Source organism: Hibiscus syriacus, unplaced genomic scaffold (assembly GCF_006381635.1).
Source record: "Hibiscus syriacus cultivar Baekdansim isolate YM2019G1 unplaced genomic scaffold, ASM638163v2 tig00111566_pilon, whole genome shotgun sequence".
In the NCBI taxonomy this organism is placed as follows: domain Eukaryota; kingdom Viridiplantae; phylum Streptophyta; class Magnoliopsida; order Malvales; family Malvaceae; genus Hibiscus; species Hibiscus syriacus.
Window position 1 is genome coordinate 1,633,616 of NW_024063122.1, and position 72,089 is coordinate 1,705,704.

General features: G+C 36.1%; 2 protein-coding genes and 2 pseudogenes across 2 annotated transcripts; 2 read left to right on the forward strand and 2 right to left on the reverse strand.

Moving 5' to 3' along the window:
• Positions 1–11,849: 11,849 nt before the first annotated feature.
• Positions 11,850–12,872, reverse strand: LOC120165052. Its single transcript, XM_039174641.1, has 3 exons — positions 12,609–12,872; positions 12,376–12,521; positions 11,850–12,291 (listed from the first exon to the last, which is right to left on the reverse strand). Exons 1-3 carry the CDS (start codon positions 12,870–12,872, stop codon positions 11,850–11,852), a joined length of 852 nt encoding a protein of 283 aa, XP_039030572.1.
• Positions 12,873–39,153: 26,281 nt separating this feature from the next.
• On the reverse strand, positions 39,154–40,421 carry LOC120165053 (secreted RxLR effector protein 161-like). The gene is made up of 2 exons (XM_039174642.1): positions 40,239–40,421; positions 39,154–39,675 (listed from the first exon to the last, which is right to left on the reverse strand). The coding sequence occupies exons 1-2, from the start codon at positions 40,419–40,421 to the stop codon at positions 39,154–39,156; spliced, it is 705 nt and encodes a 234-aa protein (XP_039030573.1).
• Positions 40,422–59,691: 19,270 nt separating this feature from the next.
• Positions 59,692–61,260, forward strand: LOC120165027 (annotated as a pseudogene).
• A 1,120-nt stretch (positions 61,261–62,380) lies between these two features.
• LOC120165055 lies at positions 62,381–65,607 on the forward strand (annotated as a pseudogene).
• Positions 65,608–72,089: the final 6,482 nt, after the last annotated feature.

Consider the following 72,089-nt stretch of genomic DNA (forward strand, 5'->3'; position numbering starts at 1 on the left):
TGGGGATGAGTTCATCCCAGACTCAGAGTATGGAGAGCCTGAAGACGTAGAGGGTCGATAAGGCTACTTTCTTTAGAGATTTGACCACGATCTTAAGACATATAGCTAGAGACATTCCCAGGAGATCTGCTACCCCACCTGCCCAGTCAGCTCCGCCAGCTCCTCCCACAATATCACCTTAAGAAGCCCCAGTTGAGAGGATCAAGAGATAACAAACTACCGACTTCTTTAGAACAGGAGATGATAACTCGATAGCGGTCGATCAATGACTGAGAGAGACCCTTAAGACCCTTCGTCAGCTATACCTCACCCCTGATTGTATGTTGGAATGTGTCACCTCTCTATTGAAGGGTGATACTATCGACTAGTGAGAGAAAGTCGAGATGTCGCTGGAGTTTGAGCAAATTACCTAGGATCATTTTTTGGAGGAGTTTCACTAATAGTACATCAAAGAGGCTCACATGGATTAATTGAGAGATCAATTTCCTCAGTTGACCCAAGGATATATATATGTGTTCGAGTATGAAATAGAGTTCCTTTTACTGAGTCGGTAAGCACCAGAGCTGGTTTCATCTTGAGTATCATCGTTGTATGAGGTTCAGGGAGGGAATCCAGTTGGATATTTTAACCCACCTGACTGCTGACCCACCAAGGATCATTTTCGAGTTAGTCCGTTAGGCGAAAGCCATCGAGAGGGTTCTTGGGTGGAAAGCTATAGAAGTAGAAGCTAATTCAGTTTAGGTCATCGGAACCGCCCAACATTCCAATAGGGTGAGGGACTCTCAGGGGTCTTATAGAGGCCCAACAGGTCAGTCCAGCTGATCTGCGCAGAGCGTGAGTTGAGGTGGGGATAGATCTAGTCAGCGCAGGAGATCATGCCTACCACTTAATTGGTGAGTTCAAGGGGATCGTCGAGGGTGACTTCTCAACCAAATTGTTCCAATTGTGGTAGGAGGCATTTGGGAATTTTCCAGCAGGGGTCCAGGCGTTGTTATTTGTCGAAACGATTTTTAAAACGGGCAGTGGAGGTGCGAGATTTAGAAAACCGCATCATTTTTAATTATTCTCTTTATGGTTGATTTTTAATTAAAAACAATATGATTTTAGAAAACATCTCGTTTCGAAAAATTTGGTATTCATTCACGATAAAAAAACAGGTTTGAAGAGTCGCCACCAATCTTTGATTAGGGTGTGATTGGACACCCAAAAATGTTTTGTCATTTTAAATAAAAATTAATTTTAATTAAAACAACAAATTTTGGTTTGCGTTACCAGAAAATGAGTTCGGGAGTCGGTTACGCGTGGGGAAGGATTAGCACCCCCACAACGCCCTAAATCGGTACCTCGTCGATTAATTAATGTCTTTTTAATGGAATTTACAAATTCGATTTTAATTTGGTTTATGATCCCCGAAAAAACAACACATGAATTTTACGACATTCAAAAACACCAAAATAGATTAAATTAAAAATACCAAGCCTTTAGAAAGATAAAGAATATTCGATTATTTACAAATATCGAGACTAGATCTTAGATAAGTTCTAACTATCTTTTCTCGATAAATTTAAATAGCCGAATATTTCTTTTTCTTCCGTTCCCAAATTTTAAAAGTGATAAATAAATTTCTTATGTGTCACTGATGGGATATACTTTTAATTTAAAATTGTCAAAAGCGGATATCTAATCAGTTAAGACAACCCACTTAAAACAATTTTAAATTGAAAGGATATTACCCTTAATTAAATTATGTAAACACATCGAGCTATGCACATGAGGCTAAAACGCAAAAACTAATTAAAGTATACCAGGCATTCAAACAAACTTCTAAGTCTATAAAAAATAATTACATGCATTTATGAACTTTTTAATAAAGGAAATTTTTAAATATTATTTAAAATATTAAACCTATCATAATCATATTTACATACAACAAGAGTTTTTATTCTAGATTGATTAGCAACTAAAATAACATTTGTCTTATTAAAATCTTACCTAGATTAAAGGGAACTCATACAATACATGCATACATACAAAAGGCTCATTCATTATAATAAAATTTACCGTCAATAACTAAATCTTGAATTTAATAATACCATTTATTATAAACAAAAAATAAGGTCTTATGATAATAATTTCTATTCATTACTACTCAAAAGGACCAAAATAATAAATGCCAAAAATAAACATCCAAAACGTAAATCTAACAGAAAATTAAGCCATCATGCTACGGGACTAAATTATCAAATAACAAACATGGTAGATAAAATGCGGAAATAAAAAGAAATGAGGAATAACATAAACTCTGGACTAAAATAAAAACGGTTACAATATAAATATCCAAATTAAGATCACGAAAACTTCAATTTAATGACCAAAATACAAAAGTTCACATCAACATGCCCTTGAAATGTAATTATCCCTTATCATAAAAAACTGACTATTTCCTACAGACTCAAAACGAGACCGTTTTGACACCACTGAAACGACGTCGTATGGCTCCTCAAATATATGGTATTTTTTAGATGAAACTTTAACCTAATTCATTCTTATCTTTCAGCCTTGAACCAAATAGAGACCCCCCAGCCGTTTCTCTCAACTCTTCCAAACCCCATTCAAAACCATCAGCCACCGTAACCCCAACTATGGCAGCCACCACATCTGTCACCTCCCAAACTACCCCAATAACAAGCCTCTCATCCACTAAACCATAACCCCAAGGCCTAGATTCTAACCAAACCCTTAAGATCTACTTAAAACCCATCAAATCCCTAAATCCATGGCTTAAAATCGACATGCATGACTAGAAAATAATGAAAAATAAAGGGTTCACCTTCTCACGGGTCGTGGGTTCCTAGCAAAGGCAACAAAAACGTATGGATTCAAGAGGTAAGTTCTCCTCTTCGTTTTTTTGGACTGATGGTTTATTCTTTTTTTTGGACTGTTTTTTTGGTTGGGTAATAACTACTGATCTTTTTCCTTTGGTTGTTGGTTCGTTTTTATATTTTCTCACTGATAATGGCCCTCCTCTTTTTCCTTTCCCGTTATTTTTAGTCAAAATCCTCGTTTTTGTTTCCTTGTGTTTTGTTTATTTGGTGGGCAGGATACCGGCTCGGACATGGTGAGCACGGGCAAAGGTGGCGGTGACCTCGGTTTTGATGGATGGCCGACAGGCGTGGCTTCGTGCTGTCCCAAGGAATGCATGGTGGGTGCTGTCTTGGTACTCTGTGATCGTTGAGAGCCTTTGGATCTCATCATATCCAACGGTGTATCCTTCGACGGCGCTGGGCATAAGGCATAACCCTAGTGGTCCTTCGATCTGGACCATTGGATGACAAACAGATCCAATCGTCCATGGCGTGTGGCGCTGGGAACCTCTCAAGGGAAAACCCTAACGGGTTTAGGGCCTCTTCATATGGGCTTGAACATCCAAGCCTGATTATTCTGATTTTTGGGCCACTTTGGTCCAGCTGGTTGTAATTTGGACTGTAACAAAACAAATAAAGCAGTAGTTAGTATTTATTTATTTATATTTGTATATATTAGTATTATATTATTTATATGTACTCATAATAATATATATATTCATATATATTACTACTATAGAACACGTAACACGTAACACTATATAACCCAACTAATCAGCTTATAACTTAAATAAAATCTGAAAAAGAATATAATTAAAAATATGCATATGAACTCAAAAGAACACCCCAGACAAAATGAGCATCTACAGTTGCCCCTCTTTGCTCATTGTCGTGTGATAAGAACATGGTAATATCAATAGATGGTTAAATTTTGTTCGGTTATGAAAAACGAAAAAGATTAATCTATTTCACTGCAACTTCAGGATAAATGTAACTTGAAAAGAATCATTTAAACACAGGTTTGTTCTCTATCACTTCAAGGAGTAGAACTTGAACAATCTTCTGTTTACGGGTTCGCCCCCTCTTTATTTAGGGAGTAGGAACTCGAACGATCTTTTGCTTACGGGTTCGCTCCCTCTTTCTTTAGGGAGTAGGAACTCGAACAATCTTCTGTCTACGGGTTTGATCCCTCTTTCTTTAGGGAGTAGGAACTCGAACGATCTTCTGCTTACTGGTTCGCTCCCTCTTTCTTTAGGGAGTAGGAACTCGAACAATCTTCTGCTTACAGGTTCGCTCCCTCTTTCTTTAGGGAGTAGGAACTCGAACGATCTTCTGCTTATGGGTTCGCTCCCTTTTTCTTTAGGGAGTAGGAACTTGAACAATCTTCTTCTTAAGGGTTCGCTCCCTCTTTCTTTAGGGAGTAGGAACTTGAACAATCTTCTGCTTACGGGTTCGCTCCCTCTTTCTTTAGGGAGTAGGAACTCGAACAATCTTCTGTCAACGGGTTCGCTCCCTCTTTCTTTAGGGAGTAGGAACTCGAACGATCTTTTGCTTACGGGTTCGCTCCCTCTTTCTTTAGGGAGTAGGAACTCGAACAATCTTCTGTCAACGGGTTCGCTCCCTCTTTCTTTAGGGAGTAGGAACTCGAACGTCTTCTTCTGCTTCACTACTTTCTTGTGAAGGCTTAAGTTAGATTTTCTTAAAAGGTTAAACCTGAAAATCAAACGTTATCACTCATTAATGTATGCTTCAAAATATTATACTCAACAATTCAGAGTTCAAGAATTTTTTTGAAAATTTGTCTTCATCGTGAAACTTGTTGAAGAGCCCTTAGATACGAGAATCCATTCTGGCTCAATCGTCGTCATCAATCTTTACAAGATCACCAAACTAGTCATCCTCATCTTCATGCTTCAATATCTTCAATCTTCAACTATCATTGGGAAACCTGTAGACATTTTAAATCATCATGCAATGTTATGATCCTATTTTTATCTACGATGTATGCAATCATGCAATTTAATGCATTTTCTTCTTCAAAGGAATACAGTCTCCTTTAATCTCGATGGACCTTTGTTTCATCTTAGGCACAGAACATTTGGCCAGTGCACCCTATTTGACAATCTCAATACCATAACTTTCGGCTTGACAGGACTTTGACTTCTTTCCTTCTTGAAACCTGTCAGTATTTAAGACCACTTCTTGATAAATAACAATCTCTTTGATTTATCTCTTAATGACTGGGGAGGTAAATTGAAAGTCACTTCTTCAAATTCTTCAATGAGTTCCAAGACTAATTTACGATATTCCACAAGCTTAGGATATTTTGTTTCCCATTCTCCTCTGAGTTGGTAAATTACCAAAGGTGAATCCCCGTATACTTTGAGCATTTTTACTCTGAGTTCAATTGCAGCTTTAAAACCCATAACACAGGCCTCATACTCAGCCATATTGTTTGTACAATCAAAATTAAGCCGACTGGTAAACGGATAATGATCTTCATCTGGAGAAACCAAAATTGCCCAAATCCCATGCCCTAAGGCGTTTGAAGCACCATCAAAGTTCATCTTCCAGTATTTACCGGTGGGTGCAATTGTTTCTTCCTCTGAGATAGCCATTAAATCCTCATCTGGAAAATCGAAGTTCAGCGGTTCATATTCTTCAGAATCCCTACTTGCAATGAATTCTGCTATGGCGGTCCCTTTAACCGCCTTCTGGCTTACATACTTGATATCAAATTTGGACAACAGGATTGCCAACGGGCTAATCTTCCCGACAAAGAAGGTATATCCATTAGATACTTTAAAGGGTCCAGTTTAGATATGAGCCAAGTAGTATGGTACAACATATACTGTCTAAGTCTTCTGGTAGCCCATACTAAAGCGTAACACAACTTTTCAATTGGTGAGTATCTTGTCTCGCATTCAGTGAACTTCTTACTGAGATAATAGATAGCCCTCTCCCTCTTCTTAGTTTGATCATGTTGCCCCAACACACATCCCATGGAATTGTCATAAATTGATAAGTAAAGAATTAAAGGTTTGCCTGAGATGGGTGGCGCTAGGATCGGAGTATTTGACACATATCTCTTTATCGCCTCAAAAGCCTCTTGACAATCCTCACTCCATTCTCCTGAATCATTCTTCTAAAGAAGATGAAATATGGGATCACATTTCTCTGTCAACTGTGAGATAAATCGGGCTATATAATTCAATCTTCCCAAAAATCCTTGAACTACTTTCTGTGTTCTTGGGGCTGGGAAATCTTGAATGGATCTTACTTTATCAGGATCTATTTCAATTACCCTTCTTCTCACTACGAATCCCAACAGTTTTCCTGAGGTCACCCCAAAAGTACACTTATTTGGGTTAAGTTTTAGTTGGCACCTCTTTAATCTTTGAAAGAGCTTCCTCAAATTCTCGATATGTTCCTCCTCTGTCTTGGTTTTGACGATCATATCATCGACGTAGACTTCAATTTCTTTATGCATCATGTCATGAAATAACGTCACCATGGCCCTCTGATATGTTTCCCCTGCATTCTTCAATCCAAATGGCATGACTTTATAACAGAATGTTCCCCACATAGTAACAAATGTTGTCTTCTCCATATCTTCATGGTGCATTTTAATTTGATTGTAGCCAGAGAATCCATCCATAAATGAGAATAAGGAATTTCTGGCAGTATTGTCCACCAACATGTCTATATGAGGCAAAGGAAAGTTGTCCTTCGGACTGGCTCTGTTAAGATCTCTATAGTTGACACACATTCGTACTTTCCCATCCTTCTTCGGCACTGGGACAATATTTTCTACCCACTCAGGATATTTGGCCACCGTAAGAAAACCAGCTTCAAATTATTTCTTCACTCCTTTAATTTTGAGCAGCATCTCCGGTTTCATTCTTCTCGGTCTCTGTTGAACGGGCTTACAATCAGGCTTTATCGGCAGTTTATGGACAACCAACTCTGTATCCAAACCTGGCATATCTTCGTACGACCAGGCAAATACATCCTTGAAATCTTGAAGTAATTCTATCAAACTCTGTCTTCCCTCAATAGACAGGGTAGTAACAATCTTTACTTCTTTTCTATCCTCATCCGTACCCAAATTAAAAATCTATGTATGCTCTTCGTGAGGCAGAATCTGTTTTTCCTCCTGTTCCACCATCTTTAGCAATTCAGAAGGTAGTTCACATCCCTCATTATCATCACAACCTTTAATTTCCCCTTGACATATGAGCATCTCGAAATTAATCTCCGGGTCAGGGTCATCAACATTTGCATTATTGTTATCTAAATTCCTGAAAAGAATAACAGAAAAGAGGATATATATACATATATGCATATGGAAGAATCTTTTCCCATATAAATGGATAGAAAGAAATAATATATACATATACAGCCAAGAATGATATGCATGAAAAATGTTTGCCATTTGGGAATTAACAAAACACATCATTTATTGAAAGCATGTAAAAACACACAGCTTAACCCTTTACATCAAATCACCTATTGCCCCAGGGTATGAACAATAGGGAAGAGTTCTAGTGTATTACTCTGTAAAAGATTTGTAAACTACAGGCAGTTCCTCTACAGTCCAGTTGTTCAACACAAAGCCCGGTGGCGCAGGGTAAATGTCCATAGCTCTCATTTCTTCGAAACCCTCGTCGATTATAACATTAATGCCTAAATCCTCCAAGGCATTCTCAACTATTACTTTACCGCTTCCCAAAGTCCCTTGAAATATATGCCTTCCTGACACGAAAGTATTGCTTAATGGAGAGAAGGTCATGGGTTCCCAGCTTGGTTCTTCACCAGTCAGTCTTGCTTTTCTCAATTCTTGACTCTTCTTGATACCCCTCAGCTTTTCCTTTAAAGTTGGCTGATACCCTAAACCAAACATGTCTCTTTTAGTTGTAGGGTATATCAGACTCACCGGTCCTTGCAATTGGCATCCAAGCCCTTTGCCAGTCTTCGCTCCTCTTCCAAGAGTCAGTTTAAGTCCCATTTTGGTGCAGTTTGACAATCTAGGCTTTGGGATTTTCTTTCCTTCGGCCACAAATGTGGCATTAACGAATTCTAACGATCTAAAAGAGCATTCAACAGCCTGCTCTTTCACCTCAACGTATGGAGTCATAGTCGAGACTGAAGCGATAATGTCTTCTTCAGCATGTATGCATATAAGCCTCCCATCAATTACAAATTTTAACCTCTGGTGTAAAGTTGACGGAACAACACCGGTCTGATGAATCCAAGGTCTCCCAAGCAAACAGTTGTATGTAGGCATAATGTCCATCACAAGAAACTCCACTTCATATATCGATGGACCAATAGTCAGAGGAATATCAATCTTGCCTAGCACTTCTCTTTTCGTTCCATCAAAAGCTCGAACCATACTTTGACAATTTCTCATCAAGGTACTATCAACCGGTAATTTTTTTAGAGTCACCAAGGGCATCACATTTAGCGCAAAACCATTATCTATCAGCACTCTGGATAAAACATACCCTTTGCACCGAACTGTAATGTGTAAAGCCTTATGATTTCCAATCATCCCTGCAGGGATCTCATCCTCAGAAAAATATAAAAAGTTATCGGCTTGTATATTGGCAACCAGGCGGTCCAGCTTTTCTGTTGGTATCTTCTTCGAGACAAAGGTTTGGTTCAAAACTTTTAACAAAGCGTTGCAATGAGCCTCTGAACTCAGAAGAAGTGATAGGACAGAAATACGGGCAGGTAACTTGTGTAGTTGTTTAACAATGCTGTATTCACTATGTTTCAAGAACTTTAGAAACTCCACTGCTTCATTCTCCGATATCGACTCATTGATAACGGGATCATCTTCTTTTATCTGCAAGTCAATACTTTTTCCTTTCTCAGCAACAGTCTTCTTTTTCGGCTCTTTGTAATAACATCTACCACTCCTGGTCATATATCCCACTTCGTCTATTTCTTCTTGTTGCTTTTCCACCTCTCCTATTTGACAAGTATATCTCTAGGGTACTTGTTTATTAGCTTTGTATGGGAACGGAGATAGAGGTGTAATAATCACCTTTGGAGCTATCTTCTCAATCACTCGATTCTTAGGGGTAATGATGAGAGGATGACCAACACTGTAGACCCCTTTGGACGATCCCTCAAAAGCGCAAACTTCTGCTTCTTCTTCTTCAGCCACTTCTTTAAAAAATTCAATTTCTTTATTGTCCATCATTTCTTGCACCAGCTCTAAGAAATCAGGACATTATTGTATATTGTGTCCTGTGCAATTATGGTAGTGGCATACCTCTTCACTTTTATATTGGTCACCTGACAGATTGGACTTCACCAATCCCGCTTTAACCATTTGGCTCCATACCCAAGACATGGGTGATACCACCTCACCAACCTTCTTTATAATCCTCTTTCCCTTTTCCTCAGTAACTGCATTGATCCCTGCCCCTGCGTGATTGGGCAACGGATTTTGGGCTAAATTCGGTTGTTCATTGTCACCAAAATTGATGACATTCCTCCTTCTCAATGCTTGGATGACCCTTTTGAACGCAGTGCAATTTTCAATGGAATATTCAGGATTCCCTGCATGGTATTCACATTTAACACTAGCGTCGTACAATTTGGGATATGGGGGTTGTATAGGTGGCATATGATACGGTGAGACCACATGTTATTCGTATAATTCATGAAATAAATCCTTATAGGCATCGGAATTAGATCAAATTGAGACCTCTCTCTCACTGGATCCCTTGCCCCTTGTCTGTTATTATTTTGGGATGGTGTTGTCATCCCCTGAGGTCGAGAGACTGTGATATTATGGGAATTATATTGCCTTACGTTTCTCACCTCGTTTTCCTTCTTCCTCATCGGAGGTTTCTTGCTGGACTCTCCTCCTTCGAGCTTCCCACTTTTGATCGCCATTTCAATCATTTCTCCCGCTGTAACTATATCAGCAAAACTTCGAGAAGGATTACCGATAAAGTGTGAGAAAAACGGAGCCTTCAAAGTATTAACAAAAAGCAGGTTTGTTTCCTCCTCTACCAACGTGGGTGGACTTGCACTGCTACCTCCCTCCACCTCTGAGCATATTGTCTAAAACTTTCATTATGCTTCTTCTCCATTGCTTGCAACACCATTCTATTTGGCCTGACATCCTTCACATGTTTGTACTGGTCAAGGAATGATTTGGCCAGGTCTTTCCACGACTTAACATCAGCCCTTCTTAGTTGATTATACCACCGCAATGCTGAACCAGTCAAGCTTTCTTGGAAACAGTGGATCAGTAGCTGATCATCCCCTATATACCCAGTCATTTTCCTGTAAAACATCGTAATATGGACAGAAGGGCATTTGGTACCGTCATATTTCTCGAAGTCGGGAGTCTTGAATTTAGGAGGCAGGATCAAATCAGGAACTAGACTCAATTCCTTAGCGTCAAGTCCGTACAGGCTGGTGTCTTCTTTCATAGCTTGGACTTCACTGGCCAACTGTTTGTACTGTTATTGAAACAGCTTGTTTTTGTATCCCTTGGCTTCCTCATCAAGGTCCGGGACCTGGTGATATGGATTTTCCTCGGGATGTGAACCAGATCCCGGTTGTAGATTCTCAGCCGTGTTGACAGGATTTATGTGTACTCTAGTAGGGACGGACGTTCCTTGACCATTCTGAGACTGATAAAGGGGTTCTTCAGTTCTTTGCTCAAGGGCCTTTCCATGATCCGGATTTCTCCCCTCCAACATATTTGCTAGCCTAGAGAGCATATCATTTTGAGCGCTGATCAGGTCCTCTTGCATCTTCTTTAAATTCTTCTGTAACTCCAGCTGAGTTTTTTCAATTTGAATAATCTTATCTTCCATTGCTCTCTTTCTCGTGTTGTATGGATGCTTAGAAGGTCCCAGAATTCCTCTGTCACATAGTTCTTTTATTAATATCTATATTATGAAATAAATGATTATGAATGAATAAAGTGTGGTGCAAGAAAATAGAAATGCTTTGCAAAAATAATAAAATGATGCATATGCAAAATGCGAGGTGTTGATCCTGGACCGACTCCTTAGAACAACTTTTTATATTACAAACAACGTTTGATTACAAGGTTGAAACATATCACAGATAAATCTGCACTGATTCTCCTATTTCCTGCACAGGTGCTATCAGTTCCATGATCTTCTGGTTTTCTTCAGCCTCAGGATCCAGTTCTTTGCCTATAGTAGCAGCTTCTTGAGATAGGTCGACCAAATACTGTGCGATCCCCGGAGCATATCCTAAGTAACAAGTAATAAGGTCCTCTCCTCGTTTGACTCTCGCCTGAGCTTGCTTCCATCGAAACCGACATTGAACATCCCCTTCATAAGGGACTATTGATAACTCACTTGATTGTCTCTAGAAATCCTGAACCATTGCTTCTAGCTCACTTACTCGCCTCTTCAGATTTTTGACTTCTCCACGGCTCGAGCTACCCTCTCAGCTCCGGTACTGTCGTAATGCAACTTCTAAACTGGAGATCTTTCCTTTCAGCTTCTCGTTCTGGGATTGACCTTCTTGTAATCATTGCTCTAAACAACTCTTTTCTTTTAACAAACTTTTGACCTGATGCTTGGTTTGCTTGAGCTCTTCTTGACTATCCCCGGCCGCTCTCTTCAAGCTAGCTACTTCACACCTCCACTCAACATGTTATTTGCTTGAACTGGAGGCTGCTCCATCTTTCACCATTCGCTGGTAAGTTGATTGAAGGTCGTCAAAATTTAACCGAAGTTGCTTCTCTGCCTTTTCAGCTCGATCCGCTCTACTTTTTTGGATATCGATCTCTAACCCTTTCTGATACACCTCATCTTCTAGCTTTTACAGCGTAGTTTTCCACTGTCTTCTTTCCACCTCAAAATCACGCTTAGCTAACTCTAATGGAGATGGAACTATCGTTAAATGCTCTTCCATAGGTTGAATGTTTTCAGGATTCACCATCGGGATATTGTCGTTTACTCGATTACTTCTCCACTACTCGTACTCTGGTGATAGTTCGAAATCAAAGGTGAACAGGTTTACCCGATGAGTTTGCTTCCAAGCTTCAGCTACCCCTTTGACTCTTCTCTTGTACTGATCTCCCTTGAACGCAAAATCTGATCTTGACAAGTCATGTGTAAAAGGAATGAATTGTCTTGACCCATATTGTCTGGAAACTAGCAGAGGTGCATATCCAACAGAGCCCCATATACCCGACAAAGGGACCCAACCCCGTTCTCCGCACCTGTAAAGTATGTCTGAGGTGACATTCCAAGAAGCTCGCCATAAAACATCACCGTCTCTGATATCTTTGAAGATAACCATCCATTTTTCTTCGGTAAAGCCTCCAGGCCAATCTTTTGAAAGGAAATCTTTCAAAGGTGAAAACCCATCTAGAAACACCCGACCTGGTGCCCTTTCAACGTGCTTGAAATGGCTAAGGATCCACACTAGCAGCAGGGGTGCACGTCCTATAAAGCGTCATTCTCCTTCTCGCTGGCAAGAACTCAAAGAATGAAACGTCTCTGCTAGGATGGCGGGAACAGGATCCACATGCTTGTCTAATCTTTTGAACAGGTCAACAACCGATATATCTACGTACCCTAGCACCTTTGGAAAGATAACGAGCCCATAAATTCCTAAAGCCAGCATGTCAAGCTTCTTTCTCTGATCAGGATGACGATTGATTATCTCTTACAGATCAGACCAAGGAAAGTACTCACTATCTCCTTTCTTCTTAATAATTTTAACAACCCAATCTTCACTCATTCCAGTTATCGATAACAATTTCTTCTTGAACGAAGGAATAATTGGGGGCTTGGTATAGACTCTATCCACTTGGGCTCTCGGACACCGGATTAAAGCTTGATACTCCTCTATTGTCGGCGTCAGATCCACTTTACCAAACGTAAAGCAGCTATAAGCGGGATTCCAAAACTGTGCCAGGGCTCTAAATAGATTCCGATCAACTGAAACCTCCAGAAGATAAGGTATATCGCCATATAATTGACAGAACATCTCTTTGTCGGCTGCTTTTCATCTTCCTCATATATCCCTGAGCTCATTCAAAACATTCTTGCGTACATTGATGTGAGTGTAATCAAATAACTCTGATATGTGCCCAGGCGTCAAACTATCTCCATTGGTCAATTGTGATTGTTCCGACCATCTCAAAACATTTGCATTGTCTGCAATCTCTTTTTGAACCTTCGTTCCATATTATGGCCTTCTATATGGACATCGACCCCCAAATCAACACCATAAAATGGATAGTGCAATGCAAAACAAAAAGAATTAAAACAAAGACAAAAGGAAATCAGTTAGTAAACACAACTCAATTAATCAAAGCTAATAACTTGTCAAAGAAACCTACCCTCACATACTGACTACCCAATCATATTTAGTAGATCCTACCCAACATGATATCTACCCCCATGCTTTGTTATTCACGAGAAAAACCTAACCGCATGATATCTAATTCAACTTAACCACATGATCTCTAGTTCGCATGCACTTATTCACAAAAATGAAAATAAATGACCCAAAAAGCTTTTCCTTATGTACACTCCTCACGGGACTCTTAAGGTTCGGGTTAGGCTCGATCTAAGTTCAGGCTCTATGTTCACCATATGCTGGGCTAGGTTCTAAAGCAATAGGTTCTCGAATTGTCCTTGTCAGTTCCCCCTTGGGCTGCCAAACCCTCAATCCTGGCCCATCACAGGCTTTTGGGACCGAGTTCAATTTCGAGGGAACACACCTCCTTATGTCCATGCAGAGGTGAATACTATCACGAGGACCATAAGGCGTGAGCTCCAGGAGCGATCCACTATCCCATGCGGAGGTGAAAACCACACGAGGGAGTAGTCTCTCACTCCTACCTAAATAGGACAGAGCGGGGTTTTAGCTCATGTTATGCAAATGCAACTGTGCAGCGTGTGAGGAAAATCAAAAATAAAACAACACATATTCACAAAACACTCAAAAGATCAATTCTCTTTAAACACATAATTAATCTGAAACCATTAACAAACAGATCAGTACAACTATTTATTGATTAATCAAATTAAAATCAAACAGGGGATCAAAAACCAAATTAGAGCGAATTTATAACTTTCAATTGCAAAGATAATCAATTAACCGACTATAGGCCTGATTCTCTAAAAAAAGTCCCCAGCGGAGTCGCCAACCTGTCGAAACGATTTTTAAAACTGAGAGTGAAGGCGCGAGATTTAGAAAACTGCATCATTTTTAATTATTCTCGTTATGGTTGATTTTTTAATTAAAAACAATGTGATTTTAGAAAACCTCTCATTTCGAAAAATTTGGTATTCATTCACGATAAAAAAAATAGGTTCGAAGAGTCGCCACCAATCTTTGATTAGGGTGTGATTGGACACCCAAAAATGTTTTGTCATTTTAAATAAAAATTAATTTTAATTAAAACAACAAATTTTGGTTTGCGTTACCAAAAAATGAGTTCGGGAGTCGGTTACGCGTAGGGAAGGATTAGCCCCCCCACAACGCCCTAAATCAGTACCTCGTCGATTAATTAATGTCTTTGCAATGAAATTTACAAATTCGATTTTAATTTGGTTTATGATCCCCGACAAAACAACACATGAATTTTACGACATTCAGAAACACCAAAATAGATTAAATTAAAAAATACCAAGCCTTTAGAAAGATAAAGAATATTCGATTATTTACAAATATCGAGACCAGATCTTAGATAAGTTCTAACTATCTTTTCTCGATAAATTTAAATAGCCGAATATTTCTTTTTCTTCCGTTCCCAAATTTTAAAAGTGATAAATCAATTTCTTATGTGTCACTGATGGGATATACTTTTAATTTAAAATCGTCAAAAGCATATATCTAATCAGTTAAGACAACCCACTTAAAATAATTTTAAATTAAAAGGATATTACCCTTAATTAAATTCTGTAAACACATCGAGCTATGCACATGAGGCTAACATGTAAAAACTAATTAAAGTATGCCAGGCATTCAAACAAACTTCGAAGTCTATAAAAAAATAATTACATGCATTTATGAACTTTTTACTAACGGAAAATTTTAATTATTAATATTTAAAATATTAAACCTATCCTAATCATATTTACATACAACAAGAGTTTTTATTCTAGATTGATTAACAACTAAAATAACATTTGTCTTATTAAAATCTTACCTAGATTAAAGGGCACTCATACAATACATGCATACATACAAAAGGCTCATTCATTATAATAAAATTTACCGTCGATAACTAAATCTTGAATTTAATAATACCATTTATTATAAACAAAAAATAAGGTCTTATGATAATAATTTTTATTCATTACTACCCAAAAGGACCAAAATAATAAATGCCAAAAATAAACATCCAAAACGTAAATCTAACAGAAAATTAAACCATCATGCTACGGGACTAAATTATCAAATAACAAACATTGTAGATAAAATGCGGAAATAAAAAGAAATGAGGAATAACATAAACTCTGGACTAAAATAAAAACGGTTACAATATAAATATCCAAATTAAGATCACGAAAACTACAATTTAATGACCAAAATACAAAAGTTCACATCAACAGACCCTTGAAATGTAATTAGCCCTTATCGTAAAACACTGGATATTTCCTACAGACTCAAAACGAGACCGTTTTTACACCACTGGAACGACGTCGTATGGCTCCTCAAATATATGGGATTTTTTAGATGAAACTTTAACCTAATTCATTCTTATCTTTCAGCCTTTAACCAAATAGAGACCCCCCAGCCGTTTCTCTCAACTCTTCCCAACCCCATTCAAAACCCTCAGCCGCCGTAACCCCAACTATGGCAGCCACCACGTCTGCCACCTCCTAAACTACCCCGATAATGAGCCTCTCATCCAATAAACCACAACCCTAAGGCCTAGATTCTAACCAAACCCTCAAGATCTAATTAAAACCCATCAAATCCCTAAATCCATGGCTTAAAATCGACATGCATGACTAGAAAATAATGAAAAATAAAGGGTTCACCTTCTCACGTGTCGTGGGTTCCTAGTAAAGGAAACAAAAACTCCTAGATTCAAGAGGTAAGTTCTCCTCTTCATTTTTTTTTGGACTAATGGTTTATTCTTTTTTTTTTTTGGACTGTTTTTTTGGTTGGGTAATAACTACTGATCTTTTTCCTTTGGTTGTTGGTTTATTTTTATATTTTCTCACTGATAATGGCCCTCCCCTTTTTCCTTTCCCGTTATTTTTTAGTCAAAATCCTCGTTTTTACTTCCTCGTGTTCTGTTTATTTGGTGGGCAGGATACCGGCTCGGACATGGTGAGCACGCGCAAAGGTGGCGGTGACCTCGGTTTTGATGGATGGCCGATAGGCGTGGCTTTGTGCTGTCCCAAGGAATGTATGGTGGGTGCCGTCTTGGTACTCTGTGATCTTTGAGATCCGTTGGATCTCATCAGATCCAACGGTGTAGGCTTCAGCGGTGCTGGGCATAGGACAAAACCCTAGTGGTCCTTCGATCTGGACTATTGGATGACAAACAGATCCAATGGTCCATGGCGTACGGCTCTGGGAACCTCTTAAGGGAAAACCCTAACGGGTTTAGGGCCTCTTCAAATGGGCTTGAACATCCAAGCATGATTATTCTGATTTTTGGGCCACTTTGGTCCAGCTGGTTGTAATTTGGCCTGTAACAAAACAAATAAAGAAGTAGTTAGTATTTATTTATTTATATTTATATATATTAGTATTATATTATTTATATGTACTCATAATAATATATATATTCATATATATTACTACTATAGAACACGTAACACTATATAAGCCAACTAATCAGCTTATAACTTAAATAAAATCCGAAAAAGAAAATAATTAAAAATATGCATATGAACTCAAAAGAACACCACGGACAAAATGAGCATCTACATTATTATTATGGGTCCCTGGACCACTTTAGCCGAAATTATCTTGAGGCACGAGTCGTAGCTCTAGCATCGACCTAGGGGTTAGCTCCATCAGTTCAAAGGGGTAGGGGACCCTTGAGATGAGGGAGTTCTGCATCTGGTTAGATCAGTAGAGGTGCAGTTCGATCTAGTGCTAGTGCTGAGCCTAGATTCACTTCCTGTCAGTATACAATCTGAGCGCAGGAGGATTGTGATGTCGTTGATATAATCTCAGGTACCTTTATCATATTTTCTATTCTGATTACTGCCTTAGTCGACCCCAGATCCATCAATTCTTATATTTTTTATGACTTAGTGCAAGAGTGAAGCCTTCCAACTGAGAATCCTGATATAGGGGTTTCAGTGTCTAGCCTTTTGAGATTAGATGTCCTAGTGGACAAGGTTCATCGCAAAAGCCCAGTCGAGATTCAAGGTGAGACATTTTCAGCCAATCTTAAGGAGTTAAATGTTAGGGAGTTTGATTTGATTTTGGGTATGAATTGGTTGTTTGAGTATGATACGAGTTTGAGATGTAAGCTTCGACCATTAAAGATTATGAAGAAAGATGAAACCAATATCGTGATGTTTGGTGAGACATCTAAGGGATCAAGGATCATGTCATCCATTAAGGCGCAAAAGATGTTGAAGCATAGTTGTGAAGCCTTTTCGACCCACGTAGTCGACACCAGAGTCGCAGTTCTGATGCTTAAGGACCTCCGAACCGTTAGATACATTCCAGATGTGTTTCCTGAGGAGTTATCAGGCTTACCTCTAGATCGAGAGTTAGAGTTCTGCATAAAGGTAGTTCTAGGGTTCGCTCTGGTTTCTATTAATCCTTATCGTATGGTACCAATGAAACTAAAATAGTTAACGACCCATATTCAAGAAATGTTGGATAAAGGTTTCATCTGGCCAAGTATTTTTCCTTGGGGAATGCATGTTCTCTTCGTTGAGAAAAAGGGAAAATCGATGAGATTGTGCATCAGATTACCGCTAGTTAAAGAAGTTGACCATTAAGAATCGATATCCCTTTCCTAGGATCGATGACCTCTTTGACCATCTCAAGGGAGCATGTGTATTCTTCAAGATAGATATGCGATAAGGATATTACCAATTGAAAGTTAAGGAGTCAGATATAGTTAAGAAGAAATTCAAAATAAGATATGGCCATTACGAATTCCTTGTAATGCCGTTTGGACTCACCAACGCCCCGGGGGCATTCATAAACCTCATGAAATGAGTGTTCCACCTGTACTTGGATCAGTTCGTGGTGGTGTTTATAAACAACATTTTGGTGTACTTACGATTAGAGGTATAGTATGACCAACACCTTCTCATAGTTCTTCAGACTCTAAGAGATCGACATCTGTTTGCCAAGTTTGAAAAGTGCGAGTTCTTGTTAAATGAGGTTTTATTTCTAGGGCATGATGTGGCAGCAGATAAAATCTGAGTTGATCATCAAAAAATTCAAACAGTAGTTTATTGGGAATTACAAACTCAATAACTAAGTTGCTTTATAAAGGAGTGCCTTTTGTGTGGGGTAAGAAGCATCATAGTAGCTTTGAACAGTAGAAAACCTTTTAACCTAAGCTACAGTTTTAACCTAACCTGAGTTGGGAAATGATCGTGTTTAGCGATGCCTCGCTAAATGGCCTAGGATGCATGCCAGTGCAAGAAGGGAAAGTGGTAGCCTATGTGTCCTGCTATCTTAAGCCTTACAAGCGAAATTACCCTACCCATGATCTAGAGCTTGTGGCCATAGTTTTTGTGCTCAAGGTTTGGAGGCACTACCTATTTGGTGAGAAGTGCCATATCTACACTGACCATAAGAGCTAAAGTATATGCTGATGCAGAAGGAGTTGAACCTGAGGTAACGTAGATGGATCGAGTTGTGAAAGGACTATGATTGTGTTAACGATTATCACCCAAGGAAAGCAAATGTCGTTGTTGATGTGCTGAGCTAGAATTCGATGTTAGAGTTGATAGCTTTATTAGTGCACCTGATTCTTTATATAGATGGAGGATTATTAGTCGAACTTTCGGTGGAACTTGAGCTAGTGAGTGAGGTCAAGAGATTGCAAAGTTTAGATAGTCATTTGAGAGCTCGCGTGGAGCAAGTCCACCAAGATAAGGCCCCAGTTTTCTAGTTTCGTTAAGGAAAGGTGTTGTGCTTTAGGGGACATTTATGTGTACCTGATCTTGGTCAATTGCATAAAAAGATCCTTCCCGAGGCCCATTCTAGTCTAATTTTGGTTTACTCTGGTAGCAACAAGATGTACCAAGAGCTTCGACCCTATATTTTTGTCCTGGCATGAAGAAAGAAGTATCTGAGTTTATATCAAAGTGTCTAAGGAGCCAGCAGGTCAAGGTGAAACATTAGATTCTAACGGGTTTGTTGTATCCGATTCAAATATCACAGTGGACGTGGTACAAAGTAACTATGGATTTTGTGAATTGGTTACTGATGACGAGGTATAAGCATGATGTAGTTTGGGTGATAGTTGATCGGTTAACTAAGTCAGCTTATTTCTAACAGGTCATGATAGACTTTACTTTATAGAGATTAACAAAGCTCTACATCCGTGAGATAGTGAGGTTACATAGAGTCCAGACTTCAATTATTTTAGACATAGACCCTAGGTTCAGCTCCTAGTTTTGGAATGCTTTCAATGAATCTTTGGGCACCAAGCTTCATTTCAGCATCACGTTTTATCCTCAGACCAATGGTTAGTCCGAGTGTATCATTCAAGTTCTTGAGGACATGCTTAGATTCATTGTTCTGGACTTAAAGAGTAGTTAGGAAGATCACTTGCCTTTATTGGAGTTCGTAAACAATAATAGTTTCAAATCGAGCATCTAGATGGTCCCGTACGAAGCTTTGCATGAGTGCAACTGTAGTACTCTTCTTTTATAGACTGAGCTTAGCGAGGCAAGTTAGTGGGCCTAGATTTGATGAGAGAAACCGAGGAAAATATCAAGTTGATTCAGAGTTGGCTAAAGAAGGCTTCATATAGGTAGAGATCATATATAGATTTAAAACATAAGGATATCTAGTTTGTCGTGGGTGACAATGTATTTCTTAAGGTATCCCCGTGGAAGAAGGCACTTCGTTTCAGGCGTAAGGGAAATTTGACTCTACGTTTCATAGCTCGTATGATGTGCTTGAGAGAATAGGACTGGTAGCCTATCACTTAGCTTTACCCATAGAGTTGGAGCGTATCCATAATGTGTTTCATGTATCCATGCTTAGAATGTATTGTTTCGACCCTTTGTATGTCCTCTCAGTAGTGCAACTCGAGTTGAGGCCAGATATGACCTATGAGGAAGAGTCGATCTGAATGTTAGCAAAAAAAGTGAAGGAGTTAAGGAACAAAATGATCCACTAGTGAAGGTTTTATAGAGGAACCATGGGGTCAAGGAAGCTACGTGGGAATGTTCATTAGCGTCAGAAAAACTTTCATTAATGGACAACGTGTTCATAGTGCAAGAGGTCAAAAATGCAGAAGTGCGACAGTGGTCAGATAGGACTCAAAAAGAGAAATGATCAGTCTACAAGAAGGCTATGTGTCAGCGTTCCCTAGCTACACGTCAATTAGTCTTAAGCATAATGATGTCGAGGAATTGCAAAGTATTTGGGATATCTAAGAAGAAAAAAGAAAACAGAAATTTTAGCAACGTTGCGATGATACCGCATATTTGCTCTATGTCCAGATAGACGAGCATTTAATCCAAGCTTTGGTTTAGTTTTGGAATCTGAGATACAATTGCTTCAACTTTAACGAAGAAGACATGGTGCCACCATAGAAAAATACACAGCTCTATTACGTTGTGGAAGAATTCAGATGGACAATGTCTTCACGAAGCTTCCAAAACATTCCCCTTCAAAAAATGGTATGGCAAAAATATAACACCCAAAATATCAGGTCAATAGTTCGGGTCAACTGAGACCCATAAGTTGAGCCTAATCGAACTTTTAAAATATTTTGGATCAAATTAAGTTGGAATTGGGCTTGAGTTAGGCTCAATAATTTGAGAACGATGATGGTTTTTAAATGAATTAAAGAAAAGAGGACCAAAAGTGCTATTAATTTATTTATAGAATTAAAAGATGAAAATCCCTTATTTTTAGATGATTCTTATGTGAACCAAGCTAACCCAACACTCTTCCTTATTTTTCCTCTTCTTTTCTTCTTCTTCTCTTTTTCTTCTTCCTCCTTCAAGATTAAGGAAAAGTTGAAGACTTTAAGGATTTTAAGTTTAGTTTGTCTTAACTGAGGTAAGAATACTAATACCTACCCTGTAAGCTTCGATTTAAGCTCCATATCTCAAGTTTTTGTTTAGTTTCATAAAAGGGGTTTTAGGGAGGTTTAAGGGAATCAAAGGATTTAAGCATTTTTTTAGTAAATTTAAGTCTTATAGAGTATTCTTAACTCTAATCCAAGACCTAGACAAGTTAGTAATTTCCTTATCTTACCTATGTTTAGTGAAAGAGTTGGGAGAAAGTTCTAAGGCAAAGAGGAAAAAATGTAGCTCCTAGTTGATTTGAGAGAGGATATAGGAGCAAAGGAAGCAAGATAAAACATTCACAACTCATTCGTACCATTTATAGGTCACTATAAATGCATCATAGCTTAAAAGTTAAGTTTGAAGAATATTGAGTATTTTCATGGTAGATTCCATCTTTTAGAGTTTTAACATGTCCTTAAGCCTTATTTTTGACCCTTTGTTATCACATAAAACATTAATAATGATTGGGAACCTCAAGGTCACATTTTGGGTAAGTGTGAGTGTCAAATTTGAGCCTAAATATGGTATTTTCGAACAGAAGTATCGTTATTAAAAGAACGATATCGATATTGTTCTTGAAAGAGAGGCAAAAATTGAGTGATTTTGAGGAGAGTATCGAATCGATACTCAGGGTTCAGTTTTAAACTAGCCAGATGGTATCGAGACTATTCAAACATCAAATACAAATTGGTATTGGTACTCAAGGGAGTATCGATACTGAAGGGGTAAATATCAATACTGGGGAGTATTGGTACCATAGCTATTTTTACAAACATTAAATCTAAAATTGGTATCAATACCCTTAAGAGTACCGATACCTTAGCTTAGGAGTATCGATACAATCTCTTTTCCTTTAGTAAATTTTAAAAGTAGAGTTTTGATACCCTAAGTGGAGTATCGATACTGAGGGACCAGTATCGATACCAACATACAAGTTCATGCCTTATTTTCTAAGGGATTTTTAAGATGAGTTGAGGTTCCCAAGAGTTTTATATTTCCTCTCAAATAAGACTACAAATGAGAACAATAATAATATTCGAGTACACTTGGAAACAAGATCAATTAGGGTGACATAAAACTAGCCTTGTTGATGCTCGAGATATGATCAGGACACCTGAGTTTCTTTAAAAAAAAAAGATATCGGTGTTGAAGTATAGAATCAATATGAATATTCTTAGGTAGTGCACGACACACTTTAAACCGACTAACTTGAGCCGAGTCCCAACACTCACGAGAGGTGGGTTAGTCGAGGGTATTGTATCGATGTATAATTTTGAGCCTCATCCTCAGTAAACTATAGGGTGCTTGAGCTCCAAGATCCATAACCCTTAGCCGCACCATGATGTCTACCATAGAGTAGATAGTGGGTATACGAGTATACCCACTGACGCATTAGCATTTATTGATTTACTTTTAGTGTGATTTAGTTGTTAGTATGAAACTAGGCAAGTTAGATCTGCGTTTGAAATTTGTTTCCTTACGTAGATAAATTCGTTAAACATCTAAGAAGCATTTGAGTGATCGAGGTCCATACCAAGTATAGAGCATAGTACGTCTTGAGTTATTTCTTGAAGGGCATATATTTTTATAAAACGGTTGCATATCGAGTAGTAACTTTATTTGAGAAATTGGTCTATATAGTTTGATGTATATATTTATTTTGGGAGATCCTCAATAAAAATTTATTTATATTTTATGAATGGATTTTCTTATTAAATTGGTTTTAAATTAGTCATATTTAATTAAGAAATAAAAGAAAATTTTGGGTTAGCCACTCCAATGGTCTCGTGTGACTTTCTAATCGGTCGACTGTGTGTCGTAATGGTTTAGGGTGTTACATTTAGTGGTATTAGGGTATCAGGTTTAGACGTTCCTTAGACCCGTGGTTCAGAGATAGTAATAGTCTACGAGTATACATCCCTCTAAAAAGTTAAGATTATTTATGCTTCTGAAATAGTAATAGTAACTACTCATATTCATCTTAATTTCAAAGTATATACATGGATAAGAACCCAGGCCATAGTCGAAAGGCTAGACAAGAGAGTAGAGCTTCCTCAACTGATGATTCTGGGATGAGTTTATCCCAGACTCAGAGTATGGAGATCCTGGACACGCAGGGGTGGATGAGGCAACCTTCTTTAGAGATCTGACCGCGACCTTAAGATGTGTAGTTAGAGCTACTCCCAAGACACTTGCTATCCCACATGCCCAGTCAGCTCTGCCTGCTCCTCCCTTTGTAGCACCTCAGGAATCCCCAATTAAGAGGCTCCAGAGATACCAGACCATCGAATTGTTCATAATAGGAGATGATGACCCATTAGCGACTGATCAGTGGCTAAGAGAGACCCTTTGGACCCTTTGTCAGCCATTCCTCACCCTTGAGGGTATGTTGGAATATGTCATTTCTCTGTTGAAGTATGACACTATCGATTTGTGAGAGATAATCAAGATGTTACTGGAGCTTGAACGACCCACCTATGATCATTTCTTAGAGGAGTTTTGCCAAAAGTACAATTGAGAGGCTCACATGGATGAATTGAGAGATCAATTTACTCAGTTGACTAATAAGATAGAGTTGTGTTTGACTATGAAATAAAGTTCCTCTGGCTGAGTCGGTATGCACCATAACTGGTTAATCTGAGTTTCATCGCTGTAAGAGGTTCAAGGAGGGCCTCTGCTTGGATATTCTAACCTATCTGGCCGCTGACCCACCAAGGGTCTTTGTCGAGTTAGTTCATTAGGTGAAAGCCATCGAGAGGGTTCTTGGGAGGAAAACTACAAAAGAAGAAACTAGTTTGGGTTAGGCCAGAGGAGCGGTAGGGTCATTAGGACCATCTAACCATCAAACAGAGCTAGGAACTCTTAGGGGTCATGGAGAGCCCCAGTAGGCAAATCTAGCCGATCTGTGCAGAGCATAAGTTGAGCTAAGGTTAGAACTAATCAGCACAGGAGGCTATTATCTATCGCTTTAATGGCGAGTTCAAGGGGATCGTCGAGGGAAACTTCTCAGCCAAATTATTCCAACTGTGGCAGGAGGCATTTGAGAGTTTGTCAGTAGGGGTCCAAGGGTTGTTATTATTGTGGGTCCCTAGACCACTTTATCAGAAATTATCCTGAGGCATGATTCATAGCTCCAGCATTGACCTAGGGGTTAGCTTCATCAGTTTAGAGGGACAGGGGACCTTAGAGAGGAGAGAGTTTTGTATTCGATCAGGCCAGTAGGGGTGCAACTCGATCTAGGGCTAGTGTTGAGCCTATAGTCACCTCTTGTTAGTATGCAGTTCGAGCCTAGGAGGATTGTGATACCATCGATGTAATCTCAGGTATCTTTATCATATTTTGTATTTTGGTTACTGCCTTTGTCTACAAGTTTCATCGCAGATGCCCAATCGAGATTCAAGGTGAGACCTTTTCGATCAATCTTATAGAGTTACCTTTTATAAAGTTCGATTTGATTTTGGGTATGGATTGGTTGTTTAAGCACGATACGAGTTTGAGATGTAAGCTTTGACCATTAAAGTTTAAGAAGGAAGGTGGGACCAAGATTGTGATGTTTGGTGAAATATCCAAGGGTTCAAGGATCGTGTCAGCCATTAAGGCACAAAAGATGTTAGAGCAAAGTTACGAAGCTTTTTTTGGCCCACGTAGTCAACACCAAAGTTACAATTTCGATGCTTGAGGACATCTGAACCATTAGAGACTTTCCAAATGTGTTTCCTGAGGAGTTTCTAGGCTTACTGCTAGATCGAGAGTTAGAGTTTGACATAGAGGTAATGTCAGGGTACGCTCCTGTGTCTATTACTCCTTATCATATGGTACCAACAGAACCAAAAGAGTTAACGACCCATATTCAAGAATTATTGGATAAAGGTTTCATACGGCCAAGTATTTTATCTTGGGGAGTGTCGATTCTCTTCGTTGAGAAAAAGGATGGATAAATGAGGTTATGCATCAATTATTGCTAGTTAAAGAAGTTGACTATCAAGAACTGTTATCCCCTTTTTAGGATCGATGACCTCTTTGACCAGCTCAAGGAAACATGTGTATTCTCCAAGATAGATCTATGATCTTTGTATTACCAATTGAAAGTTAAAGAATCAGATATAGCTAAGAAGACATTTAAAACAAGATATAGCCATTATGAATTTCTTGTAATGCCGTTTGGACTCACCAGTGCCCCAATGACATTCGCAAACCTCATGAAATGAATGTTCTACTTGTACTTGGATCAGTTCATGGTGGTGTGTATAGAAAATATTTTGGTGTACTCCACGATTAGAGGAAGTGCACGACCAATACTTTTGCATAGTTCTTCAGACTCTCAGAGACCGACAACTGTTTGGCAAGTTTGGAAAGTGCAAGTTCTGGTTAACTAAGGTTTCATTTCTAGGGCATGTCATGGTAGGAAATGGAATCCGAGTTGATCCTCCGAAAATCCAAGCGGTACTTGAGTGGGAACTTCCAAAGAACATAACTAGATATACAATTTCTTAGGTCTTGTCGGCCATTATCGTTGACTTGTAAAAGGTTTTTCGATGATAGCAGCCCCAATGATTAAGTTTATTCATAAAGGAGTGCCTTTTGTGTGGGGTGAGAAGAAATATAATAGCTTTGAACAGTTGAAAAACCTTTTAACCAAAGCTCCAGTTTTAACCCAACCAGAGTCGGGAAAGGAGTTCACAGTGTTTAGCGATGCCTCGCTAAATGGCTTAGGATGCGTGCTAATGTAAGAAATGAAGATGGTCATCTATGCATCCTTCTAGCTTAAGCCACACGAGTGGAATTACCCAACCCACGATCTAGAGCTTGCAGCCATAGTTTTTGTGCTCAAGATTTAGAGGCACTACCTGTTTGGCGAAAAGTGCCACATCTACATTGACCACAAGAGATTAAAGTATCTGATGACGCAGAAAGAGTTGAACCTATGGCAGCGTAGATGGGCCGAGTTGTTAAAGGACTACAATTATGTTTTCTATTATCAACTAGATACACAAATGTTGAACCTAATGTATAAATAGTTGAACCTAACACAAATGTTGTTGTTGATGCGTTGAGCTAGAAGTCGATGTCAGAGCTGAATACTTTATTAGCACGCCTGAGTCTTTCTATAGATGGAGGATTATTAGCCGAATTTCATGTGGAACCTGAGTTAGTGAGTGAGGTTAAGAGAATGCAAAGTTTACATAGTCATTTGAGGGCTCACGTTGATCAAGTCCACCGAGGCAAGGCCACAAGTTTTGAGTTATGTGAACGAAAGGTGTTATTCTTTAGGGGACGTTTATGTGTGCCCAATGTCGATTAGTTGTGTAACAAGATCCTTTAAGAGGCTCATTGTATTCCACTTTCCGTTTACCCTGGTAGCAACAATATGTACAAAGAGCTTCGACCCTGTATTTTTGGTCTGGTATTAAGAGAGAGGTATTCGAGTTTGTAGCAAAGTGTATGGTGTGCCAGCAGGTCAAGACGGAACATCAAATTCCATATGGTTTGCTATAGCCGATTGAAATGCCGCAACGGAAGTAGGACAAAGTTACAATGAATTTTGAGACTGGGAACTACTTCCCAGCCCAAACTTTGACATAGCTTAGTCAACCAAAGCTTTCAATTTCGATTCCACTCAACTTGAGAGCAAATCAATCGCATGGTAGCAAAGAGGAAATACCTTCTAGTTAAAATTCAAACTTGGTCTTCAAGTCTAGAAGAATACCCAAATTGACAGTGATTTAGCAACAAAAAACTATTTCCCAACCTAAATTTTGACATAGCTCAAGTTAAGAAGGGCTATTCGTTAACCAAATCTTTCAAATTCGATTCCACTTAACTTGAGAGCGCACTGACCACATGGTGGCAACAAGGAACCAATTTTTGGTTAAAATTCAAACCAATGTCTTCAAGTTTAGAAGAAGGCCTAAATGGACTTTGATATCAATAAGAAACTATCTCTTAACAAACATTTCGACATAACTTAAGTTGAGAAGAGCTATTTGTCGACCAAAGCTTTCAAGTTTGATTTTACTCAACTCGAAATAAAATTGATCGCACGGTAGAAACGACGAACTACCTTCCAATCAAAATCCAAGCCAAATTCTTCAAGTCTAGAAGAAAACCCAAATCGACTGTAATTTAGCAACAAGGAACTATCTCCCAGCCCATATTTTGACATAGCTTAAGCACGAAAGAGCTATTTTTCAATCAAAGCTTTCAAGTTCGATTCTACTGAACTCAAGAGCACATTGACCGTATGGTAGCAATGAGGAACCTCCTTCCAGTCGAAATTCAAACCAAGGCTTTTAAGTCTAGAAGAAGTCCCAAGAAAGACTTTGATTTAGCAACCAGGAACTACTTCACAGTCCAAAACCACTTCGCGATAAAGAGATCACTCACAGCATAGCCTAAGTCAAGAAGGACTATTTGTAAGCCAAAGTGTTCAAGTACTGAACATGCCAACCGCATGATAGCAAAAAGAAACTATCGCTTAGTCAAAATTCTCAAAGACACTTTTAACTCCGCGAATATTGAGTTCGAGGACCAAATTAAATATGGTCTATCAACAAGGAACTAGTCTTCAATCACATATTCCCAAAGTCAAAAGATGTCAAGCTTCGAGAGTAAACATCTAATTCTTGAAGAAAACCGAACTTCTCAACACCAAAAGAGAGAGCTCACTTTCATAATCCTTTTTATTTTGTGAACCAAACAAAAATTGTTGTCTTTTTTTATTTGTTTCCTATTGTTACAGGAAAACAGACAAAGAGGGACAGTTGTAGAAACTCATTTTCGTTCGAGAGTCACCCTAAGAATTTCCATTATACAATATTTATAATATATATATATATCTAATATATATAATATGAAGTTTTGAAAAATATATAATATATATAGGTTGTGAAAATATATAGCTTTTGAAAACATATATAATGTATATTTTTGAAAACATATGGTTTTTGAAAATATATAGTTTTTAAAATATATTTAGTATATATTATTACTATTTTCTTTTTTCTTTTTCTTTTTTTATTATTTATTATTTATTTTTATTTTCAATTCACTTCCATTTTATTTTAATTTTAGGTCCAAAATCCAGTAAGGGTAATGGTACAGGCCAGACACAACTTGCCTGACCCAGTAGATTGGGTCTGAAAAGTCCAAAAGGTTCAATAAAGGAGAAAGGAAAGTAGAGCAGTCGTGACCCATTTACAAGAGCCCACAGGACAAGCCTGACCCAGCAAACCTTGGGGGGAATCAGCTAGGGTTTCATGTTTAATCCCTAGTGCAGCAACCATCGTAGTTTTCATATGGAAAAATATATCAATGGTTAAGATCGAAAGGTGCAAGGGTTGTAAAGCCCTAAAAGAAATCAAAGGCATGTGTATCCAAACGATGGTTGTAGGATCTAATTTGTTTGATCCAACGACAAAGAAAAAAATCTAAAACATTCCAAAAACACACCCAAGATCCCAAGAGTCACCACCGAGCAAATGATTTTTTCGAATGATTTTTGGGAAGAAAATTAAATCAAAGACTTGCCAAAACAACAAAAGGCCAAGATAAAAATGAATCTCATTCTTTTTAAATAAAAATAGAATCGAATCGAGCCAAATGAAGCAAGAATCGACCGAAATAAGGCAAAAAAATCCTAGCCAAGGAAACAAGAGCATGCAAGGACAAAAATAACAGGAAAAACAACCATTAAATCCCACCGATTCTGGGATCGAATATCACCCTTGAGCAGTATAAAAGGCCCCTGTAAAAACGAGAAGAAAACAAGAAGGAAAAAAGCTTTTCTTAGGAAAAACACCCAAAAAACAACACAAAAAAGATAAAAAAAAAAAAAAGAGAGACTTAGCTTTCATAGGGGGCCCTTCAGTCAGAAACAAGCAGTCGTTAGGGAAATTTGAAAGTCGCCAGAAAAGATGAGGATATTGAGACCTTTCAGTTTAGATCTACGTTATGGGATGCTTATTTTGAAGTTTCGGTTGTGGTATTCTAGTTTAGTACGAGGTGAAGAGTATTTGGGTAATTTTAGGGTGCTTCGACCGTTGTGGGTGGCGATCGGAGTGATGACAAAATAGTGGTTCGGGCGGAGTCTCCCCGGGAAGACGGTCAGAGGGAAAGGGGAGTTGAGAGCTTTTGGGAGGATTTGGGTTTGAGAGATTCTACAAATAAGTCAAAAATGGGAAGTTTGGGGGTTATATATACGAGGGAGTTGCCTGTAATTTTAAGTTTTTTAAATTATGCATGCAGCCCCAGGAATTCCCTTGTGTAATTTGATTTGGTCGCCTACTGTAAATTGGCCACATAATTTCAATTTAATTCAGTTTAGTTTGTTTTATATTTTTATTTTTTTATAAATTGGTTCCCTAACTTACCTTTTTTCGTTTTGCAATCTTTTTATTGTTTAATTTTTATATTATTATTTTTAACATTTATTTTTATTTCCAAGGGATCCAATTAATGTTAAAGCTCGTTAAAGGTAAACAAATTCAAATCAAATCTAAATTTTTATTTAAAATTTATTCACAATTAAGACAATAAGGTAATCAATTGGTACCGAAAGGGGGATTAAGGGGTGTTCATCCTTCCTTGACCATAAATGACTCCCGAATCTGACACATCTTTGGTAAGACCCAAACTTAACAAATGGTAAGTAGATATCCGATCTACCTAACTCGAAAGTGATCGGTGGCGACTCCATCATGATTCTAAGTCAGAATGCGAACTCAGGACCTCCCGAAGGACCATTGCGACATCTCCAATGCCTCATACAAATTCTCATCTTCTAAATGTTTGAAAGATCTCAAGTCATTTCGTAGCTTTTCATTCATATTTGGTGGATTGAATCGCATTAAGAACTTTTGTGCTAGCTCATTCCAGGATTCTATAGCACCAGGCAACAGAGATGTCAACTAAGCACTAGGTTTGTCTCGCAGTGAATAACAGAAGAGTTTCAGCTTTAGTGTTTTCTTAAGAACTCATTGTTGCACAAATGAATCGCAAACCTCTATAAATATTTGTAAATGTGCTCGACTATCTTCAACAAATGACCCATCATATTACCAATGGACTGTAGTATTTAAAACATGACCAGTTTCAATTTAAAGATCTTCAGCAAATAACCACCATATTGCCCATACACCGCAGCATTTGAAATGTGATCAAGTTCAATTTGAAATTTACAACATGAATTATTGGTCGCACTATGCCTAGAGGTAGATAATCAAGTGTTGGCAACACATGCACTCTAATAGGTCTATTTTGATCATCCGTATTGTAAAATTATTGTTGTTCCACTCCATTACCAGCTAGCAATGCATCATCATCCCCATGATGTAGGAGAGGTAGAGAATTGTTCTCTTGTATAACCATAAATGCTTGATTTCTGGCAGCTTCTCTGTGGCGTTTTCTAAAGGTTCGTTTTATCTTCGGATCGAATGGCTCTCGGATGTCGTCACTTTGGGGCATAAACCACTAAAACTAGAAAAAGTAAGTACCTACAAAAAGAAATAAACAAATAAGTAAACAATAAAGAAACTATAAAGTAAAATCGATGCTACCTGGAAACGACGCCAAAAACTTGGTGCTATGGAAATGCTACAGTGTAGTGCAAGTATACATTGTTAAACAAATAATAAAGTGGTAACAAAAATTGTTACGGTTGTCAAATCCCACATGGAGCAAACTGATTAAAGTAGAGTTTAAGTGCCAAGAACAGCTGGAATAGGTGATTAAAAAGTAAAAAAAATCAATATTAATAGAGTAGAGAATGCTATGGAAAACAAGGGAACATTCAGATCGATGGACCTAAACTATTGCCATAATGGGCCACTAGCAAGATGATCATGAAGTAGCACTATATTTCATGAATTGTGAAATGATCAATTCATAACCCATTGATTTCTAAGACTCATCAAAAATTTCATAAGTTCATAATTAACAAGCATAATATAGGCATCCCATATCTCTATAAGAATTTGTTACTCTCGTAATCACCTATGATGTAACAAAGCTAGCATGCAATCTCAATTAATTTTATCTCTAAACATGCATAAGATGCTATTATCTTTAATAAACATCAATTAAAAATCACAACTCATAAAAATATAATTTAAAGTAAGAAATCATCGTCCAAACATTTTATCAAACACTTTATGTTAGATACCCAATAAAACAATAAAATAAACATTCAACATCATAATAACATTTTTCCTTTTCTCAAGTTCAAAACATGAAAGCAAAGCTGAATCCCAATCGACCACGGTTGCTCTGTTGCTACTGCTACACTCCCCGACGAATGGACTAGGCTACCATCGTGGCTAAGATAAGTGGCGAAAATATAGGAGATGAAGAAATTAATGATATAATGGTGAAGGGAGCACTCCTATTTATATGTTGAGGGAGCGGAGTCTCAACCAATAATCTTTCGCCACAATTCAGGTGATTCTAAAGTCTATGATAGCTAACAATGACCAATTGTACCTTCTAGAAAACTCTTCATTCTTTACTTGATGAGTCACCAGATACTGCAAAACCGCTTAGCAATCCAGCACAACATTGCAACACAACATCATCTGCAGCTTCAATCAATGCCACCAGTATTAGTGTACCCAATTCCAACATAAAAACATAAAAATTAAGCCAACAATTACCAACTTAGTCTCAAGATGCAAATGATATAAAATATGTGCAAATGATCCTAACATGCTCAAAAAATGCTTAAGTTCAAGTTCATCCTAGGTAAAAAGACTTCTAAATGATAACTCTTTTAGAGAGTTATCAGGTTGCTCCGGTGACCCCAATGTAGCATCTTGGTCTTCGGGTGTTTTGTATTTGAGATTAGTGTTACACCTGTTAAATTGAATCAAAGTGGGAGGATACCTATTATTTAGATATAGTCATCTGAATATGCAATAAATTGGATAAAGTTGATATAAATGAGGAATTAATGATGGTTTCTCGTTTCTGCTTAAACTTGCATTCATGGAATTGTTGTTGTTCTTGGGAAAGATTCTGTAGGAATTGGTAGCTTCAGCCCAAGACTTCTTTGAATCCTATGACACCGAAGACCACCATCATGTAACTATGGCCTCTTTTCGAATGGAGTGTCATAAAAAATGGTTTTAGTGGAAGTAGAGGAGACGACAACTAGTGGGATGGAATTATCTCGTCGAGGCTATCAGACTATGTTTTGCTCTCATAAAATTTAAGTCACCGAAAAAGCAACTATTCAAATTGGTGCATATAAAAATAGTGGAAGAATACCAAAATCGTTTTAAGGATATGGCTCTCTGGACCAACAATCTACCTGAAGGATTTCTTACCCAATGCTTCATATTTGGGCTCATAATGGATATAAAGAATGATGTGTTGGCTCAAAGGTCCACGACCATTAAAGATGTTTTCACCTATGTTTTTTCATGAAGCGAAAATTGGTGAAGCAAAAAAAAACGGTGAGTAGAGGAATAGTGTATGGACGAGAGGTGCAAATTCTTATTGATGGGGTAGTACCAATAATTTCGTCTAGTGTCGGGTTGCCAAATACTTAGGATTACATGTTGCTGCTACACCTAATTTCAAGGTATTAGTGGGCAATGTTGAGAATGGGGACTTCAATTTATCATACAAGAATTCTAGGTGGAGACAGATTTATATGTGATGCATTTGGAATGATCAGAGTTGGTATTAGAAGCAGCTTTGATGCCGACCATCGGTTCGATTACAATGGACTTTTCCAAGCTTACATTCGAGTTTCAACGGGGGAAAAGAAAGATACGATACAGGAAGAAACTAGTACGTAACCCGTGCAATTGCTAACTTTGCGACAAATGTGGAATACCGATGATGTGGCTGGTTTCTACCAACTGCAGGTGCTCTGGAGCATGAATTTTCGATAGAATAAAAATGAGAGGAAGTCCTCCAATTGCTTGGGGAGTTCAAACAGTGTTTGAGTAACCAAACACTGCCTCTAGCAAGGAAAATAGACCACGCCATACACCTGGAACCTGGAAAAACACCAGTGAACGTGAGACCTTATCGATATATGCACTTCCAGAAGGGGAAATAGAACGAAAAGTTAAACAAATGGAGGGACAACTGATTCAGAAAAGTAACAGTCTGTTCTCTTCGTCCTGTTACTGGTGGAAAAGGAAAACGAAATAAATAATCAATACCTAATTACAACTTCGTTAGAATTTAAAATTCTATATCGGATATGTATTTATTTTGTTTGTATTGTCTTTATTAAAAGGGGAAGGATCTAATTACACAATGTAAAACTCTATTAGTTTTACACAGATTTAGGATTGTTGGATGAGTGAAAATAGATGGTTGAGATTAAAAATAAGAAATGTGAAGAGTATCCCTTGGAAAAAAAATAAGGAGTTAATTTCAGTATTTGATTTCTCTCATCCAACTGTCTTAAATATGTGTAAAACTAAAAAGTTTTACATTATGTAACTAGATTCTTGTTAAAATGTGGACATCTTTTGTTTATAATGTTTTGATTTTGCATTAAAAAGATAACTAATAGACCTTAATACATAAGAATGATCTGAACCTAGAAATGTTTAGATCTCGTCTAAAAGTTTATGACAAGTAAGTGAATGTATCAACTTTCAAAAACAACTTCAATTTCATGTTCATAATGATTTTAGTCGTATATTCTCGTATCAGATGCTGTTGTGTTATGAGATGAGAATGATTATTGGACCGGTGATATTTTACTTGTTGAGAGAGACGACGTAGGATCTTATGTTAGGGATGAAGTTCTAAATTTTAGGAGAGATAAACTCGTAAAAGTTTAGAGATAAAAATATATTATCAATTGAAAAATAAAAAAAACATATTAATTTAAAATTTTTAAGTAAACTACTGTAAGGCAACTATATATTTAGTTCTGGACGCTGAATCGTGGCAAGTTTTTTCTAATTTGAGACGGAAGAGCGACAATCCTTCCTAACCACTGTGTGTGTAACTCCGTTTTTGTTTCCAATGTGTTATAGTTAATTTAGTTTCTAATATTTTTTATTATTTATTAATTGCAATAGGTATTTAGTGTCAATTGTGGAGAGTTTTTGAATAGATAATATATATATTCACCCTAGATTAATTAAAAATAAAATATAAATTTTAAAAATATTTTAAAAAATTCAAAAATATATTATAAATTACTATATATTCTTGAAAGTTATTATTTGAAAATATTAAAAAACATTAGTATAAATATAAGTTAGATTTGATAGATTAAAATATATTATTTACTAATTTAATATGACCTTTTATTATTTTAATACCAGTATACGGTTGCTAATAATATAATAATAATTTTATAATTTTAGAAAGTCATTGGCTAAAAATATTACAGGGTAAACTACATGTTTAGTACCTAAGCTATCACTTTTGTTCCGTTTTAGTACTTAAACATTTATTTTTTTTTCAAAATCATGCATAACGTTTACTTTTTGTTTTATTTTAATACATGTCGTTAACTTTTTGTTTCAATTTAGTACCCAACTGTTAACTTTTTGTTTCATTTTAGTATTTCAATTTTTAATGGTGGGGTACTAAAATAAACAAAAAGTAAACGCTAGATATTGTTTTGAAAAAAATTGAAATTTTAGTTACTAAAACAAAACAAAAGTGATGGTTTAGGTACTAAAAGTGTACTTTACCCAAATATTATTTCATAATTATTGGACATTTATATACTCTACTTCAAGAGAAATTATTTCATGAACACTTTTCACCACTTCAAATATAGTCTCTAACCAATTAAATGAGTACATATCACTTTTATTTTCCATTATCATATTTTCTTATCAATTAAAATTTTCAAATTATCTTCTTCTTCTTTATTTCATCCTCTCCTTCCCCAATCTCAAAACATCAAATCTTTATATTTTACTTTATTCTTTTTTTTAATTCACCATTATAATCTAAATTAAAAATTACCTCATATTTTTCTTTACCCCATCCTTTTCTTGATATAACCATTTGGTTTGCCAACATTTGCAAGGTTTAAGTCTAAAATATATAACCATATGTGAGATTTTTGCTTGATGGGTCTGGATCGCCATCTTATTCATTATTTTTTATTTGTTTTTAATGAGATTTTGTTGTTTAAAAAAATAAGAAATATAAAAATATATAATAAGAAAATAACAAATTTAAAAAATTAAAATTTTGAATTGATTTTTAATATTGGTTATAATGGTGAATCAAGGAAAAAGCTTAGCAAATAACCATGTTTGCCTATGGAAACCCTACCGAGTTCTCCGCTGGCGCCCAATGACATTCGTATCCCCAAGAAACCTAGACGGTTTGGCGATGAACCACCAGACGGCGACGGTTTGGCAATGAACCACCGAACGGCGATGGTCTGACAGCCTCACCCCCTGCCACGGATGTGCAAAACCCTATGCCTTCTAACCATGCTCCAAAGATCTATTCCTACCATGATACTCTTATGAATGAATCCACGACAGAATCGATGGACAATTGTTTGATTGTCTGAATTTGAGTAGAAGCATGATTATTTTGTTGTAATGTTGAATTAATTATATTTCAAATAGCATGTTGATTGAAAGATGATTTCGAGTATGATGATTATGTGAAATTGATGTATCAATTGAAATTCATAAAGATATTCTATGTGATATGTGTTATTTATCAAACTCATATTATTTGTATATGTAATTTTTACATCCAGATCAGATCAAAATTCAGATATATATAATATTTTGAGTATGTGTTATTTGGATATTTGTTATTTGGATATGTATTATTCAAATCGGATCGGATGTCGGATATGTGTGCCATTTGCATGTCATACCGGGTTTGGATTGACAGGGGAAGTTTAGTGTTTTCACCCGACGAAGTGAATTTCACTTCGAATTTAGTGGCATATGCCTTTGCAGCGAACCTCACTTCGGATGATGTTAGTAGTTAGAGTGGTTCTGGGAAACCTACTATTCGGATGGTGTAAGGTGTTTTGGTGCACATTCATTGCATAGTTAATTGGACTATGAATATTTTGTTAGATCGGATTGTATGATGTTTTGAGATGTATTATTTGTGACTGTTAATTGATTCAAAATATGATTATTATTTTTTGTTTCAGACTGTTTTTTGACCTGTGTTTAATTGCACTATAGAAACACAATAAGCTTAATAGATTGCATCCCCTTAGTTTCTCTATTTCAGATACTCGGACTTAGGAGATTCGGTATTTGGAGAATCACATTTATTTTTAGAAAAATTATTATTTCAGTATGATTTTTATTCTACTTTTCGTTTATCAAATATTAATTTATTTCATAATTATTTTTATTATTTGTAGTTGGACTCGGACATTATAATTAATTTTGGAACTGTTTATGCATGTTTCTAAATGCTTATTATTTCTATCAAAATTTTCACGTACATTTGTTTTAATAAAATTTTGAAGTTTGAATTTGGGGAATATTTAGGTAACAATGGTGTTAATTTTTAAGTTTAAAATTAAGTATGGTTTTCGTAAAAGACAAGTTTCTTCATCACTCTCTAGATTCGACCTAATTTATTTTAGGTTTGATTTAGGGGTTACATCTCCCGTGATGAATACTTTACAGCACTCTCCGATGGCCCTTGGACCCTCTTCGGACACTATCTCACTGTTGTTGAACCTTGGACTCCGGAATTCTCTACTGCTCAAGCATTCCCAAAACGTATCGTTGTGTGGATTCGGCTTCCAGGGTTACCGGTGATATTCTATAAACGCAGCCTCATAACCAAAATTGGCGGGAGCATTGGATCAGTTATCAAAATCTACTATCAAACGGAATATGGGAGACGAGGTCGTTTTGCTAGAATGGCGACAAGTATAGATCTGAAGAAGCCTCTTGTGTCCGAGTTACTCATCATTGGTCGAGTTCAGATTGTTGAGTACAAATCGCTCCCATCGAATGTTTTTCATGTGGAAAATACGAGCATGTCAGGATCTCTGCCGGGGAAAACGTAATGAGCAGCAACCGGCAATCCCCACTGCCAAATCGGCAAACACGCCATTAACGTAGAAGACTCCTAATTCATCTAATCTCGAGCCTTATGGCCCGTGGATGGTTGTGGAACGAAAGCAACGGGAGAATGGCAGGAAAACCCACACAGCTAAAGACTCACACCAAGAAGCTTCTGGCTCCAGATTTAATCCCATTGCAAGCTTGCCTGATGCTGATCATACTGAACGATCATCCAATGTTACTCCTGCCAACCAAAGTATCACCATTGAAGCCCCATCGAAAAATCGAGCCTCCAACCAAAATGACAAAACTATGCCATCGTCTAGAACCAGCAAAGGTAAGGAGCCGATTTCACTTCGAAAACCGTTAATTGTCTCCACTGTGATGATGAAAACCTCGAGAACCACCAATGATCACCTAAATACCGCTGCTCATCATGTATCTATGCCATCCCAGGTGACTTTTCTTGACCGATCAAAGCACGTGGCCCTAGTGCTCTCGGAAAACCATGACCCGAACTTTACCAATGCCCCTGTTCCTCAACCACCACCTATCAAAGCTGACCATGAAAGTGCTGATAACGTCCCACCAGATATTACTGCACAGTTTGTCCACCCCACCCCCCCCGATCACCAATCTGGCTGTGCTCAAGATGGTAGTGGGAGTGGCACGCCTGCATGCCCCAAGCAAATGGTGAATTTTGATAATCGAGTGGAACCTCGGCAGTTGGAATCCTCGGATGTTTCTGCTGCACCATTGGAGGTCTAACCAGGTGCTCTTCTTCTAATCTGTTTTTTTATGGATTTAAAAATCTTTTGTTGGAATACACAGCGATGCGGTCACCCTCGTTTTGAAACCGCGGTTCGCCAATATATGCATGATGTCACTCCGAACTTGGTTGTCTTCGTGGAACTCGGATTAGTGGTTCTTGAGCAGACTTTTTCATTGCTTCTCTCGGATTCTCGCACTCTCATCGAATTGAAGCGGCTGGATATTCCGGCGGGATATGGCTTTGTTGGTACAACTCTATTAAAGTGGAGGTCTTATTGAACCACTTCCAATTTGTTCACTGCAAGATTACTCATGGCCATTCGGGTTTGTCTACCTTGGCCACTTTTGTTTATGCGAGCCCTAACTCTACTAAACGAAAAAAAAGGATTTGGCAGCATCTTCACTCCATAGCCACTAGCATTAATTCTCCTTGGATTATCATGGGGGATTTGAACGCTACCTTGGCTAGTTCTTACAGACGTAACTGTGTTGTTTCTACGAGACCTAGCAGAGACTTTATTAATTTTATCTACGATCATGGGCTCAGGGATATGGGATATCAAGGTCCCAAATTTACATGGAACCGTGGCATGTCCTATGGTCGCTTGGATTAAGCTTTGTGTAATAGTCTGTGGGATAATCATTCTCAGAATGTGTTGTCAGCCATCTTTACCGCATGCGATCTGATCATCTCCCTCTCCTTCTCTCCATCGGTGGTTCGAATGTTAACCATCTTTCGGAGACTTTTTTCAACTTCACTAAAGTCGCTGCCATCTAGAAAAATCTGTCTTTGGTTACATTGGTACAAGGAAAAGAATTATTTATCAGTTTAAAAAAAACAGATGTAAAGGAAAATAAAAAACAAGGACACTGTTAATTGAAGAAACTGAATAATTTGTCACAGCTTATTCAAGTTAAACTAGCTTATTTATAGGCTTCAAACAATTAAAAATATAGAGAAAAGCAACCTCCTAAAAATATTAGGAGTAAGGCCCATAGTAACTAACAATAAAGAGAGAAAAAATAGGCATTATGAATTCAAAGTGCAGAAACGTGGAGTTGTGGCCATCTTCTTCTGGATTTCCATATCGGCTCCTACGATTTTGGAGCATTCTCAACACTCCCCCTTGTTCCAAATTCGTAGATTCCAAGTAGTCCAAGCAGATGCATGAACCTGTCTTTTGCTAGAGGCTTCGTGAATATTCCTGCAAGGTGATGCTTTGACTCACAATATTGCATAGAAATTTCTCCTTCAGCCACTAGCTCTCTAATAAAACGTGCTTTAATATCCACATGTTTTGTTCATCCATGATGAACAGGATTCTTGGACATTGCAATTGCAGCCTTGTTGTTACAAAGTGCTTCTATTACTTCCTTTTGCTGTTGATAGAGCTCTCCAAGTAATCTTCTTAAACAAATTGCTTGACATGTTGTTGCTGAAGCAGCTATATATTCGGACTCATATGAAGATAACAAAACCGTTGCTTGCTTCTTTGAACTCCATGAAACAACTTCTGAACCAATACTAAAAACATAACCAGAGGTGCTTTTTCGATCCTCTATACATCCTGCCCAATCATTATCAGTGTAGCCAATCAGCTTATATCTTATCCCATGGTCGTACCAAATGACAAGATCAAGAGTCCCTGTTATATATCGTAAAATCCTCTTTGCTGCTCTGAAATGATGTCTTGAAGGATTGTGCATAAACCTGAAGTTTACACCAACATCGTGAGAAATATCAGGCCTAGTGTGAGTTAAATAAATTACCCCTCCTACTAAGCTTCTATACAGCTGACCATTAGCTTGTTCTGTCCCATCCTCCTGTTGCAATTTCTCATTTATGTTAATTGGTGTTCATGCTTCTTTGCAACCAAACATATGAAAACGTTTAAGCAAATCAGTTGTATATTTTTTGTGTGAAATAAAGATATCATTATCCGCCTGTTTCACTTCTACTCCAAGAAAAAAAATGAAACAACCCCAAATCAGTCATATCAAATTCTTTCTTCATGCTAAATCGAAACACATCCATCATCAAGAAAGAAGAACTCATATATATCATATCATATCGTCCACGTACACGCTCACAAATAACACATCCTTACCTCTTTTCTTTATGTAGAGTGTAGGCTCAGTTTTGCTTCTTTCAAACTCATTCTTTAGAAAATAAGCATCAATTCTCCCGTACCACACTCGAGGTGTCTGCTTTAAACCGTAAAGCGCCTTCTTCAACTTGTAAAATTTTTCCTCATTTTCTTTAATTATGAAACCCGCAGGTTGTGTTACACTTTTTCCTCCAACTATCCATTAAGAAATGTTGATTTCACATCAAATTGATAGACATACCAACCCAATTGGGCAGCAAGAAATAGAAGAATTCTTACAGTTTCAAATCTTGCAACAGGTGAGAATGTTTCTTCGTAGTCTATTCCGTGTTTTTTAGCATAGCCTTTAGCCACCAATCGTGCCTTGTGCTTTTGAATACTTCTGTCTGCATTGAATTTTGTCTGGAACACCCCTTTCACTCCGATTGCTTCCTTATTTCCAGAAGGTCCACTAACTCCCATTTTTTATTTTTCTTGATTGTTGCAAGTTCCTCCTCCATCGCTTGCTTACATTCATCCTTCTTGACAGCTTCTTCAAATAAATTTGGGTATGTCACATATAAGGCTTTTGTTGCTTCATATATTTCATTTAGAGATCTATACCCACGTGGTCTTGTATCTTCACTTATGCATGATGATTCAGAAATTGTTTCCAAGCTTGAGGGAGTATTTGTACCTAATTGAACAGATGAAGAGCTGTTGGAATTATTACTGGTATTTTTAGGACTTCTTGATTCACTTTCAACAATGGGCTCCACGTCCTCAGCTTGATTTTCATCAATAAGTTTTTCCATTTGAGCAGCTCCTTTATTGTTTTCACACCATCTCCACCTCCACCTCCCTTCTTCATTAAATGTCACATTTTTTCTAATAACAATCTTTCCACTCACATGATTAAATAATATGTATGCTTTTGAGTTGTTACAATAACTAACAAAAACACACTTTAATGCTTTGTTATATAGCTTGCTTCAAACTAGAGAATTAATCAGGTATTTGCAATACAATCGAAAATCCTCAAGTGGCTTACCCTAGGTCTTCTACCTGTCCAAACTTCATAGGGAGTTCTGTTTGGGACAACTCTTGTTGGTGAGATATTCAGAAGATACACAGCTATTGCTGTAGCTTTTTCCCAAAAATGATTTGGCAGCCCATTCTCTTGCAACATGCTTCTTGCCATTCTACTAATGGTCGAATCTTGCATTCTGCCACTCCATTTTTCTCGGGAGTATAAGGTGTTGTAAGCTCCCTGTGAATACCATTTTCTTCACAAAACATCCATAAATCTTTTGAGGTAAATTCTCCTCCTCTATCAGTTCTAAGAGCTTTGGTCGGTTCTCCACTTTGCCTCTCAACTAAGTTTTTGAATTTTTTAAAATGATCCAATGCTTCATCTTTTTTCTGTAAAAAGAATACCCAACTCATTCTACTAAAGTCATCAGTGAATAGTAAAAAAAAATACTTACTCCCACCAAAAGTTTTGGTTTGCATTGGTCCACACAAATCACCATGAACCAATTCCATAGTTTTGTTGCCATCCATGCCTTTTCTGTGGGGAATGACTTCTTACATTGTTTGCAATAAACGCATGCTTCACAAATATCTAAAGTTCTAAGCATGGGTATTCCTTTTACCATCTCCTTTTGTTGCAGCATCTTTAAGTTATTGATGTTGATATGAACATATCTTTTATGCCACAAAGCTATAACTTCCTCTTTTTGTGCTATCAATGCATATGTCTCTACCCTTGTAAGATCCACAGGAAATAATTTATTTTGTGTCATGCTTGCCTTCACCAAAACTTTTCCAAATGCTTTACTTGCTACCAGGCATGAAGATTTGTCAAAGGTAACAATGAATCCACTTAACAACGGTCTCACACTCAGCAAAATTTAAGACAAATTAGGCACATAAAGAACATTGTAAAGGTAGTTGATTTTACCATGATTATTTTGCATGGCCACGATCCCTTTTCCTTCAACTTTTAATTGTTTACCATCTCCAAGCCTGACCGTTCTTGTAGCTTTCGTCTAGACCTGAAAGTAGACTTTTATTTCCTGCCATATGGTGAGAGCATCCCTTTTCCAGGAACCAGACCTGTTGGTTATTTACTTTTGGATCAACCCATGCCATGAACGCCCTGCAATCCTCTTCTTCTCCTCCATCAAATTCAGCTTCTTCGGTATAATTTTCTTGATTCTGTTTTCTCCTGCAAACCGCTTGAACATGCCCATATCGTTTGCAATAGTGGCACTGAACTCCTTGAGTTCTTCCTCGTCCTCGACTAGTTCTTCTTCTACAACCTCTGTCATACACTTGTTCGTCTGCTCTCTTTGAGTCTTCTTCTCCTGAAGTATACTCCCCCTTAACATGAAATGCCTTCTCTTCTACTTTTTCTTCAGGCCAATTGATCCTTGCTTCATGTGCTTGCAAGGATCCCATTAATTCATCGAATGACATCTGAGTTAAATCCATTGATTCTTCTATAGCTGTTATAACATGATCAAACCAGGAAGTTAACTTCTTAAAACTTTGGTGACAATAATGTGATCACTGAATTTTTCTCCATAATTCCACATTTGACTCACAATTGACTTAACTCTAAAGAGAAACTCTTGTATTGTTTCATCCTTCATCATCATCGATGTTTCAAACTCTCGCCTAAGAGTTTGCATCTAACGTTGATGATCGTGTTGTCCCCTCGATACTCTTGTTGTAGTGTTAACCATGTTTCTCTGGAAGCATTAAGATGGCTGGAAAAATATCATCATGGACTGCTTGTTGTAGTAGCTAAAGAGCATTTGCATCATTCTTCTTATTTTCCCTCATCTTAGCAGCATCATCTGTTTCACCAATGCCCTCTTCAACTAATTCACACAAGTCTTGAGACTTGAATAAGGTTTGCATCTTTACACTCCAAAACTGGTATTTTTTACCGCTAAAAACAGGAATTGGCAGTTGCGATGATGAGGATGAGTTTGTTGCCATACTCTCTCAATCTCGTGTTTCTCTCTTTCACGCGCAGTTGATATCGAAGCAACCTGGCTCTTATGCCAAACTGTCAATTTAAAAAAGCAGATGTAAAGGAAAATAAAAAATAGGCACTGTTAATTGAAGAAGCTGAATAATTTACCACATTTTATTCAAGTTAAACTAGCCTATTTATAGGCTTCAAACAACTAAAAAATAAAGAAAAACAACCTCCTAAAAATATTAGGAGTAAGGCCCAACATAACTAACAATAAAGAGAAAAAAATAGGTATTAAGAATTCAAAGTGCAAAAATGTTGAGTTGTGGTCGGCTTCTTCTGGATTTCCATATCTTCTATTTGACATATTCATCTCCTACGATTTTGGAGCATTCTCAATATTATTATGGCCGGAGTCAGAGGGGTTCAAAAGAGCTTAAATCGGAATCACTCTCGTTTCTTAATTGATCTTGAAGCTGAGCTTTTGGAGGATTTGAAGAATATTCTTGATCTTGAGGAAAAACTCTGGAAACAAAGATCCCGATTTGATTGGGTTACTCAAGGAGACAAAAACACAAAGTACTTCCACAGGAAAGCCATCTATAAAAAACAACTCAATAAGATCTGTGCTCTTAAGCTGAATTTTGATGATTGGTGTTTTGATGAAGATATTCTTAAAACCAATGCGGTTAATTTCTTTCGTTCTATTTATTCTAATGATGATTTTGTTCAGGGTAAATTCCCCTCAACGGGCCATTTTCCTATGGTGGAAGACAATATCATTAATTCTCTTGCCAGAATCCTCTTGCCTTCTGAAATTCATGAGGCTCTCTTAAGCATGGCTCCGCTGAAAGCCTAGGGGCATGATGGTCTGCATGCTGAATTTTTCCAAAAACAGTGACATGTTGTGGGTAATTCTATTTGCAGAATGATTCAGAACGTCTTCACTGGAGGAGACATTGAGCCAGATATCAATAGGACGGTTTTGGTTCTTATACCGAAGGTTGAAGTCCCCTCAAATTTCTCTGAATTCTGGCCTATAAATTTGTGCACTGTTCTGTACAAACCTATAACCAAAATCATTTTCCGTCGCTTGAAGAATATCATGCCTATTTTAATCCAACCTAATCAAACAAGCTTTGTGTCTGGCTAGTCTATCACTGATAACATAATCATTAACCAAGAAATCTTCCATTCCATGCGTTGTCTAAAAGGGAAGCAAGGCTGGATGGTGATCAAAGTGGACCTTGAAAAGGCATTCGATAGAATCTGCTGGGATTTCATTCAAGTCTTCCAAATTAAAGCTCAGTTCCCTCCCAGCATTATCCGGACAATCATGCATTGTATCACGACTTCATCGTTCCAAATTCAATGATCGGAAGTCTGTCTCTTATCTTTCAACCTGGGAGAAGAATCTGTCAAGGGGATCCCTTATCCCCATATATTTTCATTCTGGCCATGGAACACCTCGGACACAATATTCACCAGTGTGTCGATTTGGGTATTTGGAAAAGATTCACTCTTGCCCGAAACAGCTCTCAAGTCTCCCACCTCTTTTTTTGCAGAAGATATTATGTTTTATGCTAAAGCGGACGTACAATATGCCAATCTCATAGAAAGGGTCTTAACCCAGTTTGGATATTTTTTTGGGGAACAGGGTTAACAAGCGTAAAACTCAGCTTTACTTTTCCCCGGGCACAGATATAACTACTCGAGGCCTTATTAGCTTCACTTTGGGAGTCCAAGAAGTTGGTACTTTTGGTAAATATCTGGGAGTTCCTATCCTCAATGGTCGGGCAAGCTCCAATGACTTTGCCTTCGTTCTTGATAAAATACGAGGGAAACTCACAGGCTGGGCAGCCAAAAGTCTTTCTATGGCGAGCCGTCTCTCTCTCGCCAAGTCTGTCTTATCGACTATTCCTGTTTATTTCATGCAAGTCACGACTCTTCCAAAGAAAATATGTTCAGACATTAAAAGTCATATAAGGCGATTCATTTGGGGCTTGAATACTCATACTAACTGTCGTAACTGATTTCCGCCCTGGAGCAGGAAAAAATTTGGTACGACTTGGGGATTTTTTTGAAAATGATTTTGGAATGTTTTGGAGTCACCTTCGACCTTTTGAATTAAGTAAATCGAATATCTAAAAATTTTCTTTTAAAAGAGTTTTTAGGAAAACGTCATTTAAAAGATTTACCGATCTACGTGTAACAAAAATTCATTTTTTATAATAAAATGGGTTCGGGGGTCGATTACATGTGGGAAAGGACCCCACAACGCCCAAAATTGATACCTATCAATTATATATTGTCTCTAATTAGTAAAAATCTAAGAATTCGAATATATATTTAAATTACGATTCTATTATTCCGAGTTCAACCATACAATTTTATAGAACAAAAATTCTAAGGAAAAATAGAAAATATTCTCATATTTCCAATTGAAGAGAAAATACTCCCTAAAATACTTTAGGAAAAATGTTTCTCTTTCCAACTGAAATAAAAGGAATATAATAATTTTCCTAAGAATTCAATGTTAAAATAATTTTTATATAATATTATAATATATAATAATACATGCAAAATAAATCTTTAAAAAATAAAAACATACTTTAATGGTACAAATAGACAATATACATATGAAACTATTAATTACATGGTGACAAAAATAAATGCATAGTAATCTTAGTATCATAAACATTAATAAACAAATATCATGACATGAGACAAGAAAATGACAAAATAGAAGCACCATAATCATAATAAAACCATAGATATAAGACTAAAACGGAAAAAACATAAATATTAGTAGTTAATCTCGAAAGAAAAAAACATTCAGCAAATGACTAAATTAACATGATACAAAACCAAGAACCCAATTCACAAATCGTATAAAATAAAAAGAAATGGTAACCAAACTACAATAAATAAATAAAACAGTAACTAAACTAAAATGAACAAAATAATAAAAATGGTGATCAAAATAAAATGACAGAAAACAAATAAGGCAAAATTGAAACAAATAAAAAATAATTGGTGACTATTATGTAAAAATGTGCTTAAATTTAGGGGGCCTAATTAGCAAATAGTCCAATAAGTAATAACACATGTACAAAAACGGTAAATGACAGAAATGATCCCTCCCTTGGGACTGGAATGCAAAACACAGAAAGAACTAAGGGGACCAAAAGCGAGATAACCCATTAATTACCCCTATATAACACACTTTAACCTCTTTTTATTTCATTTTAAACCCTAATCCCTAAAAAAATCAAAACACTCTCAACCTCTCTCTCTTTCTCTCGAGCGACAAGCTCGTCGAACCAAACGCCGCTGCCGCTCCGGCCATCACACGTGGTGGTTGGAGCCCTTAAACTGAACCCAAAACGCTCAGCTCTCTCCAATCTATCCTCTTAAACCGAACCTTACACCAAAAACCCCATAAATAACCTTGGATCTACCTAACAGGTGCTCGACCTTTCGCATGCCCCCACTCCGGCGAGACCCCTCTTTTTTTCAGGTCACTACTAGACTCTTCTCTATGTACTTATTTTCGTTATTTATTATTTCGAATATATAAATTATGCTAAAAAAAGAAAAAAAGGTTATATTCGAAATGCTAGATTTGGGCTTTTAGAAAAAATTATCACAATAAAAAAAATTGTATGTAATATGCTCTATATTCGAACCAAAAGAAAATATAATAACTACTTGATTTGAATTGAATAGATCAGAGGAAAAAATTTGAATAAGAATAAAAATAAAATAAAAAACAGTAAGTAATTGATACCCTTTGAAGTCTGTTATTGCTTGAATACAAAGTTTACAGTGTATTTTTGGTGGGATTTTTTCGAATCCCGTTTACATTATCTTTGTTTGGGTTAAATACCCAGTTACAACCAACCAAAAAAAATAAAAATTGATGAAGGCATGGGCTGCTGGGGAGCCGAGCTGCACGTGGGATATAGGGATACTGGGTGTTGTGCATTGGTGTGCAGCAACAAGGTTGGAAATGGTGAAGGTATGGGTATGGGATTTGAAAAAAAGATGTGCAAGCACATGGGATAATGGTGGGGTTTGTGCTTCACATGGGGCATGGGTTTGTGCTCATTTTAATTAAGTATGGTGCTCACAGCTGCCTCTCTTTTCTCATTGATGTGAAACGAGAATAAAACAAAGATAAAAGAGCACCATTTTTAACTCAATTTCTTCTCTTCAAGTTGCGAGTTCTTCTGGAAATATTGATCCAATGTTGAACAAGTTCTTCTCATTATGAACTCTCCACTGGAAATCTTGAACCAAGGTTGAACAAGTTCTTTTCATTATGAACTTCTTCTCCCTCGTTGGACGAGTTCTTCTCATTATGAACTTTCCGCTGGGGATATCAATCCACTATCTTGTGCGATGGATTTATGTGAGATGACAATGTTTGATCCACCTTATTCTGTGATGAAATCGAACGACATGTTGGTGATGTTCCAACTCCGTATGCGATGGAAACAAGTTAAGGTTGAACAATTTCTTCTCATTATGAACTTCTTCTCCCTCGTTGGATGAGTTCTTCTCATTATGAACTCTCCACTGGAAATGATGAACCAAGGTTGAACAAGTTCTTCTCATTATGAACTTCTTCTCCCTCGTCGAATGAGTTCTCCTCATTATGAACTCTCCACTGGAAATGTTGAGCCAAGGTTGAACAAGTTTTTCTCATTATGAACTTCTTCTCCCTCGTTGGATGAATTATTCTCATTATGAACTCTCCACTGGAAATGATGAACCAAGGTTGAACAAGTTCTTCTCATTATAAACTTCTTCTCTCTCGTTGGATGAGTTCTTCTCATTATGAACTCTCCACTGGAAATGATGAACTAAGGTTGAACAAGCTCTTCTCATTATGAACTTCTTCTCCCTCGTTGGATGAGTTCTTCTCATTATGAACTCTCCACTGGAAATGCTGAGCCAAGGTTGAACAAGTTCTTCTCATTATGAACTTCTTCTCCCTCGTTGGATGAGTTCTTCTCATTATGAACTCTCCACTGGAAATGTCGAGCCAAGGTTGAACAAGTTCTTCTCATTATGAACTTTTTCTCCATCGTTGGATGAGTTCTTCTCATTTTGAACTCTCCACTGGAAATGTTGATCCAAGGTTGAACAAGTTCTTCTCATTATGAACTTCTCCCTCGTTGGATAAGTTCTTCTCATTATGAACTCTCAACTGGATATGTTGATCGATTCTCTTTGAAGATCTTCCAACCTACAAAAGATTATCATGTGTCAGTAATAATTGTATTTGAAGTACCCGAAGGTATTGACCTGAAGGTTCTCGAATCCTTGTTGAGATCCAGTTTTTCAAAAATGAAGACATGAATCGATTCTTTGCTGAAATCTTCTTCTTCAATTGTGAAATGAAACCTCTACTAACTTTGGAATTCCTGTCAAATATTCAATATCTGGATGAAAATAAATAAGAAAATTGTTTTAAGAGAAGCTCTCTTGAGTGAGATAAAATTTCTTATTTCGAGGGAAACAGATTCAAAGATTGATGTTTCAAGGGAAACTGTCTCAAGGGAGACAAAACTTTGTTTCAAGGGAATTTGTCTCAAGGGAGACAAATTTTATTTCAAGGGAAACTGGTTCAAAGATTTTGTGTTTCAAGAGAAAATGTCTCAAGCAAGACAAAATTTGTTTTAAGTGAAACTGTTTCAAGAGAGACAAAACTGGTTTCGAGTAAAAATTGTCTCAAGTGAGACAAAATTCATGTTTTTTAGAGAAAATAATCTCAAGTGAGACAAAATTTATTCTTAGGAAAAATATCTCATGATCCATCTACTAGAAATATTCTGAGGCGTTTGATTCGAAATGTAATGCTTTGCGCAAAAGGAAATGTTGAAAACACCTTGCCCAAAGGTTTTATGGATGACTCGAAGGACTTATCATCTTGCCTGAAAGACTTATAGAAGGTTCGAATGACTTACGTATCATGCTCGAAAGACTTACTGATGGCTCGAATGACTTAATCATTAAGAAACCCTTGAAAATCAAGCTTAGTTTCTTAGTTGTCAAGGAACCCCTAAAAATTAGGCTTAGCTTCCTTTTTTTGAAAAACTCTTTGGAAATAATCCTCAAGAAACTCCTGAAAATCAGGCTTAGTTTCTAAAGACTCAATTGAAAACATCCTGCCCAAAGGTCTTATGGATGGCCTGAAGGACTTACAAATCAAGAAACTCCCGAAGGTTTAGTTTCTTATAAAATCTTCTGTTTCGAGGGAAACTATCTCAAGCGAGATAAAATCTTCTATTTTGAGGGAAACTATCTCAAGCGAGACAAAATATTCTGTTTCTAGGGAAACTATCTCGAGCGAGATAAAATCTTCTGTTTCTAGGGAAACTATCTCGAGCGACACAAAATCTTCTGTTTCGAGGGAAAATATCTCAAGCGAGATAAAGTCTTCTGTTTCGAGTGAAACTGTCTCAAGGGAGACAAAATTTGTTTCAAGGGAGACTGTCTCAAGGGAGACAAAACTTGTTTCAAGGGAAACTGTCTCAAGAGAGACAAAATTTGTTTCAAGGGAAACTGTCTCAAGGGAGACAAAATTTCTTTTAAGAGAAACTGTCTCAAGGGATACAAAACTTGTTTCAAGGGAAACTGTCTCAGGAGAGACAAAATTTGTTTCAAGGGAAACTGTCTCAAAGGAGACTGTCTCAAGGGAGACAAAATTTGTTTCAAGGGAAACTGTCTCAAAGGAGACTGTCTCAAGGGAGACAAAATTTGTTTCAAGGGAAACTGTCTCAAGGGAGACATATTTTTTGTTTCGAGTGAAACTATCTCAAACGAGACAAAATCTTTTGTTTCTAGGGAAACTATCTCAAGCGAGATAAAATCTTCTTTAAAAACAATCTTGAGTGAAATGAAATGTATTTTTCGAGTAAAAACTATCTCAAGTGAGATAAATCTTGTTTTAAGAAAAACAATAAATCTTCTGTATTAAATGAGATTGTCTCAAGCGAGACAAAATAAATATTGTAAATATCGAATCTGAAGATGATTTCTCCCTCTTGCTGAGGTCGTTTTTTAATCTCATTTTTTCCTTAAAGATATGTAAAATGTAACAGAATGCAACTATCCTGATGATGGATGTTTGATACAAAGATGCAAATTCATGTAGGTGTGATGCATGTTCTTTAGTGAAAAGGTGCTCAAGCAATCTTGGTTTTCTTCTTGATTGTTCGTCTTCCTTCTTCTCTCACACCAAGGTGTACCATCACATTTCTTTGCAAACATCTGCTTTCTTGCCTCCCTAACATTCAAATTCTTTGCCCCAATTTCTAATTCTGAGCTTCTAGGTCTGAGGGACCTCTGCTAATTTCCAGGCTAAACTCTCCAGAGAGATTGTCCTGTTTGAAAATGTTTTCTTTCTTCTTTTATTTTTGAGATCTGAAAATATCAATTAGAAGAGTTTTGAAAAAATGTTTGATCAAAAAGTTTTGAAAATGTTGCCCCTTTTTCAGTTTCATAATTGAGACGAATCATAAAACTAGAGTTCATTGGACATCAAAGAATTAATTACATTTTTAATCCTTCAATAAATTATAGATATTTGACAAGTGTCAAGACCAAGGCTATCTTTGGGAAATGGTTAAATAAGGAAATGATAAAAAGTCTCAGGTTATTATGTTTGGTCAATGGTTTGACCTTATTATTCCTTTGATGTTCATTGATTTGACGGGGTAGCTTGTATGCTTCTCCACTGGAAGTGTTCTCTGGATCCAACTCCCATGGCCACACTCGGATTGTGCAATGCATTATCAAGGAATTTTTGTGATTGCTTCAGATGCACCATTTCTATATTCGAGCCGCATTTTCAGGTTTTCAACTCGAATCATCCTTTAGTTTCAAGACGTCATTCAGAATTTACGTCTTGAACCCCCCTTTGTTATTTTTCTCTATCATGCATTACAGATTTTAGAAAATCTTTGTAAATAAAGATTAATCCTGATATGCGGGATGAAATTTGAAGATAGTCTCTTCTACTTAGAAATCTATGTATGATTAGAAGGGACTTTTTAAGGCACGTAATGTAGGCCATGGTTCATGGTTATGAAATAAAAGGATAAATAGGCCTAAACAAGTGTTTCAGGGTATTGAATCAAGGATCAATTCATTCTGATACCTTCAAACCTATCTTGCTCAATTTGAATATGTCTGTATGTGTCTCTCTTGATGCTCTATGATCTTCGAGTGAAGTGATTCTGGAATAATTGTGCTTGATTAATCTCATAGTTTGATGCTCGATGTGTCATTTGAATCGAGAATCTTTACATATGCGTCTTGTCTTCTTTTTACTTCACTTTTCCTTTTTTCTACTTTTTTTTCTTTTTTTTCTTTTTATTCTGATTAGACCTTCGCACTTGGCATTTGGTTTACCTTTTGGTATCTCTTCTGGATTGATGTCTTCACTTATGTGAGCAGATTTCTTCCACCTTGCACCCCAGTGTGGAGGGTGATCATTGGTTAGGGTTGAATCAGAGAAAAAAATACTATAGGCTCAAAAATGGACAACAAGGGATATATATATACATATATGGATAAATGAAATAAAGTCGTTCATCATCTCATACACAGAAGTCTTTGCATAAGAGGTATCCCCAGGGGGATAGATTTTCAGGATTAATTTTATCCACATGAAAACAATGTAATTAATGCATGATAGAATTATTTTGAATTAATTCTCCTTTATGCTTCTTGCTCCCAGCATGTCTCAATGTTCAGGTTCTCCTTCAGGAAATCGATGCGTGATGCCCCAAGTTGTGTCTTCTGATAGAAAGGTTCATGCTCAAGTGAACATCTTGTACTCAATGTCTTTTGGTTTTATTGGTATACAAATGTTAATTTTGCTTCTAAGAAAACAATGGTGTGACTTTATTGACCCAAAGAAAGGTATGAGTATGACTCTTTGTGAATCAAGGAAAGGTAATGTCAAAATTTGGTCTTTTGGTAATGACCATGAGTTTTTTTTCTTTTCTTTTTTTGGTAAAGAATCAAGGTATTTTATTTTGGCTTTGGACAGAATAAGAAAGGTTTAATCTTGTCATATGTCAAAAATCTATAATTCTTGAAGAATTAAAAGAATCTTTAATTCATTCGATATTCGAAGAACTAAAGATTAAAACTCGTTCTATTATTCCACCTTAGAAGGTAGCATAAATTCAGTAGTTTAAAAGATTAAACAAACATGAAAGATAAAAAACATGTTCAAACAAAACAATGCTCTTAATGCAAATGGTAGATGCAATTCCACCTTCATCGATTATCCATGCCCCTGAATCCATCAGGTTTTGGACCTTACGCTTCAGTGCCTCATAGTTCTCAAAGGAATGTCTAGAGCTTCCTATGTGGTAACTGTACATAGCTTCAACATCGTAGACCTTAGGATATGGGGACTCTTTTCTCAGATCATCATGGCAGGCTCAGTCCTACAACCAGCTGAACAAGCTCCAATTGTAATAACTTTAGCTTCCTGCTTCGATTCTCAATGTGGTTAGGACTACTTCATCGAATCCTCTGCAGATTAATTTCATGTTTATGTGGAAATGCTTAAAAATGAAATGCAGATGCGAATGCAAAAATACAAAAATGTTGATCCCAACGATGAATATCTTAGAATAATTTTCACCAAAAATAAAAGTTTTCACATTACAAGACATTCCACTTTACAGACATGCCTTCGCTTAGATGATTGAGTTTGAAGTGGACCACTGTTTCATTTTAAGATCCTCGTCTTCGAGAATGATGCCCCTCAAGCATTCTGTAACCTAACTCCGTTAATGCCTCGGTGGTGCAGAAGTCAGTATGTCACTCCTTGATAAGTAGCGATGATATGATCGTAGATGAGAATCTACTACTGGGTTACTCCTCAGATCAATGGATCGTCATTTCAGTCTCGAATGTTGTACGATGTTCGAGCTCACTGCTTCATCTCGGATCTTCGTATTTGGAGCTGATCCCCCTCAATGCTCTGTAAACTAACTCTGTTAATGCCTCGGCGGTGCTGAAGCCAGTGTGTTGCTCTTTGGTGGTAAGCGATGAGATGATTGTAGTTAAGACTCCACTGCTAGATTACTCCTCGGATCAGTGCATCATCATTTTAGTCTCGAATATTGCACGATCTTCGAACAAGTCTCATTCTTGTACTCTGAACTTCTTTTAGCACTTGGTGTATGTCTGTGTATGTGATTGCTTGATTGAAAACTTTTATCTCTTCTTGTGCAAAATTTACAGTTGAGTATCCCCTTGCGAATCAACACTTTTACATTATGTTATGTTGATTCAATGCAATGTAAATGAAGATGAAAAATGACACAACAAAAGAAATAAGTTAGCATACACAAACAAAAGAAAAAAAATTAGTTAGTATACGTAAGATAATCAATACAGATAAAAATGTTATTCAAAGATGAATAAAACTCCTACACAGTCATGATATCTACCTGAACATGTTTTCATTAAATAAAATTCATATACGGACATGCTTTCTACCCACAATAATTTTTTCAAAATAAAAAATAATCCTAACTGCATGGTATCTAGTTCGCATGCTTTTATTCGAAAAGAAAAATATATTCTATGAACATAAAGCAAAAAGGTAAAGGTTCAGAAACACTCCTCTTTTGTGTACACTTAATTTGGGTACCTACTGACGAACAGAGGTTCGATACATCTATACTTAGGGTGACCGTTCTACGGTTCATTATATGCATGGTTTTGGCTCTATAAGGAAAAAGGTACTCGAATTGTCCTTGTCGGTGCCCCCTTGGGCGAGCCAGACCCTCAATTTTCACCCATTATAGGCTTAAGCAGATTGAGTTCAATTCGAGGGGCCACATTTCCCTATGCTTGACACGGAGAATAAATCCTCATAAAGATATAGGGCATATGAACCCCGAAAGCTACTTGCTAGGTCTGACACGGAGAATAAATTCTCACGAAAACGTCGCTTTCACTCCCACTTAAAAGGAAGAGCTCGAGTATAGAGCTTATGTTATGCAATGCAAGTGTCGTGTGTGAGGAGAAATTATCAAACCTTTGACAGATACAAAAACAAACTAAAGCGAATCCAGGACTTTAATATCTGAAAATCGATCAAATGCACACATTAGTATACAAAAAATATAAAATAATGATTTAAAGGAATCATAAATTAAATAAAACCAAATTCTCAATTTCTAACTATAGAGACAATATATAATCGATTTAAGGCTTGACTCTCTAGTGTCCCCACTTGAGTCGCCAAGCTGTCGTAACCGATTTCCGCCCGGAAGCAGGGAAAAATTTGGTACAACTTGGGGTTTTCTTTGAAAAGGATTTTGGAATGTTTTGAAGTCGCCATCAACCTTTTGAATTAGGTAGGTCGAATACCTAAAAATTTTCTTTTAAAAGAGTTTTTAGGAAAACGTCATTTAAAAAATTTACCGATCTACGTGTAACCAAAAATTCATTTTTTATAATAAAACGGGTTCGGGGGTCGATTACGTGTGGGGAAGGATAAACACCCCCACAATGCCCAAAATTGATACCTATCGATTATATAGCGTCTCTAATTAGTAAAAATATAAGAATTCAAATATATATTTAAATTACGATTCTATTATTCCGAGTTCAACCATACAATTTTATAGAACAAAAATTCTAAGGAAAAATAGAAAATATTCTCATATTTTCAATTGAAGAGAAAACACTACCTAAAATACTTTAGGACAAATATTTCTCTTTCCAACTGAAATAAAAGGAATATAATAATTTTCCTAAGAATTCAATGTTAAAATAATTTTTATATAATATTATAATATATAATAATACATGCAAAATAAATCTTTAAAAAATAAAAACATACTTTAATGGTACAAATAGACAATATACATATGAATCTATTCATTACATGGTGACAAAAATAAATGCATAGTAACCTTAGTATCCTAAACATTAATAAACAAATATCATGGCATGAGACAAGAAAATGACAAAATAGAAGAACCATAATCATAATAAAACCATAGATATAAGACTAAAACAGAAAAACATAAATATCAATAGCTAATCTCGAAAGAAAAAACATTCAGCAAATGACTAAATTAACATGATACAAAACCAAGAACCCAATTCAAAAATCGTATAAAATAAAAAGAAATGGTGACCAAATTGCAATAAATAAATAAAATAGTAACTAAACTAAAATAAACAAAATAATAAAAATGGTGATCAAAATAAAATGACAGAAAACAAATAAGGCAAAATTGAAACAAATAAAAAATAATTGGTGACTATTCTGTACAAATGTGCTTAAATTTAGGGTGTCTAATTAGCAAATAGTCCAATAAGTAATAACACATGTACAAAAACAGTAAATGACAAAAATGATCCCTCCCTTGGGACTGGAATGCAAAACACGGAAAGAACTAAGGGGACAAAAAGCGAGATAACCCATTAATTACCCCTATATAACACACTTTAACCTCTTTTTATTTCATTTTAAACCCTAATCCCTAAAAAAATCAAAACACTCTTAACCTCTCTCTCTTCCTCTCGGGCGAGAAGCTCGACGAACCAAACATCGCCGCCATATCTCCGACCATCACACGCGGTGATCGGAGCCCTTAAACTGAACCCAAAACGCTCGACTCTCTCCAATCTATCCTCTCAAATCAAACTTTACACCAAAAACTCCATAAATAACCTTGGATCTACCTAACAGGTGCTCGACCTTTCGCATGCCCCCTATTCCGACGAGACCCCTCTTTTTTTCAGGTCACTGCTAGACTCTTCTCTATTTACTTATTTTCATTATTCATTATTTCGAATATATACATTATGCTCGAAAAAAAGGGAAAAAAAAGGTTATATTTGAAATGCTAGATTTGGGCTTTTAGAAAAAAATATCTCAATAAAAAAGCTGTATTTAATATGCTCTATATTCGAACCAAAAGAAAATATAATAAGTACTGGATTTGAAATGAATAGATCAGAGGAAAAAATTCAAATAAAAATAAAAATAAAATAAAAAACAGTAAGTAATTGATACCCTTTGAAGTCTGTTATTGCTTGAATACAAAGTTTACAGTGTATTTTTTGTGGGATTTTTCCGAATCCCGTTTACATTATCTTTGTTTGGGTTAAATACCCAGTTACAACCAACCAAAAAAAATAAACATTCCACTTCCTTGTGTCCTGTTTTTTTGCAGGTGAGTGGAGCGTTGGTGATCGTGTTGGAGCAGCAATGTATGGGCATCTCGTCGGGAAAGGTTGAGGCAAGGGTACGGTTTGGGAATGGTGAAGGCATCTGCGATGGTGGGGGGCAGGATTGGAATTGATGAAGGCATGGGCTGCTGGGAGTCGAGCTGCACGTGGGATATAGGGATACTGGGTGTTGTGCATTGGTGTGCAGCAACAAGGTTGGAAATGGTGAAGGTTTGGGTATGGGATTTGAAAAAAAGATGTGCAAGCACATGGGATACTGGTGGGGTTTGTGCTTCACGTGGGGCATGGGTTTGTGCTCATTTTAATTAAGTACGGTGCTCACACTAACAAAATATCTCTGGTTAGATGAGACATCATATGCCAGCCGATTGATCGAGGAGGTATGGGCATCATTCACCCCATGAACAAAACAAAGCTGTTCTTATGAAATTGGGGCACGCCTTACTCACCAAAACCAAAGCTTTGTGGGTGCAACTTCTAAAACAGAAGTACAAAGTTGTTGAGCCACTTCCGGATAGAATGGCTAAATCTTGGGATGATCTTAAATCATGTATGGTCTAGGCTCCCGGTAATGGCATGACTGTGAACTATTGGGATGACATTTGGGTTCCGAGACTTGGTCATCTTTGTTACTACGCTATTAACTCTTCCCCCACAGATAAAGAGCTTCACCCGATTAGTTTTGTAAATGCTACTGGTAGTTGGGATATCTCTGCCCTTGAGTCATTTGTTGCCCCCGACCCATTCCACATATTATTAATATTAAGCCTCCAAGCCCTCAGGACATTGCAGACCACCTAGTCTGGGGCTTGACTTTGGACTCCATTTATCATGTCAACTCAGCCTATTCGAAACTTCTTGAGTCTGAGTGGTGCACGGTTGATAGTCGCTGGAAATCTGTGTGGAGCCTACGCATCCCTCAGCGTATCAGGTTTTTCATTTGGCTCATCTTCAAGGAGAAGCTTATGACCAACTATGAGTGAAGTAAAAGAAGGCTTACTGATATTCCGATGTGCCCTTCTTGTAACGCTCCTACTGAGACGATCCTCCACGTCCTTCGAGACTGCCCTCGAGCTCGATAACTTTGGGACTTTGTTCTTCCTTCTACTGTAAGTACTCCCTTTTACTCAAGCCCCCTCGAGCAGTGGGTTTTGACTAATATCCGTACATCAAGGTCTCGGCGTGTGAACGACCCTTCCTGGTCGTCATTGTTTTCCTCGATCATTTGGCAGCTTTAGAAACAAAGGAAAAATCTAGTTTTCTCCAACTTTATCCAATCAACTTTCCAGAGAAGTCTAAGTTGGGCAAAATGCTTTGATAATCTGGGATCAAAGACCAGCAGTAAGCATTCCGGAAATCGGTGTAAACCAGGTTGGTTTGAACCTCCTTTTGGTTGGCTTTGTTTAAATTCTGATGGTTTCGTTTCCTCTGCCACTGGTTCTATCTCGATAGGGGGTGCAGTTCGTGACTCCGCATGTGACTGGCTAATTGGTTTTAGCAAGAACATAGGCGTTAGTTCGGTTCTCCAAGCTGAGTTATGGGGTATCTATAAAGGTCTTCTCCTTGGCCGATCTTTTGGCCTTTCCAATCTCATCGTTCAATCGGATAGTTCCCAGTTAGTGAAGATGCAGAACGCTCTTCATGCTGGTCAGTCCCCAATCCCGCTGGTTCGATCGATTGTCGGCCTCTGCTTCTCTTCATGATTGGTTAGTTTTCAATGGATTTCCTGAAGTTAAAACCGGGTAGCAGATCAACTTGCTAAGCTCGCCTCGAAAGATCACTTTGAGCTTGATCAATGCACCTCTCCTCCTCCTGAAGTCAGTTCCCTTCTTGCTCGAGATGCTTCATCAACACCTATGGTCCCTGAAGCCCAGTCTTGGCTTTATTCTTTAGTTTCACTCTCAATTCCACTAAAAAAAAAAAAAAGAGCATAGCAAACCATAGAGATTCGCTGCTTAAGATTGGGAAAAAAATTGCGGAATAAAGAAAAAGATGGTGATTTTTAATCTAAATTATAATAGCGAATTAAAGAAAGAATAGAGTAAAACATGAAGATTAAATGTTTTAACATTGCGAAAGGAGATGTGATAAAGAAAAAGATGATAATTTGAAAATTTTTAATTTATAAAATATATGATGTGCACTCGTTTAATTAGTTATCGATCATTGATGAGATGATGAAAAGGATTCATAAAATAATTTTTCCAACTCTATTAATTTTATTAAAAATATAGAGTTAGGGGTTTGTTCAAGTGGTAAGCAGTTTGATATCGTTTAAATAAGATCTCGAGTTCGAGTCTTTGTGTATACAGAAAATCTTTGTTGGGAGACTCGACCACTAAAATTAAGTGTGTGACGCAAATTAATCCAAATTAATTAAGACGGAACTTTATAATCGAAAGGGCAAAAAAATATAAATGCATTAAAATAAATGTCTTCGCTTGTTGAAGTCGACGGAGGAGGTGTCATAACAAACTATTCTTAATTATAAAAAAAGACATAACGATAAAATTATATCTAAATATTTGATGAAATAATTATTTTTTAAAATATTTTATCAAGTGTTAGGAAATAATGATAAGTGATTAACTATATCTAAATATTACTTTGACAAAGTTTATTGTAATTTGTCGTTTTTGCCGCATAATTGACTTTCGAAGATAATAATTTATATATTCCACATCAACGGCTGGACACATTCTGTTTCAACTATTAATATAATAATTCAAATTATCGAATCATTGCTCAACAACGATATTTTAAGGGTCGATGCATTCTTACAAAATAAAATGTATAATAATAAAAGATAATCCTAATAATTAAATAATTATTTTGATTCTTATTATTATATGATGTTTAATTTTTAATATTTTATTTTAGATTAAAATAATTTTTTATTGGATGAAATTTGTTAATTGATTAACAATTAATGTTTGTTGTTGACGTGATAAATTTTAAATCTAAAATGATGATATAAGTTATGAGACATGTTACGTATATATAAATGATGACATAACATATATTATTTGTTCACGTGCTATCAAGGATAAGTCTAGAAATTCAAAATTTGAATTTGAATTTTTAATATAACTTTCTTAAAAATTATTGAAATGAAAATTTCTTTTCTTTCCCCTTTTAACATTTTAAACTAATTTTGATAATTTTTTTTCTTCAAATTAATGGATATACATTTGGCTTCCTCCCCTAGAGAGTCAAGTAAATTCACACTTATATGCTACATTATTGTTTTGGACACAGAAGATCTATTACATTAGCGACATGTATTGATAACTAGCGATTTTTATCTAATCAATGATATTTTAACTCAAAATAAAACGTTAATCAAAATACTTTAGAAAAATTAAAATAATTATTTCTCTAATATTAAGGATTATTTTGTGATTATGTCCAAAATAAAATGACTCATGCAGGGTTATAAAATAAATTGGCATCTCATACATGAAGAGGTAGTCCACAATAAATAAGATGATTCTTTGGTAAGGACAAGCAAAGATGGAATTCTTGAGTTGGATGCTGTGCTCTGTTCTGTTCTTGGTCTTGTTTCAAGCCTTCCAAAGGAAATCGGGAAGAACAGACAAGCTTCCGCCCGGTCCACCGACAATTCCGATAGCTGGTAACCTCTTCCAGCTCGGTGATAAGCCCCATAAGGCCCTTGCCAAATTTGCCAAGATTCATGGCGACATTGACTTTGAAACTTTGGCCAAACAACAACTATAGTAATTTCGTCTGCAACAATGGCCAAAGAAATCCTCCAAACGCATGATGCCATTTCGTGTAACTGAGACGCCCTGCATGCCCTTCAACACCACAAAACCGGATTGCCATGGATGCCTGTTTCAACCACATGGAGAAACCTTCGGAAGATCTGCAATTTGCACATTTTCGCTTCTCACAAACTTGACGCTAACCGATACTTGCAACAGAGCAAAATAGAACAACTCCTTGCCGATGTTCATGACAGTTCCCGAATCGGAGAAGCGATCGACATAAGCACAATTGTTTTAAAAACATCGCTTAATCTTATGTCCAGTACAGTTTTCTCCAATGATTTAGCTGACACTTCTGATACTGCTCTGGAATTCGGAGAAATCATAGAGGGTATCAAGAAAGAGTTGGGAAAACCAAATTTTGGTGATTACTTCCCTACTCTTCTTGGTAACCTTGACTTGCAAGGCATAAGGCGTCGGATGACGACTCATTTTGGGGAGTTGATGACTCTTTTTGATGATTTGATCGATAAGCGGTTCGAGTCAAGAAAGATGAAAGATTCTATATCGACTAATGATCTCTTGGATATGCTGCTCCAAATCAGTGAAGAAGACAACCAAGAGCTTGATAGAAATCAGTCTTAATTATTTATCACTTAGTATTGAAGTTTCAAGTCCATAACTTGGTTTTGAAACAGGATTTGTTCACAGCGGGAACGGAGACGACAACTAGTACTTTGGAATGGGCAATGGTGGAACTACTCCATAACCCGAAAACTTTATCGGATGCTCGAAGAGAACTGCAACAGAAAATTGGGCAAGGGAAGATGGTGGATGAATCCGACGTTACTTGTTTGCCTTATTTGCAAGCAATTGTCAAGGAAACGTTGAGATTGCATCCTCCAGTTCCTTTGTTACTCCCTTGGAAAGTCAAAGCCGATATCGAAATTCACGGCTTCGAGGTTCCGAAGGGCGCACAGGTGTCGATCAACGCATGGGCTATAGGCAGAGATCCCGGTTGCTGGGAGGAGCCTGAATTGTTTCTTCCTGAGAGGTTCATGGGATCGGATGTGGATGTTAAAGTAAGGGACTTTGGAATCATTCCATTTGAGGGTGGGCGACGAATTCGCCCTGAGTTGCCATTGGCCATGAGGATGTTGCACCTGGTGTTGGATACCCTTATTCACTCGTTTGATTGGGAGCTTGAAGATGGAGTTACACCTGAAAACTTGAACATGGATGACGCCTATGGCCTTGTTTTACAGAAAGCTCGACGATTGAGAGTTATCCCACGTTTAATTTGATAGAGTTCCGTTTATTTGCTTCTTGTTATCTAAATTAGTGAAGATAAATAAAGAATTTTAGATCTGCTTTGGAACGCCTCTAAGTTTTAAAACTAAAGTTTGTGGGAATCCATTAAGATGCACACTATTACAAGATAGTGTTTGGCTACTTTAAATGGCTAGAGAGAGGTGTGGCCCCACCAGGAATATATATAAGGTCTCATCTAAATTTCAAATTTTTGTATAATTTAGGATCCATGATACAGATATAGTTACATAATCTGTTTATTATAATCATGAAGTCACTTTCAGTGATTACTTATGATAACTTGAGAGAAAGTGCAAACTTAATTGCACCTAAGGTCGATCTTGGTCTTGAAATCAGCAATTGATCTTGTAGCGCAGTAGAAAAATTAGTCCGACGATCTCCTATAAAGATCTATTTATAATTGAAGAATTCGAGAAGAAAGGTACAAAATATTAACTTATTTTGCATAGGTTCATAAATGTTAAGAAGATGACTGTAAATTTTGGTCCACTTGACATTATGTCAATTTAAGTCATAATAAATTGGTCTGGCCTGTACATAGTTCAACCGACTGATACAAAGGGTAAATGCTCTCACGAACGTTTCTAGAGATATTTGTGAAAGTGCTCAAATAACTGTCAACTTGCACTCAATCTTCTATCAAACTTAATCTAATATAGAAATAATTTATTCATCCAATTAAAACCAAAATTAATTATCTTTTTCTAATATGACAAGCATTGAACAATATTATTCTTTCTAAAACGATAATAATATTTTTTTTAGAAAGAATCACTACAAGAAAATATGCCTTTGATGACACACGCTAATTTATGACTTGCAAAACATATGTGTCATAAAATAAATGTCATGTTTTTTTAAAATCTGAACGATTTATGACTTACAATAATGTGTGTCATATTTAATAGTCATAATCCATAAAATTTGCAAAAACACGGAGTATACTTTTTAATTGTGTGTCATCTTTAGGAGTCGTATTCTAATTTCCCCCATTATTTTCATCCTTTCCCGCTTCTTCCCCCGCCTAATGTTTTCCACTCCTTTCATTGTCTCCTTTTCTCTCCTACTTTTCATCTCGATTCTCTTCTTCTTGTTAGGCCCGAGTTTGAATCCCTAGCCTCTGCAGCCTATTTCCGCATCCGATGAACTCGACGATCTCCGTCTCTTCCACCGCACCACCATCTCTCCCTCCGCCTCGTCCTCACAATGATCCCACTCTCTTGTTCGCTAATATCGGTACGATTTATTTTCTTTGGTTTTCTGTTTAGTTGCATTTACAACTTTAAACAGACGAATCGACCCTCTTCTTGTTGTTGTTTGTTTTGTAAGTTTCCTCTTTGTTTTGTCTATATATTTGTTACTCAGTTTAAAAACGAGTCTATTATCTAACAAAATTTTAATGGTGATTTTCATGTTTATTTTTTGCAGATGTTGCAGAAAACTGAGATTCCAGAAAAACCCATCTTTAAACCTGAATTCCCTCCTCAAGGTTTATTCCATTACCGCTTTTTTTCACTATTTTGTTATCTATTTCATTGTGACCTAAAGAGTCATTAAACACGTTGTTTAGCGGGGTTACTTTAGAATATCATGTCTAATTGCTGAGGTGATTTAATTTGCATATGTTTGCTTTGAGCTTATTTGTAAGTGGTAAATGGTTATATCTGGTGTTTCTATTGGTGTTCCTTTTTTGGTAATTTGTAGATTAATGAGGAGGCGAGTAAGAAAGTTTTGGAAGTGGAGCAGAAGTACAATGAAATACGCAAGCTAATCTATGATAAGTGGAATGAGAAGATTAAGTCGATTCCTGATTTCTGGTTCATAGCTGTAAGTTTTTCTATTATTTCCTATCAATTTAGGGATTTTTCCCTTAAATCTGTCTCTATGTTGAGAAGAAAGATTTCAGTTGATTTGTTCTTTTATGTACAGTTCTTGAGTCATCCTGCTCTTGGTGAACTTTTGAATGACGAGGATTAGAAGGTTTAATATCACTTTTTTCCCAAACTGAAATTGGTTCAGCACTTTTATTACTTTGCAAAATTTATTTTTAGTTCCATTTATTTATTATTCATTTATAAGAAGTGTTATGGATTTTCCTGATATGTAATTCTAGGTAATTTATTTCTTATTTATTCATTCTTCTTATTTTCAACCTTTTGTTTCTTGATAGATATTTAAGTATATTAGCTCACTTGAAGTGGAAGATTTTAAAGATTTGAAATCTGGTATTCCATTACATTTGTAAGTTTATTTATTTTCCTTTTCTTATCTTATTCTGTAGGAAATTGAAGTTGCATTTTACATTTAATCATGGTCTAATCAGTCATCACAATTTGTTGACTGACTTTTGTTATATTTTTCAGAACTTCGATCCCAATCCATACTTTGAAGATGCGAAGCTTACGAAGACCTTTACTTTCCTTGATGAAGGAGCCAAGATTACTGCTACCAAAATCAAGTGGAAAGAAGGCATGGTGAGGGTTTCTTCTCTTCTCATGTCTACTCATGTTATTTGTTTCCTTTGGTTATCATGTTAAATTAGTTTTCTAAATGTCAAGGGCTTGCCAAATGGAGTTGGCCAAGAGAAGAAAGGAAACAAGCGACAGTTTGCTGAAGAAAGGCTTGATATCATATTTGTTAATCGAATTTCTCCCCAGCCTGAGGACTTTAGTCACATAAAACCTGAGATTAATTTCTCTTTTGGGTAATGTAGTCACTTCATTTTTGTTTTCTCAATAATTTTATTGAACTTCAGCTTAGCATCTTATAAGAATCTTAGTTATTTCATGAGTCATCTTCCTTTTGTTATGTAGAGCTAAACCTTGGCAGATAGAGTTTTCCTTTTTTAGTGCAGATAAATTAAGATTACACATGCATTATGTATTATGTATTATTGTGTATTGTGATTATAAATAGTATGCATTTATATGTTTCTTTTAGTTTATTAAGTTGCATTATAACTTCTAACGTGGTAGGAATTTGATGTACTGCAAAGCTTGGGTCATTTATGCCATTGTCTTGTATTTGATTTTGCCTCTTTCACTTAACCACCATCTCTATATTATACTAAATTTATTACACATGAATGCATCTTCTTTACCTGGTTTTCTGATGCTTAGCATAAAGATGACATGGATGAAATTCATGATGAGGTAAACTCTCTATGCATGTGCTGTGTGAATGTAGGTTTTCCTTCTTTTTTTCTCATTTTGTTAAAGAGCAGGCGCCTGGCCTAAGCTTTTACTTGATAAACACTACATGTAGCAGAGATTGTCAAGGAGGATTTATGGCCCAATCTCCTCACATATTTCAACAATGTAACTTCATTTCCTTTGGATTCTTCCCCCGGTTTTGTTTTATACCATTTATGATCATCTTATGCTTCCTTTAATATTTTTCATAACCTGATGCAGGATGCTGATGAAGAAGATTTTGAGGATGATGAAGAGGTACATCATATGTTGCCTTATTTTTTATTTCAATTACTAAATTCGTAATCTTCCTGTACCATTTGTTTTAGCATGTTTTCTTTTAGGATAATGGCATGTTGTAGGTTTTGTGGTCTTTATTTTAACATTTTTGGTTTATTTTTCAATAAAGATAGAGTAGATTGGTCTATTTTCATTGTAGATATGTTTGTAGGACATGCTTACTAGAGTTTAGCTTGTAGTTAAAATTTGAATTCATCAATTGAGTAATAAATTGCTAATAACAAAAATGTGAATATAGAGCTCCCTTACTAGGGTTTCTCAAATGGTTGGAAAGGATGCATCCTTTTAGTTTCAAGTATATGCTCATTTTCTTTTGCTGGAGCGGTTGTGAAGGTAACATTTGTGTGAGACATTCCTTCTTACTTGAGGTCCCAAATTCAATCGTACATTTTGTTAGATTCGATTATGGCTTGCTGCATAGTTGATTCAAGTTCAAACTACCCCTGATAGCTCTATAGCTTGGGTTTTTTTTTTCCAAACTAATAAACTTTATGTTCTCTCTGGACCTGGAAACATAAACCGACTAAATGGGTGGAGTTGATCATGTTCTACCGTAAAGAATACCCAAAACTGTTGTAATGAAACCATCAGAACTTGTGGCTCATTTTCTTTCTTTTTATACTTATTCCAGGTTGACAAACAAGGACTTCCCATAGGTTTACAACTAATAGGCCGTCCATGGGGTGAAGCTATAATTCTACGTTTGGGTTTTGCAATCGAGGTATAAACAAGTTTATGTCCTTGAAAGAGAATGTTATGAACTCTGTATTCGAGGTTGCATAACTAATTACAAAGAAAACGTCTCATGTTTCCAGGAACTTTGTATCAAATCCAGGAAGACACCTGCTTCATTCTATGACACCTCAAAGGCCAAGTAAGAGCCTTCATGGACTATGTTATATTGCAGATCCTTATGTTGTCTCTTCAGAATCACCAATAACGATGCATCTCTAACATCGTTATCTTATTTGATGTATCTTATGTGGAAAACTTTATTATGTCGTGATATTTTGTATCGACATATGATTACAATATTTTTGATAACTTAATGTTAATATATTGTATGCAAATGGATTGCTTATATATAATATGATATATATATTTAGTATTATGAGGCATTAAATGTGATTTAGTTTGATTATTTGCCAATCTACAATATATATATATATAATTTACGACATACAATCACGACACACGAATGTGTGTCATCTTTTCTAATGACATGTGCTTCAATGACACGCAATGTAAGTCATAAATGTGTGTCATAAATTTATGACACACAAATGTGTGTCATCTTCATTTTTGACGGGGGCTTCAATGACTCGCAATGAACGTCATAAATGCGCGTCATTAATGTGTGTCATAAATGCATGTCATAAATTTATGACGTACAGTTGCGCGTCATCTTAAATTCATGTCGGTTGCTTCAACGACAAGCAAATGTGTGTCATCCGCACCCATAGATGATGCGCAATGCGCGTCATTAATGGGGTTTTTTCTACTAGTGAATATTAATATCATTTCAATATTTGTCATAATTTTTTATTTTAAAAAAATAACAAGTATTAAAATGAAAATATATTATTTCTAAAAGAATATAAATGATGTATTTAATGTTAGATCAAATATTATTGACAAGAGTTGGATTTGAAAAATAAAGAAATACTCTAATTTCTAATAAATAATGAAAATAATATAGACAAGTAGAGGTCAATCCATAATGACTAAAGAAGTCTGATATAGCCTTAGGCTTTGCTTAGCATCAATTTCGATTGATGATCGAAATAGAATTTTCCCTTCATGATGTACGTCGGTTGCAATCAACAAGTCCCAACCTCTGTAGCTAACTCTTCTCTCTAGTTAATCAAAATTTTCATGTCTATCTTCTAAATTCGGTCCTCGTTGTCTATCCACGTCTATAGCTCTAGATCCAAAATAACTTTAAGTTTTAGAAAAGTCTTACTAGAGTTATAGTGTCTCATCGAGAATCAAACTCGATCTTGATTCTCCTTAATGAACCACCGTTAAATTTGTTCACAAGAAACCGAATTACGACCAACCGATCAGACTTTCAAACTCCAAGCAAAAAGAGTGTTCAAATCAACGTGCACCTTTTGAGTTGAAGATGGTTTAACTTTTAAGAGAATGATCGATTGCCACTTCCAGTCTCTAGAGAATCAAAAAATACAATATGAATGTGTGAAGAGCAATACTCCATTCTCACGATTAGAATTAAGTTTCGCAAAACTTTTGCTAAATGGAGTTTAGCTAAGCATGGATTGCATCATGCTTAGCATTGTGAAAAGAAAATAATGAAAGAAAAGTAGAACTTTAATAAATAACCAAAGAAAAATAAATTCCAATATGTTTTTCAACTGTTGAGCCTAAAGGATATTTATAACCTGAGAGTTCTAAGTAAATAAAATAACTAATTCCTAACTAAAATATAATAATAAACATAAAATAATCAAATTAAAAATCATATGGAGAGTTCTAAGTAAATAAAATAACTAATTACTAAATAATAATAAAATAATCTAACTAAAAATCCTAAATTTAAAAGTTTTTTACAAAAGATAAAAATAAATATTGTCTTGAAGTTCTGGTTGAATTCTACTTTATCTTCTAGAAAACTGTAACACCCTTAACCCGTATATGAGTCGATATACAAGTCAAAGATGTCACATCAACTCATAAAACATTTATTAAACTGAGATTTGCCTAAAAATTTATATTTTAAAAATGTTTCTATGTAATATTAAAAACTATTTTATGATTATCTCAATTTATGAATAAATTCTTTGTCGTAGGAAAATAAATCCATTTGTTAACCAGTGATTTTACCAAACCATGACTTTTCGTGAAATCTTTTTAAAACATAATAATATAATATATTCTTTTTATGCATAAATACTGATAAAACTAAACTAAGTAAAATAAACTAAAGTAGTTCTAGTTTACTATTACATACTATTTAAAATAAAAATGATAAATAGAACTACTGACATGATTATACATGTCACCAAAAGTCAAAAGTAACATCATAGATGTCTTACTGATACTAATGATAGGTACGTCTTTACAAAAAGATGATCCAGTGGCTCCTTACTGCTTGAACTTATCCTTATTAAAACCTACGCATTAAAATCATCATGCGCTAAGTATAACTTAGTGAGGCAATAGTAATCTAAGGTGTGAAAAATTTGAAAATATCATAAATATAAATAAAATAATTCTAATTAAAACATTAAACTGGCAAACCAACTTATCCAAGTTGATTTCTTCACTGAGACCTAAAAATTTCCTTTAAATCATGAACTCATCAAAATTTTGATAAGCAAAATCTGATAACATAATCATATCATGCTTTGTGTCAAATGGAAATCATTTATAACTTTCATATTCATTTTCATAGCCCAATGCATATTTATGAGAATATAAGATACGTAAGGTGTGCACTATGCACAACACGGTGCAAATCATAACTGATACTGAGATATGATGCACTTCAGCGCAATCATAACCTGAACACCAACGGCGCTGAACATTGGTACACGAATGTACCAAAGCTGATAACTAAAAAATACTCAACTAATGGCATGCGAAGTGTACCAACAATTCTCAATATAACATACAATGGGCTCATGTATCATAATAAAATCTATCATCAAAAATATCATGCTTGGGCAATTCATACCCTAAATTATTCATAAAACTGATATAAAATATTATAAAAATATTCTTTATAAACTTTATAAATCATGTTGTAAATTGAAATGAGGTTGACTTATCGCAAGTCGTCCTTGATCAAAATAATTAAATAAATAAATGCACTCACCTTTGCCTCACTATAGTACCCTTTACACGATATTCCTAATCACATGCTTTTTCTTTTCCTTTCGAATCGTTCAGATTGCTAGATTTATCGTGGTCTGGCAATACCAAATAATAACACAAAGTGTTCAAACTACATATTAGTATCGTATTAACATAAGTTGATTTGAACATTCGAAAATTTATAAAATAGAAATCGGGATTAAAACGATATTAAAGTAAATCATATCTCCATTATAATTTCTAACTTCTCAAAATACTCATACAAATCCATGAATATTTATTTTCATTTTTAACCCTTCGTCTTTTGCTAATTTACACAAATAAGCCACAAATTATGAATTCTTTTTAGAATTCACCTCAACCTTTCCATTTAGTTCATAATGGTCCTTCACCATTAAGATCATTTCACATTAACTACAAAAATTCCAGCACTTTAATAAAAATACTCAAATCAATACCTCAACATTCCAAACATTTATAATTTCATCAAACTTTCCTAACTTTCGATTTTCAACTACCTAACCTTATAAATTTGTAATTCAACCCCAGCTCAATATTTAATACAAAGTTCAGCATACTAATAAATTTTCCAGCATTCAACAATTTACCTAAATAATACTTCTACATTTAATAACTTGCAAACAAGTCCCCAAGGTTTTAGGACCTTTTGAATTCCACCTCTAATTTTACGAAATTTGCTATTTGGGTTTCAAACAACTTTACAACTAAATTTTCAACATTACAAATATCAATAGTCAACATTGAATCCTTCAAATATTTCAATCTTACAATATTATCCCACAATTTTAAAAACTTATAAACTAGCCCTTTTGCACTTTTAAGGTTCCAAATTGATCCAAACCAATCTCCAAATTAATCACATGGAATACTTCTAATATTATTTCTAATCCATAGGAAAATTTTCAACATTTCCCCCCAATTTTCTTCCCTATGGCCGAATACTTTATCTCACCTAGGGGGAACTTTTTATTCAATTTCAAGCATGAATTCAACCTCCTATGATTAAGTTCATGGATTTTTAATCATCAGAACATCAAATTGAATCAAAATCCCATGATTCTCAATAAACCCTAACATGGCCAAATCTTATATACACATGTACAATTAATTCTAATCATTATTCATACTTTAGAAATAATCAGTAACATCAAAAACATAAAAATCCTTCAACAACTCTTTAAAATCACTAAACTCTTCAAAACCCTAATAAACAAATCTCATCACACAATCATCTTCACCATGAAATATTTATATCAATTGATAGAGAATTTCATGTATATTAATTCTCTATCTAATAGCTTAGTCTAACTTGAAAAATAAAAATGAAAATCTTATCTATTTTTGCTTCGGAGGTTCGACCTTGGTGAAGAAAGAAGCTAAAAATGGCTTAATTTTCATGATTATTCTAGTATTTAAAAGATAAAACACATGGCATTTTCTGATTAATTGAATTTAATATTCAATTAATGAAAAATCTCAAAATACCCTTAGTAAATCTTGAAAATTACCAAATGTCATTATATTATCTTCCACTAAAATATTTCTTGGTCAAAGATGAATCAACTTGGCTTTGAATTTTCACTTTGGCCATGCAATATTTGAAAATTGCATTTTAGTCACTAAAATTCCACTCTTTTAGTCAAATCTTAAAAATTGCATTGTTCTAAGCCAAATTTCTCTAGTCTAAAATATGACAATAATATTTCCAACCATTTTCTAACATCCTTCAAATTTTCGTAAAATTTTGGTTTAATCTGAATATCCGATTTTCAATACCGAAGTTTACCGCTTTATAGCTTTTAACACAAATCACGTACTGAAAATCTGATTCCTACTAAAATCTTTATTTTAATCCAAACTGTTCATTTACCGGCTCAAATATATAACTTTTAAAAATTTCAATTTCAATCCCTAAACTTTTCAAAGTTTATAATTTATCTACTAAACTTTCAAAACTTATATTTTAGTCACTAGATAAAATTTGGGGTTTTAAAATTCCTCCCCTTAAAGAAAATTCGTCCTCAAATTTATCGTTCCAAAGAACTTTTACTAGTGGAATCGTCTTATTTCTTAGTTCTTTGACTCCATGTGCTAGAATCTTTACTAGCTCCTATTCGTATGATAAATCCGACTGAATCTCAATTTCCTCCGGTGAAATCAAAAGTGAAGGATCTAATCGATATCTTCGAAGCATTGATACATGAAATACATTATGAATCTTGTCCATATGTGGAGGTAACTCCAACTAATAAACTACTGGTTCAAATCTCTTTATAATTTCATATGACCCGATGAATCTTGGACTCAATTTCCCTTTGCGTCCTAATCTCATAATCTTTTTCCAATGTGACACTTTAAGAAATACCTTATCACCTACTTGATATTCAATCTCTTTTATTTTTAAATGGGCATAAGATTTCTGTCTATCGACAGTTATCTTGAGATTATCTTGGATTACCTTCACTTTTTCTTCCACCTCCTTAATCAGATTTGTACCAATTACATTTCGATCTTTTAATTCACACTAATTCAGTGGCTTTCAACACTTTCTTCCATGCAATGCTTCGAAATGAGTCATTTTGATACTCGATTGATAATTGTTGTTATAAACAAACTCTGCTAAAGGCAAATACTTTTCCCATGGTCCTTTTAAGTCAATAACACATGTCCTTAGCATGTCTTCAAGTATCTAAATAGTTCTTTCAGATTGACCATCTGTCTGAGAATGATAAGTTGTGCTGAAATTTAGTCGAGTTCCCAATGCTTCATGAAAAGACTTCCAAAATCTCGAAGTAAATCTTGGGTCTCTATCCGAAACTATATAAACATATAATCCATGAACTCGTACTATTTCTCTGATATATAATTCAACATATTTGTTCACAGAGTAATCCTCTTGAACTAGAATAAAGTGTGTTGTCTTCGTCAATCTATCCACGATCACCCAGATCGAATCTTTCTTACTAGGTGTCAAAGGTAAACCTATTACGAAATCCATGGTAACTCGTTCCCATTTCCACTCAGGAATGGAGATAGGTTGTAATAACCCTAAAAGTACTTGGTGTTATGCTTTTACCTACTGATAGGTTAGACATTTAGAAACAAACTCAGTGATAGCTCTTTTTATACCTGCCCACCAATATCGACTCTTCAAATCTCGATACATTTTATTTCCCCTGGATGCATAGTCAAAGGACTATAATGAGCTTCTAAAATAAGATATTTATTCAGTTTTTCGTCATCTGGTATGTAAATTCGATTCCGATAATACAAACATCCATCATACTTAATTTCAAAATCTTTCGTTTCTCTTTTCTTTGCTTGCTCCATTCTATCTAAACACTTTTTATCTTTATTCTGTAGATCTTTGATTTGATCCAAAAGGGCAGGTCTCAATCTCAATTATGCAATTAATACACCATCTTTTTCCACTAATAATCGTGCATCTAACACTCTCATAGTAGAAAAGGTTTTTCGGCTAAGTGCATCTGCTACCACATTA

What these genes read in the sequence shown, in the direction of transcription:
- LOC120165052 (XM_039174641.1), bottom strand. Translation starts at nt 12,872, where the DNA reads ATGTTCTGTCAATTATATGGCGATATACCTTATCTTCTGGAGGTTTCA. An exon ending in CTGGAATGAGTGAAGATTGG is followed by an intron (nt 12,522 to 12,608) that starts GTTGTTAAAATT and finishes CATCCTGATCAG; the next exon opens with AGAAAGAAGCTTGACATGCT. An exon ending in CCCGCCATCCTAGCAGAGAC is followed by an intron (nt 12,292 to 12,375) that starts GTTTCATTCTTT and finishes GTGGATCCTTAG; the next exon opens with CCATTTCAAGCACGTTGAAA.
- LOC120165053 (XM_039174642.1), bottom strand. Translation starts at nt 40,421, where the DNA reads ATGGGAGTTAGTGGACCTTCTGGAAATAAGGAAGCAATCGGAGTGAAA. An exon ending in CTGTTGCAAGATTTGAAACT is followed by an intron (nt 39,676 to 40,238) that starts GTAAGAATTCTT and finishes AAATTGCAACAG; the next exon opens with GAGGATGGGACAGAACAAGC.